The following is a 67362-nucleotide window of genomic DNA, read 5'->3' on the forward strand; positions in this document are numbered from 1 at the left end:
AAACCTAACTCTAACCCCTAACGCTAACCCTTAACACCAACCCTAACCATAACCCTAACCCCTAACACCAAACTGAAACCCAAACCCTAATGCTCACAACACACAGGAATGGGGTTGCTTCAGCACTGGTGAAGTCCCTGGACCAAACATTAACCCTAGTTAAGGATCTCTCTGGAAAGGGACCCAATTCCTATCTCTGAGAACACCACAAACAAAGAGCCCGAAGCGGTGCAGGATTACTCGGCGTGGAACATGGAACATCATCATGACATTTCCAATGCCCGCATGGAGCTGCACCAGGGGGCTCCTGAGGCCCAACTGAAGATGGGACACACATGGGCCCTGGCACACAAAGACTAAGCCTGAACAGCCCACCCAATGAGGCCTACACTCAATTCTCCGGGAAGACCACTACCTTGCTGGAGTTTCAGCGCTTGGAGCTTCCTGGGACTTAACCCTAAACTTAACCGTGACACTCAGCATACCGCTCAACCTAAACCTCACCCCAACTCTAAACCTAAACCTACACCTGACCCACACCAGCGCATGGACCCTCATTCAGCCCTCCAGGGTGATTACGGCACTGGTGTCGCTTTGGCCTTGGCAATGTCCCTGGAACGAAACTTAACCTTGAAAGATTTCTCCCAATGGGGACCCAATACCTAAGTCTGAGGACACGACGGACTTGGGGCCCAGAGGCAGAGGAGGATTACTCGGCATGGAAATTGGACATCACCATGTCATTACCAAAGACAAGAAGGAGCTTCACAGGAGACTTGATGAGGCCTGAGGAGTGGCCCTGACACCCAAACTCAGCCTGACTGGGACACTCACAAGAGCCCTCCACTCAGCCCTGTGGGGAGACCATTGCCCTACGAGGGGTATAGTGCCAGGAGCCTCCTGTCTCCAAACCCTAATCTTAAGAGTGACGCTCAATATACACCTGATCTTAAACCTCACTTCATCTTTAACACTCACCGTGCACCTGACACACACCTTCCTGTGGCATCAGTGCCTGGAGCATCCTGGGACCTCACCGTACCCCTAAATGTAACCCTAACCATAACCCTCAACCTAAACCTTACCTATTTCCAATCCTAACCCTACAATTGACCCACACCCTCGCATGGGCGCTCAATTCACCCCTCGAGGGAAATCACGAAACTGGAGTCGCTTCGGCCCTGATGACGTCCCTGGACCGAACCCTAACCCTAGCTAAGGCTCTCTCCTCATGGGGACCCAATTTCAACGTCTGACAACAATACACACACGGGCTCGAGAATCAGAGCAAAATAATCAGCATGGAAAGTGGAACATCACCATATCATTTCCAAGGCCCGGATGCAGCTGCCCAAGAGGATTCCTGAGGCCTACCTGAGCGGTGGCCCATAGAGTTGTGTGGCCTTGGAACCTAAACTCTAATCCTGACTGGGACCCTCCCTCCTGCACTGTGTGTTCAGTGCCTGGAGCCTCCTGGGACCTAACGCTAACCCTAACCATAACCACACCATAACCCTATCCCTAACCCTAATCCTAACCCCTAACCTTAACTTTAACCCTAACCCATAACACCTAACCCTAACCCTAACCCTAACCCTTGCTTCTTCAACCCTCAAGTCTCACAAGCATCTCTTATAGGACAATAACAAAGCCTGTCAATCAAGCTGCATCCTGACAAAGAGGTCCACTCTCCTCCAGTTCAGCCTTCAAGAGAATAGGTCATTTGTGTTGGTTCAGGCTTGGAAATGGGTAGATTCCATGCATCCTCAACTGCCCGCTCCTGAGACCAGTCTTCTCCTGAACTTTTCTCTGTACAGATTCCCTGGGTAAATAGTTGTGTGGGAGATGCGTGCACAGTACACACTGATCAGCCAGCCTGGTGCATCCAGGACCCAACAAGTCAGTGGAGTTCAGACTGCCCCCACCAAAGTGCATAACCATTTGAAAGGAGGCAGTGAACCCCCCAAAATCATTTCACAGTGGCAGATTTAAACTGGCATCAGTCAGCCCACATCTGAACTGACCGCATGCTGGGGATGCTGACTTCCACAGCAATCAGTGCTCCCAGCTGTTTTATCAGAGGAAACCCCAGCAAGTTTGTGGAGTCTGATGCTGGCAAGGCAGTGCACCTTTCTCCAGCTCTGTCTTCAGGGGAAATGTGTGCATTTGAGTAGGATAAGTCTTGGAATCAGGCAGATGTCTGGTGCCCCCAAATAATCAGCTCCTTGGGACAGGCATGGCCTGTCCCTACAGCTGCCCTGTTCCAGCTCCCTGGACCCGCCCAGCTTGCACACTACACACCCCCTCAGCCTGCAGAGGGCAGCCTGTGCCCTACAAGTCTGTGGAACCAGGGCTAGTCTGCTTTGCCTTCTGGGTGGAGGCATACAACCCCAAAAATCTTTCTCAGGCAGCAACTTTATTTTTTATCTATTTATTTTTTAATATAATTTACTGTCAAATTGATTAACATACAGTGTGTAAAATGTGCTCTTTGTTTTGGGAGTAGATCTCCATGGTTCATCACATACAATACCCAGTGCTCATCCCAACAAGCGCCCTCCCCAATGCCCATCACCCACTTTCCCGTCTCCCCACACCCCATCAACCCTCAGTTTGTTCTCTGTATTTAAGAGCCTCTTATAGTTTGCCTCCCTCCCTCTCTGTTTGTAAGTAATTTTTCCCCTTCCCCTCCCCCATGGTCTTCTGTTAAGTTTCTCAAGATCCACATATGAGTGAAAACATATGATAGCTGTCTTTCTCTGACTGACTTATTTCACTCAGCATAATACCTTCCAGTTCCATCCACGTTGATACAAATGGCATGATTTCATTCTTTCTCATTGTCAGGCAACAACTTTAGACCTAGAACAGTCAGATCCAATTTGGACTGGCTGCCTGAAGGGGTCCCTGGCAGATATAGCATCCAAGGACCCCAGGTCTGTCTTCTTGAAGACCGCCCAGATAATCACCCTAAGACATCACCACACCCTAAACCCTGATCCTGACCCTGGCTCTTAGAGAATTTGGTGTTGTCTATGTTTTGAGATTTTGGCTGTTCTAACAGGTGTGTGGGGGCATCTCATATTGTTTTAATTTGCATGTTCTTAATGACATATGATGTTGAACTTCTCTTCATCTGCCATCTGTACATCTTCTTTGATGGCATGCTCATTTAGATTTTTTGCCCAATTTTTAACCAGGTTGTTTTCTTACTGTGGAGTTTTAAGAATTCTTTGTATATTTTAGATAACAATTCTTTATCAGATATATCTCTCTGTAAATATTTTCTCCCAGTCTATGATTTGTCTCTGTATTCTCTTAAACTAATTATCTTTTTATTCAAGTCTATTTTTTAATTTCTACTTTAACACTAACTTAGGAAAGCACAATTCACTGAGATTTCCACTGCCAAGAATAGGTGCCGCTTTTCTGAATGGGACAGGAAGAGTGAATCGCATGATGACAGTTAAAGCAATCCCAAAGAAACAAAGGCAGAGTTCGTGTTCTTTGAACTTGGGAGAACAGTCTCTTGTTTACTTGGTCCCATGTTCATTAACAGCAAAAGGGTGAAACTGCAGTGTGCTACTTGTGGTGACAGACTAGCTGCTGAGGCAATGAGACTATCGGCACTGGAGCCACAGTCACAGGTAAAACATAAGTAAATTGGTTCCAAACCAAATTCCTTGAGAGAGAGAGTATTAAGTTGAGAAGCTGGCAGCACCAGATTTTTAATATTTCACATACATAAACCAGTACTTTTCAGGTTCTTGACAAAGTGGTACCTTGGTACCAAGTTACCAAACAAGTATACATGAAGGCTGACATGTTCATGGAAGACTGCGTCACAGCCTTGAAGCACCAAAGTCATCGCTTGAAAATATTGGGTGTGTCTGTGGCATAGAAAGAGCTTGGGCACAACTTTCCAAAGACACCACTTCTCAGCACATCAAGGAGCTGGTTAGTGAAATAGAAGTTCAGTGATAGAAGTCAGAATAAATGAAACTACCAAAAGATTTTCCATCATGGCCTGATGGACTGTTATGGATGACACAATGCATGTGTCATTTGAATACGATGATGATGCAAAATGAGAAATTTGTTTATAGCTTCATTGCCAACAAAACTGTTAGCTCTGAACCAATTTGAACCACGCACAGCAACATTGCCAACAGGTGTAGTTTGGAGACTGAGCTTTGTGTGGCGAGCCCTGACGGCACAGCTGCAGTGAGAAAAATGGTCTGGAGCAGCTGCCTGGAATGATGAACTTGCACCAGGATCTTAGTCAAAGCCCTGCCTTCTTTAATGACAATGTCTGGCCTGAAAAACATCTGACCCAAGCAGTGTGCTTAAAGAGGCAGTAAAATTGTGACTTCCCTAACAACTGACACATTAAATTCAAGATTATTCTCTTTATTCTGTACAAAATGGAAGCTCATCATAAGCAACTGGTGATGCATTTTTAGATAGGGTAGTTATCAAGGGGAGGGGCCCAGCTGAGAATGCTTGACGAGGATGGGCTCCTAGCGTTTCGGCAAGAAATGAAGGATTGTGGCCCCAGCTCATTAACATCATGAATCAGACAGTCTGACTCCCTGATTTATCTAATATCCTCAATATTTAAAGATATTAATATTTCCGTGCAAGAACAGAATGCCATGCATTTTCATTAAGACACATAAGGTCAGAGAGCACGCATAAATGTTAAAAAACCAGAAGAACAGGGGTGCCTGGGTGGCTCAGTTGGTTAAGCGCCTGACTTTGGCTCAGGTCATGAACTCACGGTCTGTGAGTTCGAGCCTCACGTCCGGCTCTATGCTGACAGCTCAGAGCCTGGAGCCTGCTTTGGATTCTGTGTCTCCCTCTCTCTCTGTCCCTCCCCCGCTCGTGCTCTGTCTCAGAAATAAATACACACTAATAAAATAAAAATAAAAAACCAGAAGAACAGAGGCTCGTGCAGATTGTGATAATGAATTCCATTATTAACAAGTATTATTTTGGCATTTGCACATCTGTGAAAACTGTAACCAAACACCTTATGAACCAATAAGATGTGGAGTTTTTTGATTGAACATTTTAAATTTAATTTTCCGTCAAATAAAGACACTGCTGCAATGAGGATGTTAATGGATGCTGAACCTATTTGCCCCCAATTGTTAGCCAAACCCAACCAGAAAACGGAAGCTGGGAGCCTCCTGGGGCACCGAACCAGAATCGGCAGAGCAGCGAGAGTCTGAAGGGCCAAGGGGTGGCCTCCATCACCAGTGTCAAGAGGAGGCTCTTGTGTTTTGCTGTATTTTGCTTGAAATCGGGTGATGTTAGAGCATAATAAATGCTGACATGCATGACGTGGTAGAGATAAAACCCTGATTTGTAGAGAGAGGGGCAGTAAGTCCTCCATTGGGGAGGCCTTTGTTGCATTGCCATTGGTGTGTGAAGACAGGTCCTTGCATACGACATGAAGACACACAGATATATGCCTGCAAAGAAAGGCAGACATAGATGCAGTGTCGGGACTGTGTGTAGTTTCTCTTCTGATTTCTTCAGTTTCTCAGTGAGATACAAGTCAAGGCCCAGAAGGTAAGATGAGAGGGGCGGTGTGATAAGCAGCCATCTCAAAGGATGTGAGGACACCCACCCTGGAGATCTAGAAGTCATGGGCAGCACCAAGGACCCACCCAAGGTGAAGTCTTGACAAGAGGTTGGCTGAGTTGGTAGGTGGAAGGAGAGAGGTGGAGTCATCCAGCACTAGGGGGAGGGGAGAGAGGGGAGGGAGCACAGCTGCAAGCAAGGGAGGGGTGCGGTATAATGGCGGTGCCGTGAATCCAGGGCATGGAAGTGTGTGTGCACTGTGACGGTCAGCCAGGCTGGGCACCAGAGGCGGCAAGCTGAGGAACAGAGGACGTAGTCAGAGGGAGGGCACTTGAACTAGAAGTGGAGGAACATAGCCATTGGTGTTGTGGAGGCCAGGGAATGAGCTTGGCAGTGGCTGACTGAAGGAAGGAAAAGTGAGGTGGCCAGGAGAAGGGGGTTAGAACCTAGGTGGATTAGGTGTGTGCAAGCAAAGTCACCACGATCGGTAATGAGCAAGACTGACTCTACTGCTCAAGTCCTCATCAACTGGGAGATGGTTGGAGATTCTGTCGCCGACACTGCCCAGGAAAGGCTGCAGGGCAACTGCTAACAGCTTGTGCTTCCAGGGGCTGGGGTTTGTGGAAGAAGAAAAGCCACGATCCAAGTGCAGCCAGAGGGGTACCCAGTCCACCTCCACCCAGAGAACACTCTGGAGAGGTGGGAGGAAAATGGAGAAGAGGAATTAAAGCTGGGTGGACTGGTCTCCATCAGAGCCCAGCCTGACGGTCAGAATCATCTGGAGGGATTCAGAACAACAGAAGCCCAGGTGGTACCCCCGGGGACACTGCTTCTGAGCTACGTCAAAGTCCAGGGCTGGCACTTTTAAACATCCACCCAGGTGACACAACAGGCAGCCAGAGACCAGTGAGTGAAGGATGGTGATGGGCACAGCCCAGCGCAGGGAATAGAGCCGGTCACATTGTAATAACTTTGTACGGGACAGATGGGAGCTCTGAGTAAGAGTATTGTGGAATCACTGTGTTGTACTCCTGAAGCTAATGTAACATTGTGTGTCCACTAGGCTGCCAAGTGGCCATCCCAGAAGCCACGACCCCTGGGGCCTTTGGGGACCGGGGCTCCACATTGCCTTGAGTACAGTCTCACTGATGCAGCCACATTGTTTTGTTACAGGTGATCTCAGTACACATTATTTGTCCTGTATTTTTGGAATTATGTGTATGAACAGGTTAGACCATCTCTGGATTTTGTTGTGTGCCAGCAAAGAGAATTGCAGTCACCTGCGTGGCTGAGAAGCTGTGTTCAGGAGGACACAGGACAAGGGTCTGGTGTCTGTGACAGACTCAGGACCAGGTGGAGGTGAGTGAGGGACAGGGCGACAAAGTCACCATGGTAATCAAGCCTCCCCCACACCTCCCTCCAAAGTCTGAATGAGGAGCCCCCAGGGCTGGCCAGGGGCTAAACCCCTGAGCCCTCACGGGCACCCTGAGGGTGAGCATGCCAGTCCAGCAGGATGCCATCAGTCACCACCAGGTGGCAGCAGGGGACAGGAGAGGGGCCAGGCCCCACACAGGAATAGCTGCTCCTGGGCCCGTTTGGTTGGCCGCCCAGGTGTCTCAGTCTCCTATCTCCATTCTAACATAGAACCATCTCCCCCAAATCCTACACTTCCCGGGGCTCGCCTGCCATACAAGGAAAATATGTTTCGGGTGACCCTTCCTCGCTTCCTGCCGTGATGGGATAATCCCACCAGTCCCCAGGCGTGGCCTGACTCGTCTCGCCTCAGTCCCTCTGAGGCGACCTCCACCCCCTGGACCCTGCTATCCACTCGGGCCTCCTGCAGCCCTGGGCCCATCTCCCACTACCCAGACTCTCAGGGCCAGGAAGTCCCCTACCCCTGCCCCAGTGGCATGTTGAGGCATGTTGAGCAGAGCAGGGATTCCCAGCCAAAAAGAAAGGCTTGAGCCCAACCCCAGAACCTGTCACCTGTCACCCTCAGCCACAAGCCAGGCATGGCCGGAGGCCCGTGATGCCCCAGCCCCCACTGTTCTTCCTCAGCGACCTCACATCTGACTTTCTCCCACGTCCACTCAACTCAACCACAAGCCGACTGCCCCTCACACAGCACCCCAAGCCTGTTGCTCCTTGACACCCATGGGGGCCCAGGGTGAGGACACACCTCTGGCTGCCCAACTTGTGCTCTCACTGCCAAGGTCTTGACGGGCAGGTTGGGCCCGCCCCCAGGCCAGGTGCCGCCTGTGGGGCATAAAGCCTGCAGAGGCAGCTCCTTAGGGAGCTCTGCTATCTGCCATGAAGGGGAGCAGCACCCTCCTGCTGGTGGCCCTCACCCTGCTCTGCTCCTGCGGTGAGTCTGTGTGCTTCCAGCAGGGCCCATGTGTGGGGGGCAGACAGGAACCTGGGGGGCTAAAACCCAGACACTAGGCCCCTCACAAGGATGGGCGGCGGTCTTCCTAGGTGCCCGACCGGCCTCCATCACAGAACACAGATGTGGGCAGATGCCCCCGATGCTCCCGCCAACCCCAGTCCCCACCCAGCCCAGCTCCAACCTCTGCCCCAGCCCTAGCGTCACCAAGCCCAATGTCACCAACCCAGCCCAGCCTGACCCCAACCCTCCAAGCCCCAGGTCAGCCAACCTCACTCAGAGGGTGAATTCCAGCCACATTAGGGTCTTGCCGCCCCTTCCCTAGTAATGCCAGGGAACCCCAGAGTGGGAGACGCTGCCGAGGCTAGGGGTGACAGGAGGGGTCTGTGGCCAGGTAGAGTTAGGGGGTATTATGGAGTAAGACCTGGGGGAGGTGAGGCAGGGTGATCATGGGGGCACACCTGGGGCAAGTGAGGTGGGCACTGATGCAGAAGTTCTGGACACCGCCGAGGCTGGAGTGCTGGGAGGTCTGGGGTGGGCTGGAATGGAATTCTCTTGTGCTGGTGTCACCTTGCCCCCACCTCACAGGGCTGGCCATCGGGGATGACAACAGTGACTTTTTCATGGACTTCCTGCAAACGCTGCTGGTGGGGTCCCCAGAGGAGCTATATGAGGGACCTCTTGGCAAGTATGATGTCAATGCAGATGCCAAGGCAGCACTGACGGAGCTCAAGTCCTGTATCGACGGCCTACAGCCTATGCACAAGGCGGAGCTGATCAAGCTGCTGGTACCAAGGCTGGGGTGGGGGCGGGGGGGTCACCCCATTCCCTGAAGGTCTGCAGCCCCAGCAGGACACACAGCCCTGCCCCACTAGCCCTCCACCAAATGCTATGACTCCTGATTATCACCCCAATACAGCCACCACCCCACAGACACCTTGACCTGCCTCAGTCAGCGGAAGTGGACATCCCAGACCTCACTCCCCCAGAGCAGCCTCAGCCTCCCCTAAGAGCACATACATGCATATGGCACACCCACTTACAAGTACGCACCACTTCCGCCGTTGCTAGGAGGGGACTGGCTGAAGTGTGCCAGAGCCTACGGTCCTCCAGGGGCTGGCCTGGGCCTACCCGCCCAACAGGATGGGGCTTTCTAGTTATCGATCACCAGGTATGGGACCCCCAGCCCTCTGGGCCCACACCTGTCTGCCTTCCAGGTGCAAGTGCTGGGCAGTCAAGATGATGCATAGCGGACCCCAGTCGTGTCTCCAAGCAGCCACAGGACCAGCTACACAAGCAGCAATGGCCACACTGCCCCATTACCACTTCTCCGCGTGTAAATTTATCATAAAACTGTTCAATCAATAAAGCCTCCTGCAGCTCAGGCTCTGGCTCCTGTCTCTCCCCACAGTCAGGGACACAACCGCATGGATATGCGGATTCACAGACACGGGGTCACATCCGCAGAGCATGCACGTAGAAGTAGCCCCACACAGAGGGCAGACCCACCAGACCCCCATGTAGGCGGACAGAGCAAGACGGACAGGCAGGGGAGTGGACGCAGGAAGGGCTACAGAGGCAGCGGTGGGGTGCAGGACCAGTGCGTCAGAGGAGGCAGGGCAAAGAGCCCCAGGCCGACGATGAGGCTAGAACTGGGAGGTCAGGCTGGGGGCGTTCTGCGTCTGAAGACTGTCATTCCAAGACAATAAATATCCACAATATACACCTGGCACAGGTCCAGGGGTTGAAAGCATTCCCCCTAAAGTCACCCAAGGAAAGAGTCTGTCTGGAAGACGTGCAGACCCGAGCCCTATCCCCAAGAGGAACCTTGACAAAGTGGAGAAGAAAGTGCACCTGGTCTTGAGGACACCCGTGGTCGAGGGGTGGGCATGGCCAGCAGTGGCACAGGAGGGAGAGCAGGGTCTGGAAAGGTTCCGCAGAAGGGCAGCAGCTCAGCGCCACCCCCCAAACTCCCCAACCAGCGCTGACCCTACCCTCACCCAGGATCCCAACTGCTGGAGCCTTCTTGTGCCTCAGTTTCCCCAGATCAGTGGTCTTCACTGGGAGCAAGGCTGACTAGGTTCATCTCTGCCCCTCACAACCTTTGCTCTCTGGCCACTCCAGCTCTGGGCCCTGTGGCCTCACCTTCCAGTACAGAACCTCACTGTCCCTTTTCCCACCCTCCAAGCCTCTGCCCTACCCACCACAGTGAGGAGCAGAGCAAAGTCCTGACCTGAGCCATGCCTGGTGAGGGTGGGGGTCCCCTGGGCAGAGGCCATTGTCTTCATCATACAGAGAGTGATCTAGAACCTGCTGTCCCACAGAGCTGCATTCTAGAGCTCAGGGGCCAGGATCTCTCCCCACCCCCACCCAATTCTCCAAGCCCCCTGGGAAGAGGAGAGAGAGGGAAAGGCCTTCCTTTCCATGCCCCTTTTTTGGGAACTGCCTGGCATTGAGGCCGGTGCGACGGGACGACCTCCAAGGAGGCCCGGTCCATAGGTTGCTCTGAGTGCAGCTCCTGGACTGAAGAGGTAAGGGCCCCTCTGGAGTGGCCCTCTCCCTGCCCCACAGCACAGCCTCAGCCAAGAAGTTTTCCACCTTTGCCCACCACTCCCTGCCCAGTGGTGCCCAGCATCCCCTGAATAGGAGGAACCTACCCAGAGCCCCTGCAGAGCCGGGGAAGTGTGGTCAGTGAGGCTGGAGGAGACAGCCCTTCCCATCTTGTGCATGAGGGTCTAATGCTCCTCCTCTTGGAGGCTGGTGAGGGCAGAGCAAGCCCACTCCTCCAAGCATAACCTCTGTGTAGGCCCCAGCTCAAGACCTTATGAGGAGGCTGTGGCCTGCAGTTCTGCCCACCAGTGGGGACAAGACAGGGATAGGGTGGGGAGTTGGGACTTCCCAGCACCTGGTCACCCTTCCATCCATGGACAGAGCCAGCCATGGCAGAGGAAGTATGGGTGGGCACCTGGAGGCCCCATCGCCCCCGGGGGCCCATCATGGCCCTCTACAGCAGCCCAGGACCCAAGTACTTGATTCCACCCACCACGGGTAAGGGCCTGGGAGCCTGGGATGGGACTGGGGTAGGGGAAGAAGCCAGCTCTGAGGTGGGCTCGGGATGGGCCCGGAGAGGGTCTGGAGAGGGACTGGGAGGGCATGGGGCGGGTCTGGGGAGGTTCTGGGAGGGTCAGGGAGGTCTGACGAGGGTCTGGGGAGGGCATGGGTGGGCCTGGGGTGGGTCTGGGGAGGGTCTAGGGAAAGTTTGAGGTGGGCCTAAGGAGGGTCTGAGTGGGGGCAGGGGGTGGGCCTGGAGAGGCTCAGAGCAGGGAGGGCATTGGGAAGGCTGGGGGCTCATCCCTGACTCCCAGCCCATCAACCCCTCTGGGGTCAATAGGGTGGGGAGAAGGACGGCATCTTACTCCGGGCTGCTCAGAACCCCTGCCCCACAGGCTTTGTGAAGCACACACCCACCAAGCTGCGTGCACCAGCCTACAGTTTCCGTGGGGCCCCCATGCTCCTGGCAGAGAACTGCTCCCCAGGGCCCCGCTACAGCGTGAACCCCAAGATACTGAGGACTGGCAAGGACCTTGGCCCTGCCTACTCCATCCTGGGGCGCTATTGTACCAAGACCATCATGACCCCTGGCCCCGGTAAGTGAGCCTGGCCCAGCCGCAGACCTGCCCAACCCTGCTGGTGGCCACTGCACGTCCTGTCCAGGTGAAGGTGTGAAGGAGCACAGGCATCCTGGCTCTCCTGTCCCCTCTTTTTCCTCTCGAGGGACACCACCAGGCCCAAAGCAGCCTCGGAGACCCTCAAGCCCAGTTCTAACTTGGGCTTTTCTTGCCCTACGTCCCCACACCAGGCCCACACCAGACTCTGCCCTTCCCCCTCCAAAGCTGCACCTGTCCCGCCCACTCCTGCAACTCCGGGATACCCCTAACCAATCTCGGTCACCATCCCCTCCCAGCACGCCCTCCGCTCTTCTCCCGAGCCAGGTGACTACTTTCCAGAGAAATCGGCCAAGCACGTGTTTGACTCAGCACCCAGCCACTCCATTTCTGCCCGAACCAAGACCTTCCAAGTGGACAGCACCCCAGGTGTGCACCAGCCCTGATAGCCAACATCCAACCAGGGTGGGGACCCGGGGGGTGGGGGAGGTGAGACAGGGTAACCTGATGGCTGCACTCCTAGAAGTGGCAAACTTCAGGAAAGGAGCTAAGACTCTGCATGCAGGATTCTGTCCAACCTGAGACTCACTGCCTGTGCGCCCCACAGGCCCTGCCGCCTACATGCTGCCTGTGGTCATGGGGCCCCACACCGTTGGCAAGGCGTCCCAACCCTCCTTCTCTATCAAAGGCCGCAGCAAGCTGGGCAGCTTCAGCGACGACCTTCACAAGGCAAGGGTTCCCCCCCCCCCCCACCCAGGGCACAGCACTGTTCATCCCCCAGAGACAGTCCATCTGGCCCTTCCTCCCCAGAACCCAGTCCCATCAGAGTGAAACCTATCAGCTCTTCACCCTCCGGTGTCTGCCACATGCATGGCACCACCCTGTCCCCTGCACCCCCAGGTTACATTCCTGGGGTGAGGAAGGGCAGACAATGGACAAGGACGGAGATAGCAACAGTGCCGGGGGAGTGGAGCAAGGAAGGGATTTATGGAGTGCTGCAGGGAGGCTGGGAGCAGCCTTCGATAAGGTGGCATGCAGGAAAATAAGAAGAAGGAGAGGAGTAAAATGTGAGATATTTGGGGGAGGAGGGTTCCAGCTGCAGAAACAGCCAGTGCAAAGGCCCTGAGGTGGCCATGTGTTCAGGAGGTTGAGGAGCCTGGGGAGACTTCCAAAGTGGTTTCACAGCACTGCTGACCCCGCCAGTCCAGCCCACGGCCATCAAATCCCACAGGACAGAATCCCAGCTGCAAAGGGGCCTCTCCTGCACACACCAAAGGGACAAGCCTGGGACTGACACACTGAGGTGTCATCGCCTTGGTGAGGCTTCAGTAGAGGAGTAATGTCCCACACAGAGAAGGTCATCCCACAGTGTGACTGTTGTCTGGAGACAGAAGGGACCCCTGGACACACAGACACACAGTGACTCAAGGCTTGAAACGCACTGTCCGATGCTGGCCGCCTACCCTTTGGGATCACGTGCCCTGGCAGGCCAAGCCTGTCTGAGCCTCTTTCACCTTCCAGACCCCAGGTCCTGCAGCCTACCGCCAGACGGATGTGCAGGTGACGAAGTTCAAGGCTCCACAATACACCATGGCAGCCCGGGTGGAGCCCCCAGGGGACAAGACCCTCAAGCCAGGACCAGGAGCCCACAGCCCTGAGAAGGTCCAGGAAGAGCAGGGCCCAGAGGGGTGGCATGAGGGGTGGGGAGTTACAGTGAGGAGGGAGTGGGGATGGTGACATGGCCCAGAGAGCATAGGGATGGTCACAACCCAGTGGGGGGGAGAAGGGGCACCACTCAGAAGGGGTGATGGGGCACAGCCTGGGAAGCCGGGAACACAGGCCAACCTGTGTGGTTGAGTTGTTGGGGGATACATCTCGGGGGTGTGAAGTCAGCAGGGGCACAGCCTGGTTGCAGGGGGAGGCACAGGCCAGAGGAGTAGTTGGGGAGCAAGCCCAGAGTGGGTGTGGGGGGGAAGGGCCTGTGAGCCTGTGGGGGGCACAGTGTCCATGCATCCCTAGAATGCTAGGCTTTCCTGACATACCATTTCCCCAGCTGGCAGGTCCTGCCTCCCTAGACACCAGTGACAGTTAGCGTGCAGAACACTCACCAAACCCAGTAGTGTGGCTTTGGCGCTGGTCACCTTGGCCCAGGGCTCAGGAAGGACAGTGAAGCCACTGTCAGCAGCTCTAGCCCCAGGGAGGGCAGAACCTGTCAGGCAGGGGCAGGGGTGCCAGAGCCTCTCACAGCCTCTCCTCCCCAGGTGACAGTGACCAAGCCCTGTGCCCCCATCGTCACCTTCGGCATCAAACATTCTGACTACATGATGCCCCTCGTGGTGGATGTGGAATAGCCCTGGCCCCCACCGCACCCCATCACCCACAGCCTCTGCACATCATGTTCCCACATCTGGGCCGTGGGCTAGGGACGCCTCCTCCCCAAGCTGGGCTGTGGCCAGCCTGGCCCTGTAGGGCAGAGCATACCTGTTTGGACAGTTGTGACCAGTTATTTTTTCTATGCTGCTTTCCCATTTGCTAATCTTGTTTCCTGCTGTGCTGTGCCCACATGTTTAATAAACCACAGATCCCATTAGTAATGGGTTTGTCTTGACAGTAGAATCAAGCTTTTTCAGAAAGCCCCCCCCCCCCCCAACATAGGCTGTTGGGTCCTACCCTGGCTTCCAGGGCTTGGGGTCTGAACAGAGAGGAGGGCTTGGGACCCTCGGGCGCCCACCCTCCTAATTCTGCCTCAGGCCCTTCACCTCGCATTTCGTCGTACACGCCAGGGATGGTCACACGAGCACCTATCCCCTCCTATGTGTGGTCTTCTGCCTGCATGACTCACTCTCACCCATGAGATCTGGGTCCCCACTAGGGCCTGTGACCACCCTGAATAAAGTGATACTCCTGACGCCAGGCCATGACATAGAGAGGAAACAGCTTCTGCCTGTGTATCCCCCTCGCTTCGCTCACTTCACACCATGGTGTGCCCCCAGAAAGTGATGTGGCCACATCAACATCCAGGCAGCCAGCACAGCTGGACCGCAAGCTCACACCAGCATCAACCAGCGGGGATGTGAGCAAGCCTTCAGGTGACAGCAGCCCTGGCCTCGGGTCTCCCAGCTGAAGCCTTAATGTTCTAGGCAGAGAGCTGTCCCCACCATGCGGGTCTCAAATTCCAACCACAGTGATCCCAAGACAAAAATTACTGTAAGTGACTAAGTTTTAAGTGATCTGTTATGCAGCAAAGGCAACACAGGAAGCACAAGAGGACAAGGACCAGGAAGGGGGCATCTGAGTGAGGCCCAAAACAGGCATTTCTAGAGGCCTCCTGGAGTCTAAGGCCAGGCCTTGAGGAATGGAGTCTGGATTTCACCTTGATCTTGGGGAGGTCGCGGAGAACCTCAAGATGGGTGGTCCTGCCTGCTGTCCCCGTGAGCCTGCCAGCCATAGCCACACAGGGCACAATATGGCTGCTGACCCTGGCCCAGCAGGAACCACGTCAGGTTCGGCGTTCTGAGCACCTCACATTTATTCATCTAACCCTTGGGAGTAATACTATCATCACCCTATCTGAGTTACAGAAACTTGGCAGAGAAAGTGGTAAGCCTGTGACTACCTGCCTAGGGCGGCGGGGGCCAAGTGAGGGAGGGAGGGAGGGTACAGGGACAAGGCAGAACGAGAGAGGGAAGAAGTGGGGTCTGGACCAGCAGTGTCCATGGCCTGTCTGTGGACTGAGTCAGTTCCAGATGAAACTCTCAAGCACCCAAAGAAATGAGGACGCCAAAGACAGTGTTTACTCCACCATGAAACTGTTTATTCCAAATTTTTATTGGTAAACGCCTTGTCCTTGAACTGCGGGATAGAGCCTGGCAGCTACCTTGGCACAGACTGGGTCCCCGGGTCCTTCTTGGGTTACTAGTCTCAGGCACCAACATCAGCAAACCCCGCCTAGGCACAAAAGTAGGTGCTGAGTGCACAAGGCTGAGCAGGAAGAGGGTGAAGCCTCTGACAGGTTGGCAGAATGGCCAGGCCCCCCTCACGGAATCCATCCCAGTGCAACGAGAATGAGAGACCAAAAGGTCAATCAGAAAGGAACTAAAACCCAGACCCCAAAATAGCTGGCAGCAGAGATGGAAACTTTAGGAGAGAACGTTACAGCTGGAGGTCTCAGGGAGACAGCAGAAAACACTCAGCAAGACCACCCAAGTGCAGAATGGAAACTAGCCTGCCATGGCAGGACGAGCAGGCACAGCTCGCTTAGTGTGGCGTGGCTCCCACAATGGAGCATGTTCTCAGAAAGTGAAGTCAGCACCACAAACCCAGGCAGAGTGGGGGATGAAGGGTGAGGGTGTGTCTGCAATGCCCTCGGCAGCTGCCAGCACAGTGGCCAGTGGGCACGCGCCCGTGGCAAGATTTAAGGTGAGATGAGCAGAGGACTAAGTCAAAGCCATAGAGTGTGGCGACTGGGAAGGGAGGCAGGACCACGGGAGCCTGAGAATGCCAGGGAGTAAGGGGGAACAGTGAAGTCCCAGAGACACGGAGGCATGTAAGCCGACCTCACTGGATGAGAAATGAGCATCTGGAGGAGCAGAGGCAGTCAGAACAGAACACTCAGAAGTAGGAAGGTGGGATCCTCCTCCTCCAGGAGGCTGAGAGGGCCAGCAGGTACAATGGAATGACCATATGAGGATACAGGCCAATCCTGCTGGAAGGGGAGGCAGGCATCAGTGCCACAGGGGCAGTGCCCAGGGCTGGAGACCAGAGCAAGGTAGGGCCAAGAGAGTTGATGTGTGGTCAATGTGTGTGACCCGGGCAAGGAGGTGGACAGGGCGCCAACAGTCTTCAGGGAGTAAGGGGAGTAACTGGGATGACAGAAGACGGGGAAGGACACAGAGCCAATGAGTCGTTTCTTACATGTATTTGTGCACAAGCAAGGGTGCCGACACCTCACCACATCTCACCAGCGGGTGAGATGCCGCTGGTCCAGCTGGGCCTGTGGTTCGGTTTGTGTGAACATGGGGCTGGCCAAGTGGGCCGTGAGGGCCCAGGGAACAAACGGTGGGTGGGCATGGAGGGCAGTCTGCAGAGGGATGCAAGAATAACTAAGCGTCCCCACAGTAAGGTGGTAGTCACTGTCAAAGGGCCTCGCTTGGTGGATGGGAAGCTGCCTGCTGACACTCCAGAAGCGACCCACAGGTCCTACGAAGAGAGTCCTTGTAGGGAAGCCTCCTGTCCTGACCCACAGAAGGTGCCCCCCTCAACACACACACTGCCTGACTCTGAAATGCCAGACAGAACTGCTTCTAAAGGTCTGGTCTCGCGGAAATACACCTTTGGTGTTGGGTAGCTCTCGAATCCTGAGAAAACGGGGAGTTTCTTCTCCTGGATACCAGACTGTGAGATCCAGAAGGACTGGGAGGGCCCAGGGCCTCCAGCCAAGGTTGCAGTCCACTCCTTCATCCACGGCCCCTTGCCCTTTCCCGACGGTCCGGAGGGCAGGCAAGGCCTCAGGGCGGAACCCTCAACATTGATCTACCCATGCCCAACAGCCCTAGCCAAGAGTATCTGCCATCTCTGAGTAGAAATGGTGCTCGAAGTTCACAGCCACACCCCCTTCCTGTGTCAGCTCCAGGCACCTCAGATCTCAGATGTGGCCTGACCTAGAGACAAGGACGGGACAGAGCCTTAAAACGCCAAAGCCCCAAGGAACAGGGGAAGGCTGCTAGCCACAGGTAGCCATGTCCAGGATTCCCAGCTGCTCAGGTCAGACCTGCTCTGCCAGAGCCTCTAACACCCGGAACAGTACAGAGAGCTGGGCCTTGGCTTCTCCAAGGGAAAGAGACCCTCACACACATGGGACCGGCCAACATGAGCTCACGGGGTCAGAGGAAGCCACGAACTCCCAGTCACACAGGAAAAAGATTCCCAAGCCACGATCATCGTTTCAAAGGAGTATCTTGTACGTAGGTCTTCTGGAGCCCAGGACACCAGGCAGGGGGAGACCCTGGTTGCCCCGGGCACTCACAGAAGCCAGTTCCTAGTGGCTCATGTCCTTGCCCTTGACAGGAGATACGAGAGGATGAAGAAGGCCACGATCAGGCCTGCAGCCATACCACATAGAAGCTTCCGGTTGTCTCGCCCAGACCTCGCCATTGTGGAAAAGCGCTTCACACTCCCTGTGAGCAGGCCTGTCATGCTTGTGAAATCCGAGTCCTGAGGGAGGAATCCCAGCACAGTCACACAGGGGGGCATCTCCACGACCGACACGCAGGTGCTGCAGGCACGCTGGGAGCCTGCACAGCAGGCGGTGTGGGGCAGAGCTGACCGCGATGCCCGCGCACACTGCAGACCCTTACCATGCCGTCCAGGTACCGGTTCTGGTCTTCTGCGTCCCTATCGATGTCCAGGGCCAGCTGGTCAGGACACAGAGGGGGCAAGGTCAGGCCAGAGAAGGGACACTGGATGGCGCCTGACCCCCCGTAAGACCAGCAGACCCTGCCAACAACTCTGCCAGACACAGTACCACCAGCAGAGATCAGGATTCAGGTGTCACCCGGACCTCACACGGATGGATGCTGCCATGGATGAGACAAGGAAGATGGGAACTACGTGAAGCCCTTCCCAGCCTCTACCCTCCCTCTGGTCCCCACTCCAGGGTGCTAGGTGGAGGTGAAGGGACGACCACCACTGACCGATTTGAGCCTGGTGACCTTGGAAGCCAAGTTGTCGGCCATCCGCTTATTCTCCCGGTCTAGTATCTCCTCCACAGCGGCGGGGCTCTGAGCTGCGAGAAGGGAGAGTCTGAGGGGGAGCATCCACCTGTGAGCACTGCCCTTGACCCCTGCATGTCAGCCCTTTGTGGCCTCAGGGCTCTCACTCCAATCCCACCCCAGCCATGCTGGAAGTCTCAGAGGACTGAGTTCACATCTGTGGAGCGGGCCCAACCCTAACCCGGGATCCAGTGCATGGACGTCACACATGACGGGCTGTGTAAAGGACAGTGCGTGTGAGCACCTGTCATGTGAGCACATGTCCTGTAAACATATCTAGGCACCCCAAAGGGGTACAGTCCTACTAGCACTTTCTGATATTGTCACAGAACCTGCACGATCCCTCCATAGATGGCATCATAAGGATAGATAAGATAGTTATTTCTGGCAGGAAGAGCACCCAGGAGGGAAGCACAAAGGCCCTGGCAGGGATGGCCCATGAACTGGGTTCTGAAGAGATGACAAGTGACCAAAGAGGAAACAAATTCGCAAAGCTCCCAACACCCAAAAGTGGGGGCTGAGGTCGATCCTGAGTGCAGGCCCTAGGTCTGCTCACCTCTACACCCCACACCTTACAGGACGCCCTGACCCATGACTAGTGATGCTGAATCTGTCACATCAGGTGGGTGGGAACCATCTCCCCCCAAGTTCGGAGTGCAATTTTGCGGCGGCCAGGATGCCTTAATATGCCACCGAGGCACAGCCTTAGGAATCACTGATGAATACAAACCCCAAAAGAAAGGCTGTTAACGTCCTGCCAACCACTTCATGTTCGTTAACCCCTTAACAGTTACAAGAGCCCAGCGACACAGGCCATCAGCATCCCAATCCCAGATGAGAACAGGGGCTTCCCCGAGGGCAGACGGGCCAGCCTAGGCCACCCCACCACGCAAAAGCCTCCTCTCCCACGCCAGCTTCCGGGACCTGTGGCCCGTGGCCCGCCAGAGGCCCCAGGCAGAACGACCTCGCAGGGTCAGGAGCACCCGCAGGGCCCCAGAGACCCCTCCCCCCGCGCGCAGCCTGGCTCCGCCCGCCGGCAGTTCTCCCCGCCGCGGCCACTCAGCGGGGCAGGGGCGGGCGGAGGCGGCTCCAGCGGGCAGCCGCATCGTCCACGGCCGGCCGCGCCGCCATCCGGCTCGCTCCCCCGCGCTCACCCCGCGCCCAGTCAGCCATCGCTCCCGGCCCCGGCCGGGGTCTCCGTCAACGGCACGGCCACAGCCTCTGCGGACGTGGCGCAGCAGCGGGAAGGGGCCTCCGGCCCTGCCCCTTCCGCCCGGGCACGCCGACTTCCGGCCGAGGTCCGGCCGCCGGGGTGACGTGATGGGAGCCGAACCCGCCTGAGGTCTGTTCCGCCGCCGGACAAGGGGAGGGGACGGGCCGTCGGCTCTGGGGACGGCTTGCTGGTTGGTGCTTTCCCCTGCCAATTACTGCGTTGACAGACACTTCTACCAGCCAACCGCGCCGAAGGCGGGGTCAGGTCCCCCGTAGGAAGCGCTCCCAGGCCTTTTATCAGGCGAGATAGGCTGGAAGGGGTCTCAATGGGCATCCGCCTCCGCCAGGCTGCGGTGGGAGTCCCGGCCCCGGTTACTGCTGGTGGGACAGTGGAGATCAAGGCCTGGGGCGAGCGGGCGCTGCAGAAGATGCAGGGGTGAGAGCACTCTGAAGGAAAATGAACCAGACGAAGGGTCAGAGTGTGGGGGTGGTGGCGACAGTAGGAACCGGGCGCTTGCCTTTGCACCCGGGCGCTGAGGGCGCGGTGCGAAGGAGATAGTCAACATAGGCTTGTTGCACAGTGGATACCTCCCCACCCTACTGAAGCGTTTGCTCTGTGTCATTTCGTCCTCCTAACAACACACTGAAACGAGAATTTCTACCATCTCTGCTTTTCAAAAGAGGAAGCTGAGTCGAGGCCAGACTGTGTCTGGGTTACACACCCAGGAAGTTGCTGCACAAGATAATGCTTTGCCTTCATCCTGACCCCTCCCCACTCTCCCCTTTCTTTAAGCTTCAAGGAGGTCTGCTTCTCTCCCACCACGACCATTCCCATCTGCTCTTTTTGTTTTGCATGACCTTCCCCCAGATCACTTCTTATCGTCCAGTCTCCAAAAGTGGCATTTCATCAGATCCCTTTGCGGCCCACCAGGCTCTCCGCCTTTTTTCTTAAATCACAGGACTATGGCTGCCTATCGGCGTCTTATTTGTCCGTGTTTCCTTGTGTTCACCTTTGGAACACAACCTCTACGAAAGCAGGGACCTCGCATGCAGTAGGCACTCAAACCCCTGTTTACTACATCAGGTGGTCTCCGGGCTGCAAAGTCCTTTCTTTTCCACCTGGACTTTCCCCTCGACTTCCACTCGTTCGGTCCATCAAGAGGGGCGTGGATGGGAGGGGTTGGTAGAGCGGGCTGAGGTCCTCGCCTGCTGGGAATTCCAGTCCAAGAAGCAGGGGTCCCTGTTAGATTCGGAGGCTACTAGGCCCCAAAGTCGGACGATCACCGAGTAGGATCTTTGAAACCCCAGCTAACTCCGGGCAAAATCTTCAAGCTCCAGTCAGCTGGTCCAGGTCTCGCCTCCTTAAGGAGCTCGCAGCCCTGACACACCCCAGAGCCTCAGCGCACGCCCATCCCGGCCTCTCCCAGCGCAGCCCCGGCCCCGCCCCACAGCCCCGCGCGTGCCCGTCCCAGATTCCTCCGCGCGCAGCCCTAATACAGCCCCGAGGGAGATGCCGTGCACGCCGGTCCCGACCTCCCCGGCGCACAACCCAGGCCCCGCCCCGCGTCGCCGCGTACGCCGGTCCCGGCTTCCCCCGCGCGCAGTCCTGGCCCCGCCCCGCGGCGCCGCGCACCCCTATCCCGGCTTCCCCCGCGCGGCGAGTCAGGGCGGAGCGAGCGGGCTCATCCTGGAGTCGCAAAGCCAAGCCTCTCCCACCCGCCCGGCGCGGTATCCCGGGGGCGCCATGGAGCCCCGGGTGGTTGCGGATGCTGTGGAGACGGGAGAGGAGGATGTGATTATGGAGGCTCTGCGCACGTACAACCGGGAGGTGAGCGAGAGCCGTGAACGTGGTACACGAAAGAAGAGGTGGGGCAGGGTGGGCCGCGAGCGCGGCGGGCGGGGCGCCGAGTCGGTGAGGAGTTGCTACCGGGAGAGAGTCCGGGTGCGCTCGCCGCTGGGCGGGTGGGGCGGGGCGCCGGCTGTTTCCCATCCACGGAGCGCGGGTCCTGCCTGGTGTGGATCTGTGCCCCTGAGCCCCTGGGTCTCTCTGCAGAACTCCCAGAGTTTCACGTTTGATGATGCCCAACAGGAGGACAGGAAGGTGGGTGCTGACCGAGGGGTAAAGGGGAAGGGATGGGAGGTCCCGGGAAAAGGGGCCTGGTGGAGCCGCTCTTCTTCCTGCCCACAGAGACTGGCGGAGCTGCTGGTCGCGGTTCTGGAGCGGGGCTTGCCACCGTCCCGCCGCGTCACCTGGCTGCAGAGCATCCGCATCCTGACCAGAGACCGCAGCTGCCTGGAGCCTTTCACCAGCCGCCAGAGCCTGCAGGCACTTGCCTCCTATGCTGGCATCGCCTTGGAGGGGTCCGTCCCTGAGCCTCTGGACATGGACGTTGTACTCGAGTCCCTTAAGTGCCTGTGCAACCTCGTGCTCAGCAGCCCGGTGGCACAGGTGCTGGCCGCAGAAGCCCGCCTAGTGGTGAGGCTCGCAGAGCGTGTGGGGCTGTATCACAAGAGCAGCTTCCCACACGAAGTCCAGTTTTTTGACTTGCGCCTCCTCTTCTTGCTCACGGCACTTCGCACTGATGCGCGCCAGCAGCTGTTTCAGGAGTTGCAGGGGGTGCGCCTGCTGACTGCTGCCTTGGAGCTGACACTGGGAATGACCCCTGATGGGGGCCCTCCTGAGCTCCTTCCTCCCCAGGAGACTGAGCGGGCCATGGAGATCCTCAAAGTGCTCTTCAACATCACCTTTGACTCCATTAAGAGGGAAGTGGATGAGGTGAGGGCTGACCTGAGTCCGTGGGTAGAGCTTAGCGGTGTGGACGTTTCCTGGATCTGTCTGCCTGTAGGAATACTGGCAAGTTTCTGGGCATCAGATGGGGAGAGGGCAGGTGGAGCTCTTAGCTTATCGGGAGGAGGCAAGGAGATGCACGTTTTGGGCAGGGAGCCTTGGAGAAGATTTCTGAGAGAGGTGGAGGGCATGTCTGGCTCTTCCAGCCTAGCAGGAGGGCTGTTTGGTGCGTGGGGAAGCTGTAGGAGATTTCCCACCATGAGGCCGTGACCATGTGGCTAGAGTACTCTGTGACTTCATCCCAAGAGGACTTAGTGACGTTCTTGATCACAGAAACACTCTGAAGGTAGAGTAGAAGAGGGCAAGTAGAGGAGATGCATGGTCTCTGCACATGATCCTGGAGCGGTGCTTCCTCTCACAAGAACACCTTTCTTTTTGGTCAGGAAGATGCTGCCCTTTATCGGCACCTGGGGACTATTCTGCGGCACTGTATGATGGTCGCTGCTGCTGGAGACCGCACAGAAGAGTTTCACGGGTGAGGGTGCGGCCTCTCGAGATGGAAGGGAAGTGTGTTCGCGTGTGTGAACAGTGCTTCCCAGCTCTGGCTGTGGGCTAGGCTCCACCCTAGAGAGTCTTCATCTGTCTGGCTGGGAGCAGACATCAGTGTGTCTCTACAGTACTACGTGATCAGGACAAGTGTCTGGATCTGCGGACAGGAACGTGTCCCTGGAACTTGGGTGGTAGCAACAGGCAGTGTGGTATCTACAGGGCAACGTGGTTACTCACCTCTCTTCTCCATGACCTGTGTTTAGGCAGGTTCTGGCTTGCTTTTTTTTTTTTAATTTTTTTCTAATGTTTATTTATCTTTGAGAGACAGAGCACGAGCAGGGGAGGTGAGAGCGAGAGGGAGACACAGTATCTGAAGCAGGCTCCAGGCTCCGAGCTGTCAGCACAGAGCCCGATGTGGGGCTTGAACTCACGAACTGTGAGATCATGACCTGAGCTGAAGCCAGACGCTTGACTGACTGAGCCACCCAGGTGCCCCCAGGTTCTGGCTTTCAAGAGTGTCTGTGGCGCTTCAACCCAGACAGAGGGTGCCCCTTTCCTTGGGAACTCACCCCACTGAGTGGGATGAGCCTCTGAGGTTAGTCCTACTCTAAGTTCTGGCCTCTTGCTGGCCATTAAGTCCCTGGATGCTAGTTCACATCACATGTGGCCTCTGCAGGGGGCACCAAGGGTTGTACTTGTGCAGGGGAACCAGACTTACCAAGCCCCTCTCCCCCATCTGTCTTCAGCCACACAGTGAATCTCTTGGGAAATTTGCCCCTCAAGTGTCTGGACGTCCTTCTTACCCTGGAGCCACACGAAGGTTCCCTGGAGTTCCTGGGAGCAAACATGGATGTGATTCATGTCCTCCTCAGCTTCCTAGAAAAGCGTCTGCACCAGGTGGGCAGAGGGACCTACCGTGTGGGTACCTCAGTGGCTCTGACTTTCCCCAGCAGCTGTGGTCCGTGCTTTTTCACGGTACCCACTGGTAAGTGGAGATCAGCCTGACAGTGTGAGTCAGGCAATTTCTCCATCTGCTCTGTGGTCCAGCCACCAGACCCCTCCTCCCTGAGAAATATGGGGACCCTCACACACATATTTGAAGGTTTTCATTTCGTTGGTTATCACGAGTTTTAAAACAAAGTACTTACCTTTTAGATCTCTTTGTGGATCTCTTTTGAGTGATCTGAGAAGTCCCCAGCCCTTGCTTGTGACTGTAGAACTTCAGTGTTGCTGCACACAGGTGGCCCGTGGGAACAAGCATCCCTGCAGGGACCCACAGGCATCTTGAGCCAGAGGCTCCCTGGTTCTTGGGCCTGCACACAGGACATTGGCCAGACCTCTGACCAGCTTCTCTGGGAGCTTGCAGACATCACACAAGCTACAGAGTGCAAGGGAGTGGGATTAGACGGACACCTCCAGAATCCACATCGCGCATATATGCTGTGAGCTGGAGTACAAACGCCTGGCATTGGATGTGATGGCTGTGACTGTCCCTACCACTGCTGCTGCTGGGGTTGGGGTCCAGGGAGATAACTCAGGAGAAGGCCGGGGAAGGACAGGAGCTCTCTGGATCCATGAAGCCCACAGAATAGAGATTTTCTTTTTGTGTTTTGGCTGTTGTTTTCTGAGGACAGGTCATGTGCCAGTGGTGTGCTAATAACTGAATGCTCTGTATTTCCCGTGCAACCTTGGTATGTAGGCGAGGAAGTGAGAGCAGATGAGTTATTTGCCCCAGGTCACAGAGCATGTGAGTGCATCCTAAGTTAAGTTCCATTTGTGGCCCTCTTGAAATTCACACAAATTCACAAGAATGTGCCCAGTCTTGGCCCCTCAGCTGACTAACCAGGGCAAGGCCACTTCCTGAGCACCTCCTGCCAGGACCGTCTGGTGTGCGTGTGTTTGCCCCCCCCCCCCCCACTTCAAGTCAGGTGGGGGCACAGCCCCGGTGACAGAGGCTCCTCTGCAGACGCACAGGCTGAAAGAGAGCGTGGCCCCCGTGCTGAGCGTGCTGACGGAGTGTGCCCGCATGCACCGCCCTGCAAGGAAGTTCCTGAAGGCCCAGGTATGGGGCACAGGGGCCGGGGCGGGACCCTGCTTACAGACCCCAGCTGCTGCAGGCCCAGGCTGAGGGACGGCTGCCTCCCCAGGTGCTGCCCCCACTGCGGGACGTGAGGACGCGGCCCGAGGTCGGGGAGCTGTTGCGGAACAAGCTTGTTCGCCTCATGACGCACCTGGATACTGATGTGAAGAGAGTGGCAGCTGAGTTCCTGTTTGTCCTGTGCTCGGAGAGTGGTGAGTGGCAGGATCTGGCCCAGCGCCTATCCCTCCCAGCCACCTCACACACTGATCTCTGCCCTGCTTCTCAGTGCCCCGATTCATCAAGTACACGGGCTACGGGAACGCTGCTGGCCTCCTGGCTGCCAGGGGCCTCATGGCTGGGGGCCGGCCTGAGGGCCAGTATTCGGAGGACGAGGACACGGACACAGAGGAGTACAAAGAAGCCAAGGCCAGGTGTGTGCCCCTACACCCTCGGCTCCTCTCACTCACCCTGGTCCCTGTTCCCACACTCATATGGACTCGCAGGGTGGGTGGGACAAGATGACAGATGGCTGAACTCTTTGGGAGTCAGGCACGGGTCGCATAAGTAACCTGTCTTGGTGTCAGGATGTTTTGTGAGTGTGGGCTGAGTGGGGCCAGGCAGTCGGGGGACCAGGATATCCCCCGAGCAGGGGCTGGGTCCTTGCTGCTCCTGGAAAGAGCCCTCTTGTGGCTGCCCTGCTTCCACCCACCCCATGCAGCCGCCTCCTGTCCTAGAGAGTCGCTAATGCATTCCCCACAATCCCTCCCCTGGGAAGCAGCATAAACCCAGTGACCGGGAGGGTGGAGGAAGAACCGCCCAACCCCATGGAGGGCATGACAGAGGAGCAGAAGGAACATGAGGCCATGAAGCTGGTGAACATGTTTGACAAGCTCTCCAGGTACGTGTTGTGTCAAGGAGGGGCCCACAGCTGGGAGAAGGGAGAACAGAAGCCCAGGACCCGTGTCCGGTCCTGTGAGCGCCAGGAAGTGGGGTTAAAGTTGGGCTTAGCAAGGCTGTGTTACTAAGGTCGGAAACAGGAAACGCCCCAGGAAAGGATTAGACTTGCGGTTGGTATTACATTTGTTTCGTAGATGACAAAAATTGAGACCTGGAGAAATAAGAATTCTAGAGTGCATAAGGTCTCAAAGCCACTGGGTAGCAGTTTGGATTCAGGCCTGTTTGGCCAGGGGTGAACCCGACTTCTGCCCCACATGCCGTGCCCCTCCCCCACCATGCTTTTCCCCCACAGGCACAGAGTCATCCAGCCTATGGGGATGAGTCCCCGGGGTCAGCTCACATCCCTGCAGGATGCCATTTGTGAGACCATGGAAGGGCAGCTCTCCTCGGAACCCGACTCAGACCCCGACTGAGGACACCCACTCTTCTGTTCCCCCTTCAGAACTGGTGCTGCTTCCAGAGATGGCCTTGGGACTGTGACCCAGGGAAGCCATGCTTGGAGACCCTTTTCTCTTTACTTCCAAAGTTCTGTTAATGGTTTGTCTCTGGTCCAATTTCTTATCTTTAGGACTGTGAGGGCCTTGTCCTGCTGCAACTCTGGGAACTCCACCGTGATCTCCACAGATGAGGTGGTCTCGTGTGCCAAGAGGATGTGTGCAGAGGCTGCTGCCTGGGGGCAGGAGCTGAGCATGGGCACATGCACAGGCAAGCATGTCCAGGGCTGGCATACCGGCCCAGAGCTTCTGTGTCAGGCAGGCGCTGCAGCTGACAGGAAAAGAACTTGCTAGGACCCTGTATCCTAATGTCAGAAATGTACTTTCAAGGTATGCTCTATTTCTGTCCCCACTGAGCTCAGGACTGGGAGCCTCCTGTGCGTTCTTGGTCCTCGCTCAGCACTCTACTATAAGTGTCCACAGCAGCCAAGCTCTCACTGGTTGTGACAGTGGAATCCTGGCCTTCCCACTGGCGTAGACAAATACACGAAGGGAAACGCACCTCGTAAAACCACAAGTCTGGATTTCTGTCGTGTACCACAAAGCATCACTGAAATATCTTGGAATAAAGAGTTTCGAGCAAGAATGTGTGTGAGGAATTAATTTCATTGTTCTCAGAATTCAGTCCTTTTCCTAGATCATCATTCATGTCTTTTGTTCTTGTGGAGGCCACCAGACCCTCTCTGAGGACTCTCTTAAACGCACGGCAGGTGGTGAAACAGCGCCCAAGGGAGCACACGCAGGGTGGGAGCCAGGGGTCAGGATGATGTGCCGGGCGGTGCTATCCATGCTGGGCCTTGGGGCAACCCCAGCAGAAGGGGCCTGTGCAGGCGCAGGAAGTATGGCCTGAGAACATGTCTGGCTGGGGACCAGCCAAGGTTTCTAAATGACTTAAGGCCTTCCATAACTTAGATGTCAATCCTAGAGACATTATTGGGAAGGCCTGGTGGAGAGTGGGGACGGGGTGGTTAGATGCCGGAGCAGAGTGAACATGGCCTGACGCCCTTCCGCGAGGGGTGCTGGTGCTCCGTGGGAAGTGGCACTGGGCTCACCTCCAGGGTGAATCCAGGGGCACGTTCTCCATCCTTGGGTTATTCTAGTGGGAGGAATGCCCACACACCCCTCAAGGTCCCCTTTCTACAGCCACTGTTAACACCTGTATTCCCTTAAGGAGACCAAAGAGTTTATTTCATGCCAGAAATGAATAAAGTTTCTTTAATTAAAAATAACATTACCAAGGAGACCAACATACTAAAGGACCCTATTCTATTACTTGGGACCCAGGACCATGCCTTGGGAGTGACTAAGGCCACTCAGCCAGAGACTGGATCCTTCTAACAGACCGAGATGCCGAGCCCTTCGGATGGAGACCTGGACACATGGCTGATCCAGTCGGGGCTTTCCGTTGGTCTGTTTGAGTTCAAGCTGTGAAAGCTTTTGCAGTCAGCCTCAGCAGACTGAAGAGTCCCAACAGCAGAAAGGTGCCAGTGTGACAGGTGGCCTGTGGTGTGAGCACAACATGACCGGTCGGCACAGAGCCCGTGACCTGGGCAGCCTCATTCTTCCTTAGGCCGCAGGTTCCAGTCCAGCCAAAACTGTTTCCTTAGCGGTGGGCAGTGACTCCACGGAACCATTTCTGGTCCCGGGAGTGGTGGGGGGACCAGCCATCACCCTATCTGTCCCGTCCATTGAGCTGGAACACAAAGAAGGGAAATCAGTCCTGCAGATCTCAGGGCCTGGGTTTGAACTATCATAAAACAAAAGCTTTTCTGCCTCTGCCTGTGCTGCTGTTGAGCCAAAGTAACATGATGCCAGCAGGGCTGGGCAAAACTGGGTGGCTAAATGGAGGGCTTCATGTAAGTAACCATGTGAAATGTTCTGGAGCTCACGTGCTCAAGATTATGCACTATTTGGCAAAGCAACCCAAACTGGACTGCAGCCCGTCCCTTGACGTTTACTCTTGGATGGCACCTCTTTCTAAATACATAAACCCCTAAGACCAGGACCCACTTTACATAGATTTCTGTAAGACCAGAAAATGCACAGGTCAAATCCCCGGGGCCACGTGACTTAGTGTTGTTCCTGTATGGAAGTGGGACCAGGCGGGTCTGACCAGGGCATCTACCCTCCTCTCAGCGTGTGAGGTACACGCTTCAGTGCTACCTGCACTCTCTGCTTCCCTCAAACGACCGAGCAGCATAACTGGTATTTCAATTGAGATGACGAGTGACGCCAGCCTACATGTTAGCCATTAGAGCCAAACTCTGGAGTGGAAGGCTAGAAAAAACCATGGCCATGATGTCCACTGCGTGTGCAAACAAAGTGTGAAGTCTCCTATCCTTAATAAGCCTTATTCTTCTCTCTTGGGTTCAACTTGGTAAGAAACCAGCTGCTTGGGGCTACTGCCAGTGGAGGTGAGGGGAAGGCCTGACCCACGGCCCTGAGACCTGAGGCAGTCACAGCTGAAGAATAAGGCTGTCCCCAGACCTCTGCCCCATCCCCTTTGGGCACTGTCACACGATTGTCTCTGTGAGACAAACGGACTTCAAATGCTTAATGCTGCCTCCTTTAGAAAACAACCTCTCACATCAAGGCTACACATGCTGATTCTTATGGGAAACTGCATTTTCTGTAAGTTCACTTGTTACAGGTCTGAAACCTGGAAGTTACCAAGGGTCTTTGGCTTTCTACCCTCAGCACATTGTCAGGCCAAGGGCTCTCACACTGATGATCTCCCGAAAGCCTCCCCAAGGGGGGCTACATCCCACACCACACAGGCACAGACTTCAGCTCCTCGAACTTCGGCTCAGAGCCACACCTTGGCCTGGAGCTGTTTGGTGCCGCTTTATTTTAGGGACAAAAGGCAATGCTGCTCTGTGATGCGAGGACAACCCCAGTCCACCGGGACCAAGTCACGGCTCTGCCAGTGGAGAGCAGGCATCTAGCATCCCTTCTTCATGTCCACACGGAGGTGGCCCTGGGCAGCGGCCGGTACGGGATGAACAGCCAGTATTTGCTAGTTCTGTTTTAGCCAGACAGGGTTCCACACCAGGTGGGCCCAGACCCCCAAGCAGTGAGGAAGGCAGCCCTGGAGATGACCCTCTCACAGTCCGTACCTTCTCGGCTTCCTGCCGCATGAGGTCCCGCAACTCTTCTGTCCAGCCTAGAAGCTCCACCAGCCTTTCCACGCTGTGAACCATATCCCCCAGCTGGACCACGTCCCTGCTGCGAGGACGCCAAGCAAAGGGCCCCACCAGGTCCCGGTTGATGAGCAGTCGGGGCACCGAGCTCCGCACGGCCTCAGACAAGCTGGCAAAAGGTTCTACCTGAAAAATTGCCCAAAAGTGAGGAGCACAGTGCCCACCCTCTGAGCCCCTCGGGACACAGACTGACAGTAAGACCTCGGGTACAGGGAAAACTCACCACCTATTTCATTTCTTCCCGTCACACTGTCAGCTTAGTCTCCATGCTTGGGTTCCTCCCTTCCCGAGCCTCCCTCCTGCCCGCGTCCCTCTTTCTGCCTCCCACATGTCTTGGCCTCTGTGGGTCTCTCTGCCCAGGCACATCTGAGCTCCAGCAACTATGCTCCACCTTACCCTCCTCCCAGCAGCATCTGGTTGGGCCACCCACGCTCCCTGGGAGCAAGGACCTGGCCCCACAGAGGGCTCCTGACATGCCCAGCAGAGAGGGTGCCCCACTTTTCCACAGCCCTCACCATCCAGACCTCCAGAGGGTCCTAACTCGGTGACTTTGGGCTTCTTCATGCTGCTTCCAAGTGAAATTTCCATTAGAAATTAGAAACAGATTATTAAATGGTATTGAGACTGGATCATTATCTGGGACGAAAATGCTCAACTCCTGCCTTCATTGAAAAAATTTCAAATGAGTGAAAGGTTTAAATGTAAACAAAATAGTTCTTAAAGAAAGTTTAGGGTTCATAAGTAAAGGTAGGGAAGGACTTTTCAGGCCTGATAGTGAAGTCAGATCAGACAAAGGAAACTCATGACAGGTCTGACTATGTAATACTGTCACATTATCATCTACATAAAAATACTATGCAGAAAAATAATTTTTTAAACTTTATCATCGTAAACAAACTGCAAAAATATTTACATGTGACAAATAGTTTATATTTCTAATTGCTAAACTAATTTATAAACATTTTATTTAATGAATTTATATTGCTAATTTATAGACCAACTAAGAAAATAATTTAATGAAAAATGGACAAGAGATACAAATATGCAATCCAATGAGAACACGGTCATCAATAAACATGAAAAGACGAACTTCACTCTTAATTACAGACATGTTAAATATCCCCTCCCTTTCTCTCTCTCTCACATACACACTTATTTCTTTCTAGCCAATCAGATGGATGAAAACTTAAAGACAGGTAATGTTTGCTGTCAGTGAGGATGTGGGAAAATGGCCCACATCTGTTGGCGGCAATGTAATTAGTGTATCTTTCTGGAAAGCAACTTCTCAATATTTCTTTGCTACAAAAGTACTCACATGAATGTGGTTATTCACTACATCATTCTTAATATAAAATCTACTATTTTTGTTGCCCATCAACAATAAATTTTGTCATACATCTGTCATCCCTATCTTAAAACTCTCAGGGCTCAGGGGCACCTGGGTGGCTCAGTCAGTTGAGCACCCAACTCTTAATTTCGGCTCAGGTCACGATCTCACAGTTCATGGGATCGAGCCTCACGTCAGGATCTGCACTGAGCATGGAACCTGTTTGAGATTCTCTCTCTCTCTCTCTCTCTCCCTCCCTCCCTCCCTCCCTCCCTCCCTCCCTCTGCCCCTCTCCCACTTGTGTGCACTCTCTCTCCCTAAAGTAAAAAAAAAAAAAAAAAAAAAAACGAAACAAAACCTCTTGGATCTGGGTGTGTTCCAGAATTCAGAATATTTCACATTTTAGAAAACGTCACATGATTTATATACCATATATTATGTCACACCTCAGTGACATCCGGAGGGGTGATCCATAACCAAGTGCATTAATATTACCTCCACGCGGCATATGAGATAAAGTCTAAGCCACACTGCAGATTGCTCAGTGCTTACAGACAAGCACTCTGCTTTGGGGCTCCCGACTGGAACCTTGTATCGGCATTTGTCAGGGACACTAGGGGTGCTGACAAGCTAGGTCTCTCTGCACTTCTGGTTAAGATCACCACATCTGTGCAGCGCAGAAGCCTGTGAGGACACAGCAAAACACTCACGGTGCTGGTAGAACAGAAGAGATTCTTTAACTCATTCTGCATCTCTACCTAATGTGTAAATTTTTAAAAACAAGCATGTGGTACTTTTAGAATCAAAGAGAAAGGCTATTTTCATTTCACTTAAAAAATACGGGAGGGCTGGTGGCCCCAATGTCCATCGCCAGTAGCCAGCACAGGGCAGCCAGACTCAGCACCACATGCCGCTGGCACCATGGCCCTGGCCCTCTGCCTGTCCCCTAGGCCCAGCCCTCCAACCAGGCCCAGGGTGGGCATCCAGCTGCTCACTGCGCCACCCCAGGTCATACCTCTGCTCCTTCCTGGACTCCAGATGCAGCAATCCACCCGCCCACCGCCCTCATCCACTCGACAGCCCAAAACAGCCCTCGAAGCGGTGTGCCGGAGGCCAAGATCCCCCAACCTGCCCACTAGGCTTCTCAGTCTCAGGGAACCAGCTCCATCCTTGTGGTCACTCAGGTCACAAGCCCGGAGCCCTGCGGGGGTCCACGCTCTCCCACCCAGTGTTCCTTTAAACACCTGGGCGCCAATGCCCTCTGCAGCGTCACCTGGCCAACCGCCGTCGCCACCTGGACACCACCTGCAAGGCCTCTACTGGCTCTCCCACCACCTCACCGTGCACCATGGCACACTCACGACACAGCACCCACAGGGTCGGGAGGTCAGACCTTTGTCACTGCTGGTCACGGGCAGTTTCCACCGCCAGACACCCTCAGCTGACACCTGCATCTCCCTGGCCTCAGCTCCAAGGTCACCTTCCTGACTCGGCCGTGCAAACCAACCACGTTGATATCACGACCAGTTCACAACCCTTCCCAGCCTTCCTGTCCCATTTGTTACTTCTCCAGCTGCCGTCATCTAAAACTGTGTCACTTGCTTACACCATCTTACTGTGTCTGCCCTAAGCACTGGAACAGCGGGCACACCACTCTAGGCCTCCGTGGCTGCCCGGGCCCTGAATACAGGCCTTTCTGGCCCTTCTGGCCCTTGCTGCCTACATCCAATTAGGCAGAGCTCATTGCAGGGTCTCATTCTTGCTCTTGATTCCTTTACAAAGTTCCTGAGCCCCAGATCCAGATGCAGAATAGCTTCTGGAATGTGTCCATGCGTCTCTCCCAGGCACCTCAAACACACATGTGCAGAACTGAGCTCGGCACCCTCCCTCTAAATTCCTCCTTACCAACAAATGCCCTGAGGACCCACAGACAGCCAGACCACTCCCTCCCCTGTCCCTGGTGCAGCCAGTCCCTCTCCCTGCCCTCTCTCAGTCACGTGGCCGGACTGTGCCCACAGCCCTGCCTTCTTGAGGACTAGCCCTCCTGGACATCTTGCTTCAATCCCCATCCCACTCATCAACGATCTCTCTCTGACCCAAGAGGCACAAGCTATGTCCCTGGTCCAATCCTTTCAAGTCTATCACTGCTTCTAGCACAAAATTGGCCTCTGTGATGTGGCCTGGGAAGTCTGTCCCTCTCTACCTGTCCACACCCCTCCCTTCTCCCTTCCCTTCACATGCTGTGCCCCACCCACACTGACAGCACCTCCAAAGCTGAGCATCCTCCCTCCTCCCCATTCTGCCCAGGCTTCCACTCCCTAGGCCGGGAATACCTCTGCTTCCGCACCAGATGAACCCATTCATCTTCTGAATCTGGGACACCAGGGGGCTCTGAGAGCATCTGGAGCTGGCCCATCAGCCCCACCTCTTCCACCCTATCTTCCTAGCCTTCTCCCCACACACTCAGCCCACCACTGGGCCTGTGGACAAACCTCCAGGGAGGTCCCGAGGATAAGCAGCACATCTGCCATGGGGAAATCAACCACATGTAGCAAGAACCTCTGGGGCAGTGTCTCCCCAAAGAACACGATGTCGGGCTTCACGATGCCAGTGCAGACTGGACAGCGGGGGATCCTGTCCACCATCACTTCATCCTGTGTAACACAAATAGAAAATGAACCAAGGAAGATATCACAACACACTTTAAGAGATGGCTCTTGGAGGGCCTGGGTGGCTCCGTCGGTTGAGCGTCTGACTTCAGCTCAGGTCATGATCTCACAGTCCGTGAGTTCAAGCCCCACGTCAGGCTCTGTGCTGACAGCTCAGAGCCTGGAGCCTGCTTCTGATTCTGTGTCTCCCTCTGTCCCTGCCTCTCCCCTGCTCATGCTCTGTCTCCAAAATAAATAAATTTTAAATAAATAAATAAATAAATAAATAAATAAATAAAATATGGCTCTTAGGGTGTCTGGGTGGCTCAGTTGGTTAAGCATCTGACTCCTGTTTTCAGCTCAGGTCATGATCTCACAGTTTGTGAGTTTGAGCCCCGCATTGGGCTCTATGCTGACAGCGTGGAGCCTGCTTGGGTCTGTCTCTCTCTCTCTCTCTCTCTCTCTCTTTCTCTCTCTCTCTCTCTCTGCCTGCCTCCCTCCCTCTCTCTGCCTCTCCCCCAGTCATGTGTGCTCTCTCAAAATAAATAAATAAATTTAAAACAAATAAATAAAAGATGGCTCTTAATAAAGGGAGAAAGAGGGGGGGAGCAAGCCAAGAAACAGACTCTTGACTACAGAGAACACACTGATGGTTACCAGAGGGGAGGGGTTTGAGAGATGGGCTAAATAGGGGATGGGAATTAAGGAGGACATTCGTGTTGAGCAACAGGCGATGTATTGAAGTGTTTCATCACTATATTGCACACCTGAAACTAATATAACTCTGTGTGTTACCTAACCTGGATTTAAATAAAAACTTAAAAAAAAAAAAAAAAGGAATCAAGACTGTGGCACTAGTGAAGGACCAGACCAGAAACCCTAGAAGCAGACTCACATAAGCACAGTCAACCAAATTTCTCCTCTTCAACAAACAGCTGAGCATTATGAAAATTAATACAGGGAGACCTTGCTAATGTGGACTCAGGAGGCTGGAAGGAGCCATACCACTCACCATCAATCACACAAAGAAGTGTCAACTGTAGACCCAACAGAAGAACCCTCAACAGGAGAGAACCACCAATGACAGGCCCAACCAGGGAAGAAATGCACCACCTCCCCTACATCTAATCAACCACTCCAGTGACTCAGCGAGCAAGACAACATCAACTCCATGACCTGGTTCTCCAGCCCCTCCAAACTCCCTCCCTCCTCTCCATCAAATAATGTCCCTCTCCTTTGTTGGCTGGACTTGCCTACAGTTTTGTCATAGCTTGCTTGTCCCAAATAGCAATTTTCTACTATTCCTGAATAAACCCATTTCCCTGGTAAAATAACTGAAAGGGCTATTTTTAAGGAAAACATTACTAGGTGTCAGAAGTGGGATGCAGGAAGGACCCACACACACATCCCCAACCCCACCCAGCGACTGAGGCTGGTGAACAAACAAACAGGTGCCAGCACCCTCAGCGCCAGCTGGGCTCACTGCTTCCTCACCAACCCTGGGGTTTGAATGTGAGTTTTTGCCTGGATTTGCGCTTCACTCTCTGTTTTGAGCTCTCCAGACTTTACTCAGGACCTGCTCTAAGGCTTCATCCTTTCAGAGAGTACTCATGTGGCCTTTGTCTGACTCCTTTCTAGAGCCCAGCCATTCCTACTGGGGCTGTGCTGTTCAGGAATTTTCCTCTTTGCTCTGGATAAAAGCCTCTGGGAAATGGGATCCCAGTGATCAAAATGCTTTGAGGGTGCCCCTGCCCCCACTCTTCTGGGAGCCCTGCCGGTTCCATGATTAAAAACTGTGCTCCCTCCTCATGTGCATTCTTATACGGACTAACTTAACAAAAAACAATTTACAACTTCAATGGCCATTATGGGGAACTTTCGAGCTCCCCAAAATTCCCTTCCTCACAACTCAATCGGACAGCCATGGGCTCTAAAATTGTCAAAACTGAATTGGATGCTTATTTTCATTGATACCTTGAGGCTTCCGAACAGTTTTTGGATTCAAAGTCTGCCTTTTTGCAAATTACTACTTGTAAACTAACCGAGGCAGGCAAACAATTGAAAGATGGCCACATGGCTTCTGAGGCCTTGTCCCCTCCCCATCTTCTTTGTCTCTTGACAGGTGGGGTGGCCTTGCGCTCAGGCCCCACCTCTGGCACAGTTTCCCTCTCTTCTCTCCTCACTGTCCCCAACCCCCCTCTACCTAGCTCTCATTCTAACCCTTTTGCTGAGCTTCCTTTTCCCTCCAAACTTCTCCTCACCCCTCCTCTCCCAAGCCTATTAATACCTACCCCTCTATGGTAAACTCTGCTGGGGGTCCTGAAGAACACCACATTGCTTATGTTGCCTGGATTAAGGCTGAGTTTTGAGCCATAGTGAAAGAGTTTCCTAAAGTGACTGAGACCCCATAAATTTGCTGAAGAATTTAACATAGTTATTCAAATTTACTAATCTGAGTGCTCAGATTTATATCAATGGGTCCACATGCTTGTTGGTGAGGGTCGGGCCAAACACTGGATGAAAGCATCCTAATAGGAACATCCTGGAAGGGATTTAAAGAAACAGATGCCTAAGTTTTGGCAAGATGCTAGAATACTTGCAAGAAATCACCACTGAGTATTGGGGAAGGTCACCAAAAGACGAAACTGCCAGTTGACCTGTGGCCTGGACCCGACACCTGGGAGCTCCTCACTCCCCCCTCCCCCGTGCTTGGAACGCGGGTTCCACTTGCCTTCCCCGTCCCAGAGACTGCTCAAGGACACAGCCTGGAGGTGGTGATGTGCACAGTAGACGTGACCGAGCCCAGTTAAGGCCTCATTATAAACCTGTCAGATGTGGAGGTGGGTGCAGGGATCTGGTTGTCTTGCTGCTGCCCAGGAGGAGCCTCGCACATAAGTTCTCTTACTTACTAAACTGCCACCTACAAACCTAGAGTGGCCACCTCTTTGGTCTCTCCCTGTCCTCCACAGATAAAGAATATCCTCCTCTGATAAAGGACTGCTATACAAAATACACAAAAAATTCTTAAAACTCAACAATAAGAAAATCAGCAACCTAATTAAAACATGGGCCAAAGAACTAAATACGCAGCTCACCAAAGACGATATACAGGTAACAAATGAGCATTTGAAAAAATATTCCATGGGGCGCCTACGTGACTCAGTCGACTGAGCATCAGACTCTTGATTTCGGCTCAGGTCATGATCCCAGGGTCGTGGGATCAAGCCCCACATCAAGCTCCACACTGCTGAGCACGGAGTCTGCTTAATATTCGCTCTGCCCCTCTCCTCACTTCATGCTCTCTCTCCAAAACAAAAACAAATTTTTTTTAAAGAAGATATTCCATTACTTACGTCATCATGGAATTGCATAAGACGATACCATCGCACACCTATCTATCTCAACAGCTAAACTCTAGAACTCTGACGACACCAGATGCTGCTCTCATCATTGCTGGTGGAAATGCAAAATGGTACAGCCACACTGGAAGGCACTAAGCTAACATGCTCTTACAATACAATCCAGCAATCAGATTCCTTGGTATTTACCCACATGAGTTGAAAAACTTATATCCACACAAAAACCTGCACACAGATGTTTATAGCAGCTTTATTAATAAATGCCAAAACCTAGGAACAACCAAAGTGCCCTTCAGTACATAAATGGATAAACTGTGGTCCATCTAGACAAGGGAATATTATTCAGCACTAAAAAGAAATGAGCTATGAAGCCATGAAAAGACAAGGAGGAAATGTAAATGCATCTTAGTAAGTGCAGGAAGTCAGTCTGAAGAGGCTGCTCACTGTATGATTCCAACTCTGACAGTCTGGAAAAGGCAAAACCATGGAGACAATAAACGGATCAGTGGTTGCCAGGGATTGTGCTGGGAAGCGTTGACTGAGTAGTGGGTAAAGGGTTTTCCTTTAGGGTGATGAAAATGTTCTGGAATCAGAGGTGGTGTTTGCACGACACTGTGAATATATTAAATGCCAATGAATTACATACTTTAAAATGTTTAATTTTACGGGGGCGCCTGGGTGGCTCAGTTGGTTAAACATCCAACTTCAGCTCAGGTCATGATCTCACAGTTTGTGAGTTCGAGCCCCACATCAGGTTCTGTGCACACAACTCAGAGCCTGGAGCCTGCTTTGGATTCTGTGTCTCCCTCTCCCTCTGCCCCTCCCCTGTTCTTGCTCTCTCTCTCTCTCTTAAAAAGAAATAAACTTAAAAAAAAAAACAGGTTTAAAAATGTTTAATTTTACGGTTATGTGAATTTCACATCATTGAAAAGTCAAAGACAAGGCCCTATACCTCATCAATATTTCAGACCTTCATCTTTATTTAAAATTTTCCAGTTTGTCCTATTGCACTTTGAGAAACCCATCCTACAGAAATATTGCCAGAAGTACACAAGGGTATAAGCATCAGTGTCACTGATGCATTATTTTTAATAGTAAAAATCACAAACATCAAAAAATGTCCCACAGTAGGTGAATGGCTAAATGTATTACTCTAGTTACTAAAAACGGTAAGCGGAGCTGTGGTTAGTGACACGATAAACCCATGAAATTTTGTTCTGTAACAGAGCAGGTTGTAGATTAAGGTTAATAATCCTGTAGCTAAAAAAAAAAAAAAAATTTGTCACTGTGTGTTGTAGGTACATAGATATGGTCATGTATGTTTATATATCTTTTTTTTTATTTTTTTAAAGCTTATTTATTTATTTTGTGAGAGAGAAAGAGGGAGAGAGAGGAGTGGGGGAGGGGCAGAGAGAAAGGGAGAGAGAGAATCCCAAGGAGGCTCCACACGGAGCCTGACAAGGGGCTTGAACTCATGAACCATGAGATCATGGCCTAAGCCCAAATCAAGACTCAGTCTCTTAATCGACTGAGCCACCCAGGTGCCACGCCCCTCCCCTTTTTTTTAAAGGCTTGTAACATTACATACCAAACTGTTAAAGTGGGCTATAGGAATCGGCTGAAGGGAAATACATTTTCCCCATTTCCCTACATATGCCTTATCTCCCCACATATCTCTTAATTTTTGACAGGCATATATTACTTTTCCAATTTAAAAACAAAGAAAAACATTTCACACCATTACTGTTCTGTTGTTCTTCTAATACAACGCTTATAAAACGTCACTTCTCCAGATCGCTCCCACCGCAGGGTGCAGAAGGGAGAGATCTGCCAGCATGACAACTCACCCAAACGTCCTTCCCTGGGAAGGGCCTTCGGCAGACAGTGCACGTGGCAGAGGCAAAGGATCCGTGAGCTTCAACCAGCTTGGAGGCAGGGATGCCAGCCACTGAAATTCAAGCCAAAGCAAAGTGCTGCTGGCTCTGGGGTGGGTGCACAGGCCCCCAAGCATGGCTCCGAGCCTGGCAGGTCCCCAGAGGCAGTCACAGCCCTCGTGCAAGCCTGGTGTCCCTGCCTCCACCACCTCCAGATGACGCCCCACTGACCAGAATGAGCACCGATGGAGCCAAACCAAGGTTAAAATGAGGCCTGTCAAGTTTGATGTAAGTTCAGATAAAATTATATTTAATAACTAGGAAAACATTTTCTATCTTACAGATACCCAGTAAAAGTGAAAAAACAGTACAAAGGCAGTTTCCAAAAAACTATAGAAAAACAGAGGTAACTTATTATGACAGTTGTCTGTTCCCACTGTCAGCTTCTGGGCTGTGGGTGGACAGACAGTCCCAGCTGCAAGTGGCTTCCGCTATCCCCGCCATGGTCATAAATCTCCATACGCTACAGCCCACAAGCCAGAGCTCGCGCCTTCGCACGGGCCTGCCTGCTGCAACTCCAGAAGAAGAGGTCGCCCCCACGGGGGTTCCACTGCTGCCTATGGGGCTGCAAGCTGCAGAATCCTTCTGGCAAGGAATTATTTTCCTGGAGTTGAGGAGACTACTTTCTTCAAATCACCAGATGTCTGCAGCCTGGCTGAGCGGATGCTGGCTCACTGAGTCAGCACTCGTGGGAATCTGCCCGTAAAAGAAAGGCTCAGCCATGCTTCTCTAAGATGCGGTCAGCAACCAGCACGATCTGTGAATCACTGGTTGTGGCCACCCTCGGGACAGTCGGGAAATCATTACACACAGAGTTTGGTAATTCTAAGGCATTAATAGTGATTTCTTCGATATCGTAGTTATGATATCGTAGTTATGATTTTTAAATCTTTATTTTCTAGAGTTACCCACTGAAGTACTTACAGATTGTTTACAGATTAAGTTTATGATGTGAGGGATCTGCTCAAAATAACGGGGTGAGAGAAAAGGTGGGGGAAAGAAGACACAGATGAAGTGAGGACTGGCTGTGAGGAGGACGTGAGGGCTCGTTACGTTCTCTCTACTTTTCTGTGCTCAAAACATTTCACAATAAATTTCTTGAAAAATAAATCATCACTGGAGCTCCTGGGTGGCTCAGTCGGTTGAGCGTCCGACTTCGGCTCAGGTCACGATCTCGGGGCTCGTGAGTTCGAGCCCCGCGTCGGGCTCTGTGCTGCCAGCTCGGAGCCTGGAGCCCACTTCGGATTCTGTGTCTCCCTCTCTCTCTGCCCCTCCCCCACTCACGCTCTGTCTCTGTCTCAAAAATAAATAAACATTAACAAAAATTTTTTAATTAAAAAAAAAAGAAATCGTCATATCAGATTAGCAAACTAAAGCTCTCAATTGTCACCTTTAGCTCTGTCCAAAACTCATAGCCCAACAAGTATGCCAAGACGTCAGGTCCACCAACGAGGTCCCGACAGTGGCCCTTAAACACACAGCGGACATTTCTGTCAGGGATGAAGGCAAAACAAGCCGGCTTGAAATGAGTCACAGGGGAGGGGAGAAGCGGTCCCTGCAGAAGAAGAGGCGTGGACAGGTGGAGAGCTCACCTCTCTCGAGCCCATCGATGTTCTGTGTGTAGAGCCGCAGAAGCAGCCCCTTGTCGTGGAGCAGGCGGAGGAAATAGTGTATGACATTGGGCCTGTAGCTCCCGGGGTGCAGCTCCTTGGCCAGAGCGAAAAAGGGCTTGGGGTTGTGATGGAAGAAAGTGAGCTCGAAAATGGCCTCAGGGTATGGGAGGTCGTACCGCTGCAGGTTGCTGTACAGGCCGCTCCTCGGAGACCTGCAAGGAGGGGCAAGACGCCCTGAGCCCCGTGAGGCGGGCCGTGCAGCGGACCAGGGTGGCGAGGGAGGATCTAGCTAGGCACTGCAGGGCACCTGAAGTCCGGAATGCCGCTGGGTGTGCTGACGCCGGCCCCCACCATGGCCACTGCCTTCCGGCAGGCTCCGGCTCGAATCAGCTCAGCTATGTCCTGGAGAAAAAGCTTCTCCTTGCCGTTGCCTCCGCTTCCAAAGATGCTTGAGGCACTAGCAGAAGAAGATATAGGTCTTCTTCCACCTGTAATGCTGACAGAAAAGGAGAGTGGCCAGGTGACTGTGACAGTCAAGCTCATGCTAGCCCTGCCATGACCCCCACCATGGAGAATGACCATACACTTCCCTCCTGTCCCCCCAGATGATCACTTCCTCATCATCGATGACTACTGGGCTGAAAGAGAAAGAAGTCTCAACTTAAAAATCAAAACTTCTTTGGGAGCAAAAAAAATCAGGTCAGACCTGTGCAAACAAGGAATGCGTCACGTCTTAACTCCTGTTACCCAATGCCAGTGCGAAAAGAAGAGGGTTGCTCACCAGAGGTGTGGGGGCTCTGTGGGGGGCTCTGGACATGCTCTCTGCAGAGCCATACACTGTAGCACACCCGAGATGTGACAAACAGGCAGTGACCTTTAAAGAAAGCTAAATGTCCCAGGCTTTACACCGAATCTTATCAGGAGGAAAAGTGGTTCTAGAGACCATTCCAGAAAGAAACATGCCCTGGCAGCTAGGGATTCACACTGCCACAGAGACTTGATCTTCAACGTCTGCAGCTGTTCAGGAAGCTGCTCATATTATGCAGCTGCCAAAGGAACCCCACAACCAAGGTAAGGGGGTGGGCACACTCAGCCCAGGCTCTCTCTGCAAAGCACCGGAAGACTTCTCAAGTCACCCGCAGAAGCCAGGAGCCAAAACACTCACAGGGCTAAGTATCAGGAATAGGAGATGGTCTGCCATAGGAAAAAAGAGCCAGACACAATAAACAAATCACAGGCTCCAGCGAGGCCTCAGGACTTGGACGCTCAGAAAGCAACAGGAAGGAAAAAAAAAAGCAATACAACTAACACAAAGCTGGTAGCACGGTCTGAACACATCCCACTGAGGCGAGGCTGCAGCTGTGGGAAATATGGGGCACCAGAGCCGCACCTCACATGGGCCTGGTAAGGCCTCCCGGGTTTACTGATCTGCCGCTCAGGCCCCTGCTTGGCGTCTAACCGAGCTGCGTGACTCCTACATCTCCTGGCAACTCACCCAGAGTTCAGGGCTGCCAGCCCCACTGCACAGGATGCCTTTCTCACACCCCAAAGGCTGGCGGCCACCGCGTCTGTTCTTCCAGGGAAAGGCCCTTGATGACCCTTCCCCGGGACATCTCTGACTTCCGTATAGAGACTCCTCCACCCTGATGGGAAAAGAGATTCAACAGATGGAACCAACAACCCTCCCCAAATGAGTGATGAGTCTAAAGTGAATACAGACATAAAAACAGGAAGCCGAGAGTGTTTCTTTTACTCTTTTGTGATACGGGCAAGAAATAAGCACCCTAAAAGCACATCTCAGATACACATCAGGACAATTCAGAGTGTATCTTCTAGGAGTGTGGCCCTAACTTACTCTCCTGCATGTTGTCTTTGTGTTCTTTTGCCCCTTACGAAACCAATTCAGGTCTCCCCTGAAGCTCTGTTCCCCACCCTAGCACAGCATACCCACCCCAGTGACACTTTCAGCCCCCACTATGCCCTCTTATATACCACTCCCCCCCGTTTCAGCCAAACAACCGACTCCCTAGCTCTTGTATATGCCCTAAAATCAGCTCCTGCCTGAATGACCTTTCTCCACCTCAGCATGTCCAAATCTCCCACAGCAAGGCCAGGACCAAATGTCAGGCTCCTTCATGAAGCCACTGCTGAACCCCAGTGAGCAATCACTTTGCCCTCGTCGGGCTCCTGCTCCTTTTAGGGAGACTGACACCCCTTCCTCTCCTGCAGTGACCCTGTGCTGCCTTGCACACTCCACTCTGGGGTCAGGGGTTTGCTTGCTGCTCACGGTCCACTTGCCTCTGTGTTGTTGCCTCTCCCAGCATACAAAGCATCATCTTGGTTTTCAAAAGAACAGATTTCTAAAAGGTAAGTAAAGGGAACGAGGAACATGACAAAGGAAAGCATGCAGAGCTGAGGGCACCCAAAGGAGAATCAGAGCCCTGGCTCTGATGTCCCATCATCACTCAAACACCCTGAGCCTCAGAGGCTCAAGTCAAGAGCAGGAAACGATTTTCGAGACCCACGTCGGGCTCTGTGCTAACAGCTCAGAGCCTGGAGCCTCCTTCAGGTTCTGTGTCTCCTCCTCTCTCTGCCCCTCCCATGCTCGTGCTCTGTCTCTCTCTGTCTCTCAATAATAAATAAACGTTAAAAATTGTTTTTAAAGTTGTAACATTGTGATTTATAATAAATATGTTTTTGGTCTTCATCCCCAAACCCTTGGAGTCTCTAAGAGAAAAGGGAACATCTTTTGTTACAACAGTTGGTCTCCCATCCTCAGTTCCTGAAGTCCCTTCGGAGCCATGAGGGTGAAGTGGGTGTCTTGTTCCGCATAAACAGCCCCTTTACACCACAACTGGGTTTGTGTCCATGAGGAGACTTTTGGAAGAACCCTAAGGATGGGGGCTGGGTGCCAGGAGGAGCCAACTATGATTAGAGGGTTTGGAGCCTCCATAAAAACGCAAAGGGAGGGGGTCCTGAGGGCTTCCAGGTTGGTGAATCACGTGCAGAAGGGTCCAGGGACCCTTGCACACCTCACCCCATGTATCTCTACATCTGGCCGTTCATTCATATCCTTTAATATTCTTTGTAATAGACCTGCAATCTAGTAAGTCAACTTGTCTTCCAAGTTCTGTGAGCTGCTCTAGCAAATTAACAGAACCAGAGGAGGGGGTCATGGAAACCCCCTGGTTTCCAGGGGTGAGTCAGAAGCACAGGAGACAACCTGGATTGGCGTCTGAACTGGGGGCGGGCTGTGGGACTGAGTCCTTCACCTGTGGTGCTTTCTTCAGGCAGGTAGAGTCAGAACTGAGTTACTTTGGTGGGACACCTGGCCAGTACAATAAAGGTTTCTTGGATAAACGAAAAACCCCTGGGTATCTATTAAACTCCTCACCAACATTTAGTAGCTGTGTAAGGTTGCATCAAGTAGATGTACCATTACTTAAGTATTAATTCATTATTGGGCATTTAAGTTAGTTTCTTAACAACTGTGGGCCTTTAAGACTTTCCCATATGTATATTCAATTTCTAGGCAATGATGTAAAGGAAACCTGACTGACACGCGGTGGAGACCAACAGGAGGAGCTCTCACACGCACCCCTCACTTCCCCCCTCCCCCCCCCCTCCCCCCCCCCCCCCCCCCACTCCCCGCAGCCCTTTGCATTCCCAATGGGGAAAAAAACCTGGGCTTCACAGCCCCGGGTGAGGAAGGAGGGTTTTCTCCCCTCCCTCTCCCCCAACAACCCAGCCAATGAGGGACCATCACAGCCCAGCCAATGAGAGGCCAGCCCAGCCCAGCCAATGAGAAGCACTACACTCCAGCTCCCAGTTTATTTCGGAGGACTTTTTGCTTGTAACAGACTTCCCAAGCCCCATCCCCCTTCCTCTGTAAAACACCATTTCTCTCCTCTGTGCCTAGGACTTGCCTATGGTTTTGCCATAGCTTTCTAGTCTTCATTTGGAGTTCTCTGCTATTCCTGAATAAATCCATTTTGCTGGCAATAACTAACATTTTATTTTTAAGGTTAGCAGCAAAGATCCCAAAATGTACAATTACTGCATGGGGAACAATAAAAATGTATATATCTTTAGACCCAGGATTTCCACTACTAGGAGTTTATCCAAAAAGTGAGTACAAACAATGAACCTCGGCATTATTCCTAATAACTAAATATTACAAACTACTTAAATAAGAAAATTATTAAATACATTATGAAGCATCAATAGAATGGAATTCTACAGATCCCACCCCCAACCTAGGGCAGGGCGGTGCATCCTCAGTTTCCCCAGCAGGGACAGGCAGTGGGAGGAATCTGAATGGTCACCAAGAAGCGGAGGCTAGATCTTGACCTCCCTCTGTGGGGACAGGAGCAACAGTTCCCTCCTCCTTGACCCTAAGCCCTTTCTTGTAAGGCGCGACAGGGCCTGGGGAGCTCTTCGTTGGGGCAGATCTGGTGGTTCCAATAAAAAGTCATACAAAAAAACAGAAACAAAAACAAATGAAAAAAAGGAATTCTACAGATCCGTATAAAAGACTGAGAAAGCGTTTATGTGTGAGATGAAAGTAACTCCCAAGACATATTGCTAAATATAAAAGGCAAGGTACAAAGTGTCAACTATGAACTTACAAGTGTTGCTTATACACATCAAAACTACCCAGGAGAAGGGGCGCCTGGGTAGTTCAGTTGGTTAAGCATCTGACTTTGGCTCAGGTCATGGTGTTGCCATTGGTGAGTTCGAGCCAGGCATCAGGCTCTGTGCTGACAGCTCCGAGCCTGGCGCCTGCTTCGGATTCTGTGTCTTTATCTCTGCCCCTCCCCTAATCGCACACGCTCGCGCGCTCTCTCTCTCGCTCTCTCTCTCTCTCTCTCTCTCTCAAAAATAAATAAACATTAAAAAAGAATTTTTTTAATCCCGTGAGAAGAAACAAGAAACATGCCACGGCGGCCTCTGGAATATCCACTGAGCTGCGTGAACAGGAACTTGACATTTCAGGTTCTGCAGTGCCCCGCCGCGCACGCAGGGAAAGCACGACGCCCGCGCTCGCCGGGCACTGAACCGCAGCCACTCGCCTGCGCGGAGGTGCTCGTCCCCACCCTGGGCCCTGCCCGCCGCGCCCCACCCCAGAGGCTGCCGGCCCGCGCCCACCGACCGAGGCCCACTCACCTGCCGGACCCCAGAGCCTGAGGGCGCAAAGAGCAGGCCGAACCCACCGTGCCATGTCCCAGCTGCTCCGCCGCCCGCTCGCGACCTTGTCCCCGAGGGCCACGTGTCCGCCTCCGCCGCGCGCCCCTCCCCGCGAGCCCAGGTTGGGATGGACGCCAGGTGGGGGCGGCTTCCTAGCCTGCTGAGCTCCCGCCTCTGGCCCTGGACACCAAACAAGGAGCCTGCATTTCTCTAACCTGCTGTCCCGCCGTTTTCAATCAGGAGGGTGATGGTAACACTTGGCGAGCGCTTACTACCGCCCGGAGTTACATTTACACTTAGTCCAGGAAGTTACTGTTATTATGGTCCCCGTTTGAGACGAGAAACTGCTGGTCACAAAGGCCGAGGCCACAAAGCCTGTCGATGGCCCTCCATCACAGGGCCACCAGGCCCTCGTACTCAAGGGCACAGCCAGCTGCGCGGGAAATCCGGTACAAACCCTGCAGAGAATTTCTTCCAAAGCAAGGGCGCGGTTACCCTGACAACCAGCGGGCGCCGCAGGCCGCGGGACGCTCCCGGCCTGCCTCGCGCGACGCGGCGCCGGAAGTGAGTGAGCATTTCCGGTGGCCATCCCCGCGGCGCTGACACCTCCGAAGTGCGGCTGTCCCAGGGTCTTCTTGCCGTCATGAAGGACGTACCTGGCTTTCTGCAGCAGAGCCAGAGCTCCGGGCCCGGCCAGGCCGCCGTGTGGCACCGTCTGGAGGAGCTCTACACGAAGAAGTGAGCGCCCAGCTGAGGGGCCCCGGGCCCCAGTGCTGGGAGAGCGAGGGGGCTGCCGGGGAGGGGCGGGACCTTGTGGACTTAGGGTGCCCAGACCCGTGTGGGGAGAGTGGGGGCAGGCTAGGCCGGGGAGGTGCGCCGAGGAGCCCGGGGCGGCAAGGCTGTGGAGGAAGACGGGGTGACAGCCCCCGAGGACTGAGGAGCAGAGCCATAGGCACAGTGTTGGGGCCTAGGGTTCCCTGCCTTCCTGACTCAGGGGCTGGGACTTGGGTTTCTGAACTCCCTTCCCCTGCTCTTATGAAAAGGGTTCAGGGCTTTGAAGGCTTTCCGCCCTTGATTCCAGTCAAACAAGCAAACACCGTTTCAGGGTCAGGCTGCCATCCGTGCCGAATAACAGATCCTGGTGTCTTGCACTTGCCCCGTATAGTCGACGGCCTCCGTGCCGTTTCTCAGCGGCCTGCAGCGGATAAACCAGAAACAAGTGCACTTTTAGTTTTTTCCCCTTTCGATTCTGCAAGTGGTTACACTCTGCTTTCAGCCGCTTCTCCCCACTCCCGGTTCCTACTTGCCATTGCACTTCATCTTGGGCTTTGTGCCCCTAAGAAGAGCTCTGAGTTTGAGTTTTATAACGAGATGAGTTTTATGACAAATTCTCTGTTGCTCAGCACTGACCTCTTAAGTGGCTAGAATAATTTGCTAGCATTGTTCCACAGGAGAGCACACTTGCTGTGATAACTTCCCTGTTAAGAATCCTAGCGTTAAGCATAATGCCTTTTACGTAGAAAATGAATACATGTTTGCATGATGTTCAGTGGCCTTCTGCTATTAGCGTTTTTGAGAGAAAATTCTTAGTGTTTGGCAAATAATTGCACTTTGTATTTTTCAAAGCTTTTTTTTTCTTTTTTTCTTTTTTCTTTTTTTTTTTGTGCATTCTTAAAAATTAGAGTTTGGTTTCGAATGTACTGTCGTTTTTCCAGAGGGTTTATTGATTTGTCCATTTGCTTTTTTAATTTTTTTTAAGTTTATTTATTTTGAGAGAGAGAGAGAGAGAACACAAGCGGGGGAGGAACAGAGGGAGAAGGAAAGAGAGAGAATCCCAAGCAGGCTCTGCATTGTCAGCACAGAGCCCAATGTGATGCTTGAACTCAGGAACCCTGAGATCATGACCTGAGCCGAAATCCAGAGTCGGATGCTTAATCAGCTGAGCCACTCAGGTGCCCTTCAGTTGCCCATTTAATCCTTCATTCATCCCATTTACAGGAGAGGAAACAATTTCACCTAAACTCCTTCCCTGAGATGCTCAACTACTAAGTAGAAGAGCCAGGATTTCAGCTTATATGTGTGTGATCCCAAATTCTTGTTTTCAGTCAAAGCTCACAATAACTCTTTGAGGTAATCTAAGATATTCTCCAGGGTGACATCACCATTGAACAGCAGAACCAAGAGAGGAACTCAGGTTTAGTAGCATCTGTGTTAGCTGTCTTCCTGTTACAAATAGAAACCAGTTAATATGTGTTATGTGATAGGACCATCAAGGCTGAAGGTGTCTGTGACTGGATATTGGTTCATAGGTCTTAAGAGCCTTATGTTTTTCAGGTTGTGGCATCAACTGACACTTCAGGTGCTTGATTTTGTGCAGGACCCATGCTTTGCCCAAGGAGATGGCCTCATTAAGGTAAATGATCTGCCATGCTAGGTCAGACTATATAAACTTGCTCAAGGACTTTCAAAAATAATAGGTGGGCTTTGTAGTAATAACACACTATAACTATTCAGCAGGCACTGTACGTCGGGTAGTCTCATAAGGACTTTGTACGTTTACTTGTTTATTCCTCGTGACAACTTGGGAGATAATCCTACTTATGTAGAAGCTAACACTAAGGGATTGAGTAATTTGCCAGATATCACAGCTAACAAGTGGTAGAAGAGGCTTCAAACACAGTCTCGCTTCTTCTGAAATCCCAGCTTAAAATGCCGTCTTATAGCATAGCATGCCCTGTATCTTACTGTGCGTTTGGAAACTTATTCAGAAATAGAAAGTTCAGAATCATTTGGGGGGTAGGGTAGGACGTAGTGGAAGATAACCGCAGGAATCTTACGGGTAACGGTTGATCGCACCTCTTCCTCCACTCCCACTGATTCTGCTTGCTTGCCCAGAGGCTTTCTCTTGGGTAGTGTGGAAGATCGAGCCCCTTTCCTGCTTCACTTGGAGGTGGGGAGGTTTGGGGGGAATCCTCTGTAGTGTAGCACTTTTAGCATTTGACAACAGAAAAAGGAAAGAAAAATATTCTCTGCCCCAGCCTTCCCCACACTCCCTGACAAACCCCCACCAGTTGTTCACTGGTAGTTTCTTCCTCTTGGAAATTTCTCGCTGACATCTTTCTCTTTGATGCCTTTCTCTTGGATTCTGAAAGAATCCGAGATTTATGCCTGCATGGAAACCAAAAGGTAGTTCGTGATAACTTGAGTTATTTGCCCTGGATACATTACTTTATATGTGTTTACAGTGAAGCTTACCACCTTCTTACTCCACGACTGGGGATCTAAAGATTTTCCTGTGTTTTATATCTGCCAATTGGACATTTTACTACTCAAAGGAACTTATATTCATCTGTAAACCTAAAGATTTTGCTTGGCATTCTGTCTTCTGGATTATGTGGAAAAAATGATAAATTAGAGCTATCTTACAATTTGTTTCCTAAGGTTCTATATCATAGCAATGGACATTCATGATTATTCCTCTCCAACCTTTGCTTTCTTGTCTTTAAATCACTTTCTACCCGGAGCAAAATATTTCCTCAACCCCATGGTAACGTAACACTTAATTAGGTCAGCAGATTTGAGTTTACTATTTCAGTGGGCAAGTAAACCTTTAAAAATTGTTGGGACCCAGCCCAGCTAACTTTCAGAGAGATAGTATTCATGAATTTGCAGTCACCAGTAGTAATTTTGAGTTTCTTTTTTCTTTGGAGGGGTTTGTGGTTTAGGTAATTCCATAAATTAAAATGGGTATCAGAAAAGTTGAAAATACTCTCTTATTGGAGAAGATATCTTTAAAATAGTCCTTTGTAATGAAAAAGCCATTTTATTTAAATGGCTCTTTGCTGGGTGCCAGATTTAAATAACTCACTGGCTGCTTCAGGGACATTTCCCACCCACACACACATACCCCCCCGCACCAGGTTTTATTGAGAAATAATTGGCATATTTCTCTTCATTATTAAGGTATACAACGTAATGATTTGGTATATGTTTATATGGAAAATAACCACAGTGAGTCTACTAAACATCCATCTCACACTTTTTTTCTCCTTGTGATGACATTTTTTAAGTTTATTTACTTTGAGAGTGAGAGAGCACAAGCGAGGAAGGGGCAGAAAGAGGGAGAGAACCCCACGCAGGCTGCACGCTATCAGCACACAGCCTGACACGGGGCTCGGTTCCACAAACTGTGAGATCAAGACCTAAGCCAAAATCGAGAGTTAGATGCTCAACCTGCTGAGCCACCCAGGCACCCCATGTGATGGCTACTGTTATGATCTGCTTTTCTTAGTAACTTTCAAACGTACAACACAGTGTTGTTAACTATAGTTACAATACTATAAGTTATATCCCCAGGAATTCTCTTATAACTGGAAGTTTGTACCTTTTGACCACCTTCACACCCATTTCTTGCACCCCCCGACCCCCTGCCTCTGTCAACCACCAATCTGTTCTCTGTATCTATGAGGTCAGTTTTTTAATATTCCACTTAGAAGTGGGTCATACAGTATTTGTCTCTAATTTATTTCACTAAGCAAAACACCCTCCAGTTTCATTCATGTTGTCACAAATGGCAGGATTTCCTTCTTTTTATGGCTGAATAATATCCCACAGTGTGTGGGCATATACCCACATTTTCTTTCACGGGGACATTTCCATCTTTCTGTCTTCATAACCCAGAGGAACCGTGGACTCTACTTCTCCAAGTTGACCTCATCTTGAGGCTCCCTCTTCCCACTTTGCCCACATGGGGTGCTCCGTTTGCCCAGTTACCCAGCCATAGCTCAGAAGTCATTTAGCTCCCCTTCCCTGTGACCAGCAAACCTCTCAGACCCTCTGTCCACCCTAACTGCCGTTGCTCCCTCACTCTGTTCCCTCCCTCCCCCCCGCCTTCCCCCCAGTCTTGTTATAAAGCAGAAGTGTGATCATGTGTTTCCACTGGTTCAGGTTTGACCTCAGGGCAAGGACAAGCCCCAGTGCCTTCCATTCTGTGTCCATCAGAGTGCTGCTAACACATGCGCAGTGTTTTCTTCAGTGCTTCTACACGTTTGTTCCTGCTGGAATGTTCTCCCAACTGCCTCCTCCCCCGTACCAAATCTGTTCACCTGTCTAACTGCTCTTCCTTCCCTAAAACTCAGTTATCACCATTTCTGGAATAACTTTTGGAACCTCTCCTTTGGGTTGGCCCACCTGTGTGCTGTTTTTTTCCTCGCTTGTAAACTCACAATATTGCCAGTTCTTTGTTTATGAGTCTGCTCTCCTCAGCCAGAAATCCTTGAAAGCCTGTCTTTTATTTTACATATTCTATGTTTGCAGTACCTGGCAAAAGGTCTGAGTAAGTGATCAAGTGTTTGCTGAATGGCTTGTAAATTTGGCAATATAGCCTAAAATCTTCTAAAATCTGAAAGTTAGTGAATCTTTTAAACAGATAGTTTGTTTTGCTTAGAGTACTTTGGAGACAGAATCTAGGAATTGGTCTTTATGAGATCTTTATAGGTCAGGTATCTAATTCCAAAAAAAAAGCACAGCTGTTTTCAGTAATCCATTCGTGATTAATAAGCCCAAATATGGGTCTCCTATCAACTCGCAAACATTTCTGCAACGCCTGCTATATGGTGGGCATTTTGGTTGTTTGATTTTGCAGAATGAAAGACATCCTGTAATTACTCTGCATGTTTTGGTTCCACAGCTTTATGAAAACTTCATCAGTGAATTTGAACACAGGTAAAATACCTTTGTCAGTTTTTGACTTTGAACATGGAAACATTGATACTACTGACACTCAAAAACCGGTGGTTTTTATTTCAGGGTGAATCCTTTGTCCCTGGTAGAAATCATTCTTCATGTAGTTAGACAGATGACTGGTGAGTCTGACTTTATTTCATAAAGGAGCAGATCCAAGTGGTAATTCAAATTATTTTGAAATGTAAGTTAATTGAACTTTTACATTTTGATAGAAAATACCAGATTCTAAGTTAGGTTTTTATTATAGTTATGGTCTAACCCTAAAGGTTATCCTACCTAAGTGTCCTCACTGGTAGGAACCGGTCTCTAAAGATACTATGATGGTGGTTCTTCTGACATTGTTCTGCCTTTTCTAGATCCCAACGTGGCTCTTACTTTTCTGGAAAAGACTCGTGAAAAGGTAAATGTGAAGCCTGGGCCAAGACTTTTAGAATACGTGTGACTTACAGCTTGTGTCTGTGGTCGCTGTGCACACCTTTTAGAGACTACTGTGTCTCTGATCATGTCAGTTAAGCCAGTACGCAGATGGCCTTGCTTTGTTAGTCTCCTGCCCACACTTCTCAGGTTCTTTTGTTTCTGACGTCTTCAGGTGAAAAGCAGTGATGAGGCAGTGATCCTGTGTAAAACCGCAATCGGAGCTCTGAAATTAAACATCGGGGACCTACAGGTTACAAAGGTAAGGTTGCCATAAGAGATTCCCTTGGGTTTAAAAAGTTGTTTAGAAGGGCACCAGGGTGGCTCAGTCGGTTGAGCTTCCGACTTGGGCTCAGGTCTCATGGTTCGTGAGTCTGAGCCCCGCATCGGGCTGTCTGCTAAAAGCACGGAGCCTGCTTTGGATCCTCTGTCTCCCTCTCTTTCTGTCCCTGCTGTGCTCACCTTCTCTCAAAAATTAAACATTTAAAATAAATAAATAAAAAGTTGTTTGGAGCTATAGGAGAAAAATCCTTTTTTTCCATTTTAACTTTTTTTTTTTTTTTTTTAATTTTTTTTTTTTTCAACGTTTATTTATTTTTGGGACGGAGAGAGACAGAGCATGAACGGGGGAGGGGCAGAGAGAGAGGGAGACACAGAATCGGAAACAGGCTCCAGGCTCTGAGCCATGAGCCCAGAGCCTGACGCGGGGCTCGAACTCACGGACCGCGAGATCGTGACCTGGCTGAAGTCGGACGCTTAACCGACTGCGCCACCCAGGCGCCCCTCCATTTTAATTTTTAAAGTAACTTTAAATTCTAGAAAAGTTGCAAAAATAGCACAAAGAACTTTCCTATACCCCTCCCTCACACTCCCATTGTGGACATTTCACTTCTTTGCCCTATTACTCTGTGTGTGTAGTTTTTGTTTTTCAAAACTATTGAGGGTAACTTGCTGGTACGAGGCCTGTTCCCCTTGAAAGAGCACTGTCCTGGGTGAGCACAGCCGTCAGCAGGACGCATCCAGACAGCCTCAGACTGTCCCCGGCACCCAGGTTCTCACTATCCGGGTGTCGGCCCACTTACCATGACAGGTCATATCGTACACTGCTCCTCCACCCTCTCTGCCTCCTCATCATTGTTAAGTTTCCCGTCTCTTTTTTATTTTAATTTTAGTGCATTTTGGGAGACAGATGTGGATAGGAGTGGCAGTAAGACCAACTTATGTTGTCAGTCCTCTTTGTTGAACCAGAGACTACACGTGTTTATTTTGGTCTTGGTTTGGGGTTTTTTGGTAACCATAATATTAAAGAAAATATCAGGGTAAGTGTTAATGTTCTCATTGCCCTAAAATAATACTACTTATTGTTTGTTTGTTTGTTTTTAATTTTTTTCAATGTTTATTTATTATTGAGAGACAGAGAGTGAGCAGGGGAGGGGCAGAGAGAGAGGGAGACACAGAATCTGAAGCAGGTTCCAGGCTCTGAGCTGTCAGCACAGAGCCCGATGCGGGGCTCGAACCCACGAGCCGCAAGATTGTGACCTGAGCCGAAGTCAGAGGCTTAACCGACTGAGCCACCCAGGTGTCCCTGTACTTACTGTTTCTTATTCCTGCCCAGTCCTAGCCTGCATTCATACTTACTACATTTTGCTTGGAAATATTTAAGGCGTGTTGAAATCCATAAAGTACTATAAAGAATGCTGTCGTGGGCATCCACGTGCCCTGCCCAGCCAGGGAGTGAAGCAACCTGGGAATGGAGCTGCTGGGCCCCCGTGCACGCTTCTGCACCAGCAGTGCTCCCGCACACGTGCTTGGTGTTCCTCGTACTTGTGTGTTTCCTGATGCTCACTAGATGGGGATGTGCAGGTCTAAGTGATGTGTAGTATTGTTTTCAGTTGGTGGCTCAGTGTGAGGTTTGAGTCATCGTGTTGGTGCCTGGGACCAATTCATTTTTACTATTTGGTACCTCACTGTGTAACTGTCTCATAGCCTGCATATCCAGTCTCCTTCCTATGGAAGGGATTCAAGGTTCTCTTTTCTACTGCGAATAGTGATGTTAATTATCAGCATTTCTATGCCTGGTTCCTTGTGTACATGGGCAGAATCTCACCGGGACATATGCCTGGAGGTGAGGCTACAGGTATAAGGTGTATACCCTCCACTTTTACTAGATGTTGCCAAACTTTTCTCCAAGATAGCTCACACTCCCCTAGCACCGTACGAGCACTTGCAGAGCTCCGTATCTTCGACACTTGGTATTTTCAGACCACTTAATTCTTGGCGATCTGATGGAGGTGAAATGCCATCTCATTGGGGGTTTAATTTGCATTTCTTGATTGCTGGTAGTTTATTGACCACTCCATTCATGTCTCCACTTCTGTAAATTGCCATTAACATCTTTTCTTTTGCTCATTTTTTCTGTGTTGCTTGCCACTTGTTGTTTCGTAAGAGTTCTTTATATAACTTTGGCCGTATGCCCTCGTGGGTTTCGCGTGCAGTAAATATCTTTTCCCAGTCTATAGCTTGTCTTTGTTCTTTTTTTTGTGTTTTAGGTGAACTGAAGTTTTCCATTTTAATGTACTCAAATCTATCGATCTTTGTGGCTTATGCTTTTCATCTCGTCATACATTTCTTTAAAAATGTCTTAAGTTACAAAGAAAGGTGATCTTGTTTCCTGCACATAGGAGACAATTGAAGACGTTGAAGAGATGCTCAACAACCTCCCTGGCGTGACATCAGTTCACAGTCGTTTCTACGATCTCTCTAGTAAATACTATCAAACAATCGGAAACCACGCATCCTACTACAAAGATGCTCTGCGGTTTCTAGGCTGTGTCGACATCAAGGATCTTCCAGGTAACATGGGGCCGTTAGAGTCCGTTAGAGTCCGTGTCGTGGGAGCTCACTCTCGGGGCGTGGTAGCAGGCCTCAGAAATTCCTCCAGTGTATCTATCCCTTGTTGAGGAGAGCCCACGTGGTGATAGGCTGGAAAGAGCCATGAGAGCGTTAGTTTTTACAGGTGTCTGCCTTCAGCGTTGAGTTGAGATGAGCCTGCACCCTATAGCCCTTCACCGTCCCTTCCCCAGTCTTCCCGGCTCTCTGAGTCAGAGGCCTTGGTGAGAAGCGCAGCGATGCAAGTCCCTCGACCCCTACAGCACGAAGGGCGTGCCGCCACCCTGTACCTGAGAGTCGTGTTCCAAAAACCGCACAAGACCCAGGGGAATAACTTACTTAGGAAAATCACTTGCAAAGCAAAATGAACAATGAGTTTTGGGGAAAGTGCGAGGAGTATGTGTTTAAAGAAGAAATTTGAGCCTCTTGGGTGTTTCTCACAGTACACCATTGAAGCTGTGGAGACCAGCGACGCCTAAAGATGTTAGTGCAGTTTTTAGATGCAGTTCCTGCAGCTCAAGAAAAATATATTGGAAAGCACAGCTAATGTGGTCAAGAGAATAGGGAGTTGTTGTATGGGAAAGGAAGATTGTAGTCTGAAAAGAGGCTGAATGAGGGGACTTTCAGATAAATGAGAGGTATCACTTCCATAGGAAACAAGAGGTATAAGGAACCTGCTACTCCAGGAAGTAGATGAGCTGAAAATGTAAATCGATTCACTTATTTAGGTAGAAATAAGTGAATGAATGTCTTTCCCACAAAACCTGTGTATGCGGTTCCAGGTATAACTTGAGTTGATATGGTACTTTAAAAGAGATGACTAACGTTAAGGCTTTGTGATATAACCATTACAGGGAATGGTTTCTTTTTTATGAGAGTTTTAAAGCCAAGCAGGACTGATTCTTGTAACTGGGGTGTCACTGGAGATGTGTTGTTGCCGTAGTGTCTGAGCAGCAGGAGAGAGCTTTCACGCTGGGACTAGCAGGACTTCTTGGCGAGGGAGTTTTTAACTTTGGAGAACTCGTAAGTGGACCCTGGTCACAGATTTCTTAACAAGGGGGAGACTGATTTCTTTGCCAGCTAACTGTCTCGTCCTCACAGCTCATGCACCCCGTGCTGGAATCACTGAGGAACACCGACCGCCAGTGGCTGATTGACACCCTTTATGCCTTTAACAGTGGCAACGTAGAGAGATTCCAGACCCTGAAGACCTCCTGGGGCCAGCAGGTCAGCCATGGGAAGGACGGCTGAGCACTCCTACATGCTCCTGGCTCTCCTTCCTTGCGTCTGTTTATTTAACAGATGTTGACTTGCACCTTCTACACGCCAGCCGCTGGGGAGACAGGAGACTAAGACGAGCCAGTCTTGCTCTCATAGAGCAGATGGTTAAGTGGCTAGTTAGAGTAGTAACTCAGCTACTCTGATAGAATAGGGGAGTGTCATCTGGGCGAAAGGGCTATCACAGAGGACTGCCCCAAAGAAGCCATGCTCTGTGTCTGACCTTAGGTGTGAGTGGAATTTAGCCAAGGGAAGAATATGAGAAGAGTATATTCAGCAGAGGAAAAGGAAGCTTTTAGCATGTTGCTGAATTGCAGTAGGGTATGTGAGGCTCAAGTGAGTGAATGATGAGAGTCGGGGAGAGCCCAGGGTGAGGGAAGGCAGGACGGTCTGCGCAGGGCAGAAGCAGTTGATGGGAGGAAGGGGTCAGTGCAGGGGATGGCGGGGCAGTCAATGCAGAGGAAAAGAGGTAGCAGGGGAGAGGGCGCCGGGCAAGGAGTGGAGCCTCTGGGAGGTGTGAATTAGGGAGGAGAGGTGTTTAACAAGGACCTGAGCTTTAATAGTAAGTTTATTCTTTTTCAAATGAAACTGTGAGAAGGAAAATTACTAAAATGTTCATAGTGATAGGGATCATGGTTGTATTACTGTTCGTACTTTTCTAAAGCTTCAGTTTTCTCAAAGTTCAAAATAAACTTGTAGAATTCACACATAACAGAGCCGAGTAGATACAAACGGACTGTGAAGAGGCAGAAAGCAAGTCCAGTCGATCCTAACTGTAGTCTGTATTTTGATCTCTGAAAGAAAAAATTGTGCCGCTTGGAAAGAAAGATGGCTAGCCGTAGAAAGTTAAGAAAACTAGAGCCGTGTGCCTGCGGCACCTGTCTAGGCAGCAAGAGCCCATCTGGGGCGAGTGGGCTCTTTCTGAAAAGCCTGACCTGTCCAGTTCCCTGCTGGCTCTGCCTGTGTTGGGGTGTGAGTTCCTAAATGTTTGAATCCAGTAACCCCTTCTCCTTTCTTGTCTCTGTGCTCAGCAGTGACCTGTGACCTACCTGTAGGGTGACTACAGGTCATGCAGAGGGCATGGTTCTCATGATAAGGCCGGTTTTCATTATAAATTAACAACCTGCTCTTTCAGTTCAGAACAAGCCCCTGGAGCGTAAGGAGTGTGTTCCTCAGAGGCTCCCCTTACACAGAGCTGACGGAGCAGGCAGTACACTTGGACCTGCTCAGACACAGGATGGGTCCTTCCCTGTCTTTCTTTGTGCCAAGTCACCTGGTGTCTGTAAACCAGGTGCCCCCTGGTGTCTGTAAACCTCGTAAATGCCTTGTGTGGGAGCATGACATTTCCGGGGTGCACCTTCTAATGGTTTCCTAAGAAAAGTGAGCCTCCGTGATCTTCAGCGTAAGGTGTTTGGACCTGCAAAGATTCTTTGTGTTCGCTCTGTTGTAGAATTTCAAAGCCCAGGTTGGGTAACTGATGCTTTCTACTTTACAGCCTGACTTGGCAGCCAACGAAGCCCAGCTTCTGAGGAAAATTCAGCTGTTGTGCCTCATGGAGGTAAGCAGGCACCCAGGAACCGCTCGCTGTGCGAACGACTGCCGTAAGCAAAGTGTGGAAAGCGTGTTCTTTTAAATTTTTTTTTTTTTTCAACGTTTATTTATTTTTGGGACAGAGAGAGACAGAGCATGAACGGGGGAGGGGCAGAGAGAGAGGGAGACACAGAATCGGAAACAGGCTCCAGGCTCTGAGCCATGAGCCCAGAGCCTGACGCGGGGCTCGAACTCACGGACCGCGAGATCGTGACCTGGCTGAAGTCGGACGCTTAACCGACTGCGCCACCCAGGCGCCCCATGGAAAGCGTGTTCTTAATGAGATACACGATTAACATAAAGGAAGAGTTTAGTGTGTGGTTCACTAATAAGATCTAGGTTTTCAGAGCAAGTATTGACAAAAACGTTCCTATCAGTCAGTTCTCTGACAATTTCTATTTGGAAAAGTAGTTAACAAGCAAAAATTTTTTTTCAGATGACTTTCACACGACCTGCCAATCACAGACAACTCACTTTTGAAGAAATTGCCAAAAGTGCTAAAATCACCGTGAACGAGGTACAGGTTGTTGGACTCTGGATGGCCCAGTGGTACAGCTGCTACCTGGACGGGTCAGGGCTCCTGTGAGCACGGCTCCCTAGACTCCAGACCACAAAAGACATTGTCTTGTTCCCCCATATTTCAGGGCCGGCTGGTGTGTACTCGCAGGCCTCAGGGTGTCTTACACGAGCCCCTCTCTGCACAGGTGGAGTTGCTGGTGATGAAGGCGCTCTCAGTGGGGCTGGTGAAAGGCAGTATTGATGAAGTGGATAAGCGGGTTCACATGACCTGGGTGCAGCCCCGCGTGTTGGATTTGCAACAGGTAATGTGACTGGAATACATAGTTCACCTTTGTGGGTGTTTTGGATTGTGTCTGTGCTGTCTTAGTTTCGCTTGGATGGCAGCCATTTAGGAAGAAAGCGGTATTGACAAAGGGATTTCAGAGAATATCTTACTGCTGTAGGGACTGAGGGTTTTTCAAAGAACCTAATTTAGTGCAAGCCTGGGGTTTGAACCCTGCACTTAAAAGCTTATCGTAATAACAGGGCTGGTTGTGCTGATGCTGCCTTTTAATCTTCAAATTGGTGCTCTGATCAAATGCGTTCCTAGTTCTGTGGTTTGAGCTCAGATCCATCTTGTTCGTATTTGCTTTAAATTTAATCCTGTGGATTTCCTCTATTCTTGCCTGTTTTCTTTCATGCAAGTTTTTTTTAATGTCCTGGTGATAAGAATTGACTGGGATAAGCCCGTCTCACATAGCCCACTCTCCCAGCTCCGATGCCCTGTTTGTTAGTGCTGCCCTAAAGAATTGGCTGGAAACGTACAGCCGCCCCGTCGGGTGCTGTGATTCCCAAGTGTCCTAACACCGTGTGGTCCTGGTTTGCCTCAGATCGCGGGCATGAAGGACCGCCTGGAGTTCTGGTGCACCGACGTCAGGAGCATGGAGATGCTGGTGGAGCACCAGGCCCACGACATCCTCACCTAGCGCCCCCACCTGGCCCGTGTGTGGCAGCTGAGGCCATCTGCATTTAATGGGGGTGGGGGGTGGGGTTGTGTTTGTGGAACGGGAACTGTTCTTCCTGCTGTGAGAACAGGACTGTCACCGATGGGGTGCGCGGCCACAGATAGAAGCCTCCTTTGTGGAGGTCTCCTGTAGCCCGCAGTGGGGAGGGGTCACCAGTCTCTGGTGACCAGGCAGGCGCGAGCGTGCACGTGCCCCGAGGAGCGAGAAGGCGCCACCCTGAGTGCGTGGGGACACCACTCAGAAGTTCGTCTCCATCCCATCCACCTGTGTGAATATCTCTGGTGTCGTTTGAGAATGTTCCTGTAATAAACGCACTTGTTTTGTCCTTTTTGTGGTTCTCTTTTCCTCGGTCTTAGCTTTGATGTCAAGCCTGGGCCTGGAGAGATTAAAACGCGGGAGATGGGAGATAGGGCTCGGTGGGGAGTGGGCCTCGGCCCCCCACTCCTGCCCTGGGCAAGGGGCGTCTCTGCACACACAGGGCACAGGGCAGAGCCAGGTGCAGAGGGCCGTGGGCCCCGTGGCCAAGAGAGCAAGTCCTGTCTGCTGTGGCTCAGACATGGTGTTCACCCGATGCCCACCCAGCCAGCCCTCAGCCCCGTGCTGAGTGTGCGGGGGGCGGGGGTGCTCGTACACAAAGAAGAATCACCAGTGACCACTAGGTGAAGGGAAGGGTTTAATGCGATCTTTCATCCTGTGCCTGGAGCTGGAACCACAGAGCCTTCATGCTGCCGAGCTTCTCTTGTAGCTCTCCAGGTGGTGTAAGACCCAGCCTGCAGGAATCAGGAAGCTGAGGAACATCACCGAGAGCCCGATGGCTTGCTCCTGGGTGAGGGAAGCACGGGTGAGTGCACTGGGCCGTTACCAGGGTCGTTCCCAGGTCATCGAGGAAGGCCATTACCTGCCCCTCTGTGCCCGGGTCCTAACCAGAGCAGCAGGTCCAGAGTTACAGGCATCCTGCCCCGCCCCCTCTGCTCCGGTGGGACCCTTGGCCCAGCCCCAGACTTGCTGTGCGTCAGATGGAAAAAGCCTGCGGGGTGCCAGCAGTGACCACTGTAGTCATCAGTTTGGACAGCTGCTGCGGAGACCAGGCTAGCAGCCCTGGGCTCCAGTCTCTGTGGAGCGGGACCTCTCATCTTAGCCCCCTTCCCCCGCACCAAGAGCCTGCCTGGCCAGGCCATGTGTCCCTCGACCTTGAACTCCTTCTGACCTTGCGTGACAAGCACCCTCACTTCCAGTTACCAGGAGACAAGAGCATGTCCGGTGCTGTGCAGGATGGAAGAGGTTCGGGTTGTGTAAACAACTGCAGGGCCCTTTTCCCTAAATGGTGGTCCTGCTCAGAAGCCTGGATGGAGGAGAGGGGACCCCTTGCGCTCTGTGTGCAGGTGTGTGCACGCACACCTGGAGCCAGGTTCTGGAGAACCAGCCATATGTCCCCTTCACTTGGTTTCCTCCGGAAGGAGAGCCTGGGCCCAGTCATCGCTCCCTGTTCCTAAAACAGAGTCAGATGCCGGGCTGGACTCCTCCTCTCGGCTTCACCTCCCAGCAGCCTCAGCAACGCTAGCCCAGAGCTGGGCCCTTAGGCTACACCCACGGTCTGACCTTGGGCAGATGACCTTCTAGACCTTGGTTTATTGACGCTGAAAACAGGTCGTTGTCTGCTCTCCTGCAGCCCCAGGGTGACTGGGGTGCATGTTTCCCCTGTGTGCTTCCTGACCCTCCAGGCAGCCCACTCTTCCCCTTCAGTAGTGGTGAAGCCAGAGTAGACACCGAGCGCCCTTCAAGCTCAGCGGTTAGCACCCCTCATTTGACAGGAGGCGAGTCGGGGCCTGAGAACAAACCCTCCCCTAACTAACTCCGCTGACTGCTTTGGGAGCCTGGCCTTCAGGTAGTGACCGCAAGGACCCTTCCTGGAGTGGGGACACTGTCCCAGACACGGACTGAGTTCTAGCACCAGGATCACCTCCAGAAGCTGCACCCCTGAGAGGACATTCCCCCTCTCCTTTACCAGCCTGGCCTTCTGTGCCCTGCCCCCAAACCTATCTCATCTTCACAACAGCGCAGGACTGCCCACTCCACCTGCTCGGGTCAGCCCCCCTGCTGCCCTGGAGGTTCTCACCATGGGAGAAGTGGGTGTTCTGGCTGGCTTGGCGGAGACGTGTGCCTTGGGAAGCACCCAGCCGCCCCGGGGGGCTGGCAGCAGCCTGCCGGCGGAGGCTAACCTCAGCATGGCCGTTGAGCCGAGCTCCTCGTGTCCAGCAAAGTTCTGCACTTCTGCTCGGCGTGTCCTCTGCTCACTTGGGTGTTGGGGCTTTTTATAGCTCCGGGGGAGGGGGCAGGGAGCACTGCAGCTGTCCCCTCCCGTCGTGGTGCTTTGGCAGAAAGCACGCCCGCTCAGAAGTGGGGAGAGCCAGCGCGCAGACCGGCGGCTGCCAGCACTGCCCCTGCCGTGGCCCCCGAGGTCTTCGGGCCCTGTGTAGCGCAGGCAGACATCACCTGGAGAAGGCCTTCATTCCTCTGAGAAAGGCGCTCGGAGAAGCAGGGCCAGGGAAGTCAGGGAATTTGGGAGCGCAAGAATGGAAAAGTGACATCATTTCAGAGTGAGCCTTAAATATCTGGGGTGTCAGCTGGCAGGACGGTGCATAGAGCTATTTTTAAGTTCTCTTAACTCGGGAGTTCCCGGCGGAGCTGCCCAGCCTCCTCGTCCGTGACCGATGCAGCCCCACTCCACCTGCGCGCGGCACTGGTGGGTCAGAGCAGCCTGGCTGCTGATTTCAGTGGCGTTGTCACTAACGCTGACAGCTTTGTTCCGAGACTAGACAGTCACCATTGCGCCGTCATTGCACTAGTCACGGCACACGGTAGATCAGCAGATACTTTGTGCACGCCAGTTCGGGGACGGGGAGGTGGCGCGGGGGCGGGGGGTGGGCAACACTCAGGCCCTTGCCTCCTGGCCCACATGCAGGTAAAGGCTCCCAGGGCCAAATGTCCTGGGTCCGCGCTGCCCACCAACCCTGGGGTAGTGGGCCTGTAACCCACCCACAAGCCCTGTGTGAGCTCGGAGCCTCCCTGCCTCTCTTCCCTTCTACAGAGAATGGGTCACTCGTTTCTTCCCACAGCAAACATCTCCTGGCAAATCTGTTCTACTGAGAGATTGTTTCACACCTTCTCTCTGTACAAACCCTCCCCCCTCACTGGAGACCCTGCTGCTGATTCCGAGAGAACAGAAGTGACCAGATACAACCCGCTGCTCAACCCCACTTCCCGTCGCCCAGGAGTGCCGTGGCCCTGAGCCCCAGGGGGTCACATGCCAAGGTCAAGTCCCCAGCGGCCTCTCCAGCCCTTCTCCTAGGTTGCTGGATGCTGAGCCTCTGCTCTTCCTTCCACCTTGTCCGGATCTTGCGTGACCCCTGACAGCCCCAGGACTTTCGCTGTCTCTCCACCCACCTTCACGGCTCATCTGGCCTTGTACCCCGGCGGCTTATCAGTCACGATATTTAGGATGTACCGACGCCAATCCTTACCCCCTCTTTGGTGGGGTTCCTGAGGCTCTACAGTGAGTGCCCCACCCTGTCCCTTCCCAGCTGCTCAGCCCAAATGTCTGAGCACCACCCTTGTTTCCCTCGGGTGCTCACGCTCCCACCAGGTCACCAACATCACCACACCCCACCCTCCCCCCGTACAACCTTGAATGTGTCCTCTGAGACTGTCCCACACAGTGGCCAGGACAGCCCTTCAGGAACAACCAGGGCCTGCCACTGCCACTGCTCAGCGCCGCCCCCCCCCCCCCAGAGACTCCACCCACTTCCTTCTCATGGCCTCCAAGGCCTAAAGGGTCTGACCACTGCCTGCCTGGTCCCAGCCACACCTCACTCCCACCCACACTGGTGCCTCAGCCTCATGTTTCCAAATTAGTCAGGCCCTGTTCAAACGACCTCTCCTCAGACACATCTTATTGGTTGGTGGTCTGCTTATGTAGCTGGAATACAAGCCCGATAAGGGCAAGGACTTTTGTTGGGCTCATCACAGAACTGTTGGGGCCTGGCAGATTTCCAGTCAATGTTGGAAGAATAGGTTGGGGTATGGAAAGGAGGGATGGGAGCGGGGCCTGGATGGATGGGGTCGGGAGGACAGGTGTAGTTCTCATGTCACAGCCGGCATCGGCTTGGATTGAGAGGGGAAACTGCAGGGCTTTACTCTACTGTCAGCAGGACCTCGATTACTGTGGACGGCAGTAAAGGTCACAGCCCAGACCTGATCAGTGTGGGCACAGGCCAGTCGCCGAGAAGCAGCAGGCCATCTGACCACATCGGTCCCTCAGCCCCCAGACTCGGCTGCGGTCACCGTCCTCACCAGGTATGATGACACCCCAATCCGCTTGTCTACAAACGGTGGGTTGATGATCCGAATACATCGCATGAGGATCCTAGTTTCGCTTTTGTCCTTCCCTGGAAACCACCCTCGTTCCAACTGTGGGGCTCTTTTCTGGGCGCCCCACCCCGCCTCCCACTGTCTCCCTGTGCCTTGGTTTCCAGTGAGGAGCCAAGTCCCTGGAGGCTGGAGGCGGGCGTGTGTCCTGAATGTTATCTCCAGCAGCTGGGTCCCGATGTCAGCCTTAGGCCGTGGGGGGCTCTGCCCCTCCTCTAGAGTAATCCCTTCCACCTAAACCTTTAATTATAGGTCCAGTCAGGAATAAGGCTGCGGGTCAGATGATCAATCATCCAGCCTACGGTGTTTCTTTTTCCACAGAAAAGACCTGCTGTCCCCAACCATCCAGGCGTGGTTGTAAGGAAGGCCTTCTCCGTCCTTCCCAGCTCAGGAGGCAGGGGTGTAAGGGCGGGGGTTGGGGGGGGGGGCGTGTGCTACTGTGCTGCAGGACGGCAGCCCAGCACCAGATGAGAAAGGCCCTGGTGAGGGCTGGGACAGGGGAGCTGGGGCTGCCCTCCAAGGGAGAGAGATGTCCTCAAACTTTTATGCTACACCAGCTTTCGCCTTCAGCTCCTTTCCATCCATACCCTCCATGCCTAACCTTCCCAGCCTTCCCGAGCACAAACCTGCCTCCCTCGCTTCTGTGTTCACGCAGCTTCCGGGGAGTCCACCACCTGCAGTGGTGGGCTTCAGGCCTCAACCTTACTGGGTTTTTAGTCCCAAGAACCACCTGTTCAAAACAAACCCTGCACAGATCCCTGCCGCCCCGACCCCACACAGATGCTACCAGAGGTGGGGAGCCTGGCATGGCCTCTACCTTCATTGCTCTGTGGCCACAGTGCTCCTGCAGAGCACTGCCCTGTGTCCTGGGCTGCCTTCTTCCACCCGGAAGGAAATGAGACAACCCATGGAGAAGGGCGTGGTGGCCAAGTTGGGGGTCGTATTGAACAACAAAGTAAAAGGCTCTGAGGGCTGGAGGGTTGGATGAATCCCCTGTAACAGCAGGAGAAACCATGGCTTGAAGAGGGAGCGGGCCCAGGGTTCGGGACAAGCCAGGCCTGTCCCTGGCCTGTCCTGGACAGAAGTAGCATCAGGAAGAGCTCCCGAAGGCAACACAGAAGTACCTCCGTCTCCCGAATCCTCAGCCTCGTGTCCTGCATCCAGCCACATCCAGCATGTACCTATCTCTGCCCTCCACCTGTCCCTGCTGCCCCGGGGACACCTGTGCACACCCTCCCTCTCAAAGCTGCCAGGCCACCTGCAAGGTCTGGGGTAGACACTGTGGGCACATGGCACCACCCTGTGTCCATACTCGGAACCACAGCAGCTGCTGGAGAAACCAGAGAGGCACTGACAGCGAGACAAAGGTTCTTAGCCTCAGGGACCCAGAAAAAAATGCACATGCACGCAAACATTTGCATATTGTTTTTCTTGCATTGGAAATCTATTTCATCACATAAAACAGTGGTTCTCAAAGTAAGGTCCCTGGACCAGCAGCATCAGCATCACCTGGGAACTTGTTAGAAATTCTAGGGGCACCTGGATGGCTCAGTTTGTTGAGCGTCTGACTTCGGCTCAGGTCACGATCTCACGATTCATGGGTTCAGGCCCCCTGTCAGGCTCTGTGCTGACAGCTCAGAGCCTGGAGCCCGCTTCCGATTCGGTGTCCCCCCCTCTCTCTCTGCCTCTCCCCCATGTGCTCTCTCTCTCTGTCTCTGTGTCTCTTTCAAAAATAAACATAAAAAAAAAAAATTCTGTGATGGTCCCAGTGGCCTGTTACAATAATCTTCCCAGGAAATTCTGATGCACAGACAAGTTTGAGAACCATTTTATGTTATATAAAAACTGGACGCTTCATGCTATTCATTCGAAACTAAATGCACACCCCGCCGCCTGAGAGGGCTCAGTGGGGTAAGCATTCGACTTCGGCTCAGGTCATGATCTCACAGTCCGTGAGTTCCAGCCCCGCGTCGGGCTCTGTGCTGACAGCTCAGGGCCTGGAGCCTGCTTCAGATTCTGTGTCTCCCTCTCTCTCTGCCCCTCCCCTGCTCGTGCTCTGTCTCTCAAAAATAAATAAACATTAAAGATTTTTTTAAATAAATCTCACCCAGGCTGCAAAACTCAGCCCTTTCCTTTTACCTACGAAAACACACTTCCACTAAGTAAGTAGAGCAGGATTTGCTGAAAACTTGTAGTTCAGGGGTAGAGAATCTTGCGGGGGGGGGGGGGGCAGCTGCCTCTTCCTACATCCCACTCTTGCACTCACTCCCTGGAAGCTCAGCTCTCAGGCCCACCCAATGCGGGATACACGCACAGAGACACTGGTGCTCAGCAGTCAGCAGCTCACACCCCCACAGTCCTTGGTGTGATCGCTCATTTTATGTGTCAGCTCAAGTGGGCCATGACGCCCAGATACCTGGTCCAACATTATTTTGGATGTCCCTGTGAAGGTGATTTTTGGGCGAGATTAACATTTAAATGGGTGGACTTTACGTAAAGCAGATTACTCTCCGTGGTGTGGGTGGGCCTCATCCAATCAATTTAAGGCCATAACAACAAAAACTGACCTTCCCAAGCAAGAAGGAACTGCCAGCAGATGGCCTTTGGACTCAAACTGCCAGCCCACCCTGCACCGTTTGGACTTACCAAGTCTCCACAATCACAGGAGCCAATTTCTTAAAGTAAATCCTCCCCACCCCATCTCTCCCCCTACACAACACAAACCCTGTTGGTCCTGATTCTCAGGTAGAACCCTGACTAACACAGTCGGCAAAACTGTGCCAGAAGAGAAGCCCTTTAGGTGTTCTGTCCTTTCACCTTTGGCAGTGAAAATAAAACTTTATTACACTTTCTTTTCTCTAATGCACACCATATTAAGTGATGCCTAATGCAGCCCAGACACGTCATTGATGGTAACAGCAGGAACATTTCATACCATCGTTACCTGACACGTAAGTTTCCCTTGCCGTGTAACGAATCGTCACCAACCTGGCAGCTCAGGACAGGGCGCTCACCGTCTCCGTGTTTGCGGGGCCAGCTGTCCAGGTGTGGGTTGCTGGTCCTTCGCGCAGGTCTCACCAGCTGACATCAAGGGGTCACGGGGCCACGATTCCCGTCTGAGGCTCAGGGTCCTCCGCCGGGGTCACTGCTTGTTGGCAGGACCCAGATCCTTGCGGGGGTAGGGCTGAGGTCCTGACTGCTGGCCGGCTGCCGGCCGGAGACTGTCCTCACCGCCTAGAGGCCTCCCTCAGATCCTTGCCACATGACTCCCTCTGTAAGTACTTCACAACATCCTGTTTGCTACTTCAAGGTCAGCAAGAGAATCTCTCATTTCAAAATTTTCTGGCATTTTATTTATTTTTTTTAAATATTTATTTACTTTTGAGAAAGAGAGAACAAGTGGATGAGAGGCAGAGAGAGAGAGAGAGAGATTGAGTCCCAAGCAGGCTCCACACTGTCAGCACAGAGCCCAAGTGGGGCTCAAACTCAAGAACCGTGAGATCATGACCTGGGCCGAAATCAAGAGTCAGATGCTTACCTGGCTGAGCCACCCAGGAACCCCTCAAATTGTTCTGGCATTTTAAAAGTAATTTTTTAAGAACAGTTTTAGATTTACAGAAAAATTCTGAAGATAGTACAGAGTTCCCATATAACCCCCATCCAAGTCCCCCTATTATTAACATCTTACATGATGGTTACCTTTATGTCTCAACTTGAATGAGCAGTACAGTGACCAGACATTC

The 67362-nt window shown here is 52.3% G+C and overlaps 6 protein-coding genes across 18 annotated transcripts; 4 read left to right on the top strand and 2 right to left on the bottom strand.

The window, feature by feature from the left end:
• The first annotated feature begins 7899 nt into the window (after positions 1 to 7899).
• SCGB1C1 (secretoglobin family 1C member 1) lies at positions 7900 to 9222 on the top strand. Its single transcript, XM_030330871.1, has 3 exons — positions 7900 to 7954; positions 8561 to 8760; positions 9190 to 9222. The coding sequence occupies exons 1-3, from the start codon at positions 7900 to 7902 to the stop codon at positions 9220 to 9222; spliced, it is 288 nt and encodes a 95-aa protein (XP_030186731.1).
• A 1689-nt stretch (positions 9223 to 10911) lies between these two features.
• On the top strand, positions 10912 to 13988 carry ODF3 (outer dense fiber of sperm tails 3). Of its 2 annotated transcripts, XM_030333881.1 has the most exons (6): positions 10912 to 11020; positions 11419 to 11619; positions 11965 to 12066; positions 12245 to 12366; positions 13159 to 13299; positions 13899 to 13988. In XM_030333881.1, the coding sequence occupies exons 1-6, from the start codon at positions 10912 to 10914 to the stop codon at positions 13986 to 13988; spliced, it is 765 nt and encodes a 254-aa protein (XP_030189741.1). The 2 variants fall into 2 exon arrangements, with proteins under 2 accessions (XP_030189741.1, XP_030189742.1); XM_030333882.1 differs by lacking the exon at positions 13159 to 13299.
• Positions 13989 to 15429: 1441 nt separating this feature from the next.
• On the bottom strand, positions 15430 to 19683 carry BET1L (Bet1 golgi vesicular membrane trafficking protein like). Of its 3 annotated transcripts, none has more exons than XM_030333199.1 (5): positions 19562 to 19683; positions 18330 to 18421; positions 17994 to 18050; positions 17751 to 17850; positions 15430 to 17297 (listed from the first exon to the last, which is right to left on the bottom strand). In XM_030333199.1, the coding sequence occupies exons 1-5, from the start codon at positions 19578 to 19580 to the stop codon at positions 17275 to 17277; spliced, it is 291 nt and encodes a 96-aa protein (XP_030189059.1). In that variant the 5' UTR covers positions 19581 to 19683; the 3' UTR covers positions 15430 to 17274. The 3 variants fall into 3 exon arrangements, with proteins under 3 accessions (XP_030189059.1, XP_030189060.1, XP_030189058.1); XM_030333200.1 differs by having other exon boundaries at positions 15430 to 15585; positions 19562 to 19681; XM_030333198.1 differs by having other exon boundaries at positions 15430 to 17850; positions 19562 to 19679.
• Positions 19684 to 21271: 1588 nt separating this feature from the next.
• Positions 21272 to 27073, top strand: RIC8A (RIC8 guanine nucleotide exchange factor A). The gene is made up of 10 exons (XM_030333185.1): positions 21272 to 21447; positions 21673 to 21720; positions 21808 to 22395; positions 22851 to 22942; positions 23703 to 23853; positions 24923 to 25018; positions 25104 to 25248; positions 25323 to 25467; positions 25815 to 25934; positions 26286 to 27073. Exons 1-10 carry the CDS (start codon positions 21364 to 21366, stop codon positions 26404 to 26406), a joined length of 1590 nt encoding a protein of 529 aa, XP_030189045.1. The 5' UTR covers positions 21272 to 21363; the 3' UTR covers positions 26407 to 27073.
• Positions 27074 to 27678: 605 nt separating this feature from the next.
• On the bottom strand, positions 27679 to 46275 carry SIRT3 (sirtuin 3). 8 transcript variants are annotated; one of them, XM_030333189.1, is made up of 8 exons: positions 45735 to 46275; positions 42064 to 42211; positions 40876 to 41064; positions 40548 to 40780; positions 38869 to 38969; positions 33507 to 33668; positions 29604 to 29813; positions 27679 to 28180 (listed from the first exon to the last, which is right to left on the bottom strand). In XM_030333189.1, the coding sequence occupies exons 1-8, from the start codon at positions 45787 to 45789 to the stop codon at positions 28160 to 28162; spliced, it is 1119 nt and encodes a 372-aa protein (XP_030189049.1). In that variant the 5' UTR covers positions 45790 to 46275; the 3' UTR covers positions 27679 to 28159. The 8 variants fall into 8 exon arrangements, with proteins under 8 accessions (XP_030189049.1, XP_030189051.1, XP_030189050.1 ...); XM_030333191.1 differs by having other exon boundaries at positions 27680 to 28180; positions 45971 to 46064; XM_030333190.1 differs by lacking the exon at positions 40876 to 41064 and having other exon boundaries at positions 27680 to 28180.
• Positions 46276 to 46323: 48 nt separating this feature from the next.
• On the top strand, positions 46324 to 59524 carry PSMD13 (proteasome 26S subunit, non-ATPase 13). 3 transcript variants are annotated; one of them, XM_030333186.1, is made up of 13 exons: positions 46328 to 46493; positions 48090 to 48168; positions 51400 to 51479; positions 51564 to 51619; positions 51857 to 51900; positions 52090 to 52176; positions 54596 to 54767; positions 55747 to 55826; positions 55905 to 56030; positions 57577 to 57639; positions 58108 to 58188; positions 58376 to 58492; positions 59060 to 59524. In XM_030333186.1, exons 1-13 carry the CDS (start codon positions 46399 to 46401, stop codon positions 59153 to 59155), a joined length of 1176 nt encoding a protein of 391 aa, XP_030189046.1. In that variant the 5' UTR covers positions 46328 to 46398; the 3' UTR covers positions 59156 to 59524. The 3 variants fall into 3 exon arrangements, with proteins under 3 accessions (XP_030189048.1, XP_030189046.1, XP_030189047.1); XM_030333187.1 differs by having other exon boundaries at positions 51445 to 51479; XM_030333188.1 differs by lacking the exons at positions 58108 to 58188; positions 58376 to 58492; positions 59060 to 59524 and adding an exon at positions 57934 to 58088 and having other exon boundaries at positions 46324 to 46493; positions 57577 to 57694.
• The last annotated feature ends 7838 nt before the right edge of the window (positions 59525 to 67362 follow it).

This window comes from Lynx canadensis, chromosome D1 (genome assembly GCF_007474595.2).
Source record: "Lynx canadensis isolate LIC74 chromosome D1, mLynCan4.pri.v2, whole genome shotgun sequence".
Classification (NCBI taxonomy): Eukaryota; Metazoa; Chordata; class Mammalia; order Carnivora; family Felidae; genus Lynx; species Lynx canadensis.

Bases quoted from the DNA above. Each gene is read 5' to 3' on its own strand.
- SCGB1C1 (XM_030330871.1), top strand. From the start codon at position 7,900: ATGAAGGGGAGCAGCACCCTCCTGCTGGTGGCCCTCACCCTGCTCTGC. The intron at 7,955-8,560 runs GTGAGTCTGTGT...CCCACCTCACAG, and splicing joins CACCCTGCTCTGCTCCTGCG to GGCTGGCCATCGGGGATGAC. The intron at 8,761-9,189 runs GTACCAAGGCTG...TCTGCCTTCCAG, and splicing joins CGGAGCTGATCAAGCTGCTG to GTGCAAGTGCTGGGCAGTCA.
- ODF3 (XM_030333881.1), top strand. From the start codon at position 10,912: ATGGCAGAGGAAGTATGGGTGGGCACCTGGAGGCCCCATCGCCCCCGG. The intron at 12,067-12,244 runs GTGTGCACCAGC...TGCGCCCCACAG, and splicing joins CCAAGTGGACAGCACCCCAG to GCCCTGCCGCCTACATGCTG. The intron at 13,300-13,898 runs GTCCAGGAAGAG...TCTCCTCCCCAG, and splicing joins GAGCCCACAGCCCTGAGAAG to GTGACAGTGACCAAGCCCTG.
- BET1L (XM_030333198.1), bottom strand. The intron at 18,051-18,329 runs GTCAGTGGTGGT...TGTCCTGACCAG, and splicing joins AGGTCACCAGGCTCAAATCG to CTGGCCCTGGACATCGATAG. The intron at 17,851-17,993 runs GTAAGGGTCTGC...TTCCTCCCTCAG, and splicing joins ACCGGTACCTGGACGGCATG to GACTCGGATTTCACAAGCAT.
- RIC8A (XM_030333185.1), top strand. From the start codon at position 21,364: ATGGAGCCCCGGGTGGTTGCGGATGCTGTGGAGACGGGAGAGGAGGAT. The intron at 21,448-21,672 runs GTGAGCGAGAGC...GTCTCTCTGCAG, and splicing joins TGCGCACGTACAACCGGGAG to AACTCCCAGAGTTTCACGTT. The intron at 25,249-25,322 runs GTGAGTGGCAGG...CCTGCTTCTCAG, and splicing joins TGTCCTGTGCTCGGAGAGTG to TGCCCCGATTCATCAAGTAC.
- SIRT3 (XM_030333189.1), bottom strand. From the start codon at position 45,789: ATGGCACGGTGGGTTCGGCCTGCTCTTTGCGCCCTCAGGCTCTGGGGT. The intron at 40,781-40,875 runs GTGCCCTGCAGT...CCCTCCTTGCAG, and splicing joins AGCGGCATTCCGGACTTCAG to GTCTCCGAGGAGCGGCCTGT. The intron at 28,181-29,603 runs GTACGGACTGTG...TTTGTGTTCCAG, and splicing joins TGCGGCAGGAAGCCGAGAAG to CTCAATGGACGGGACAGATA.
- PSMD13 (XM_030333186.1), top strand. From the start codon at position 46,399: ATGAAGGACGTACCTGGCTTTCTGCAGCAGAGCCAGAGCTCCGGGCCC. The intron at 51,480-51,563 runs GTAAAATACCTT...TTTTTATTTCAG, and splicing joins ATCAGTGAATTTGAACACAG to GGTGAATCCTTTGTCCCTGG. The intron at 56,031-57,576 runs GTCAGCCATGGG...TCTACTTTACAG, and splicing joins AGACCTCCTGGGGCCAGCAG to CCTGACTTGGCAGCCAACGA.